Genomic DNA, 72,089 nt, shown 5'->3' with positions numbered 1-72,089 from the left:
GATCTGAAATGGATTCCATGTTTGAAAATCAAGTCTGGGACTTGGTTGACTTAACCGAAGGTTATACACCTATCGGATGTAAGTGGATTTTCATGTTGAAAACCGACAAAGATGGAAATGTATTCATTGACAAAGCTAGATTGGTATCAAAATGTTACATACAAGTTCATGGTATTTGTAGGCGTCGTTCGAAGTGCGCCTACGTTAAGCATGTTGTGAATATGCTTCGCACTCATAGAAAATGGGAATTGACATAATACGATTAGGGACAAGGAAAGTAGGGAGCCGCCAACAAGTTTTTAAGGAACTTGTAAACCGTTCACGGATCATAAAAGGCAACCACGATAAAGGGACAACGAAGGCAACAACAATTGACCCGTGAAGGTTACACCCCATTCATAGTCCATGAGATTACTAACTCCATATGGTTCGGAACCACGAAAGGAGGATCGGGGATGATGGTACGAAGTGAGTCATGGAGTCACAATCGCCCGTATTGGCCTCTACTCGATTCTTATAGTGAAAAGCATTCCTGCGATCTCAAAGGAATACAAACAAAATGTTCAATTTGCTCCAAACTATTATTAAGCTAAATTGGTTGAATATTAATGCAACACATAATTCTAAAATATTTGTGATCACTTGAATTAAACACCAAGATTATAATGAACCTAAACTGGTCGTCCAAATTATCTTATTAGGCGTGATTTTCAATTACATATTCCCTTTAAACATGCAATATGGTGATCAATAAATATAATAATATAAACATTAATATTGGAAGCAATTCAAAAGTAATTCCAACAATATAAAATCGTTAGAAAAATAATAGAAATAAAAGGAACATAATTTTTACATTGATTCTGTCTGTTTGCAACTACAAAATAATAAACGAGTTAGTAACTTCATGGAAATAATAATAAAACAATAATTAAATTAAATTAAATTAAATAGAATTAATTTGAGGCCAAACCCTTAAACAGTTCTACCTTTCACGCCTTGGCTTAAGGATAGAACCACGAGTAAAGTATGGACTCCTGGGAGTGCTTGAAGAAGGAATTTTGAAAGAATAAGGGTAGGCTAGTGTTTAGGCTAAAGCATAGAAGAGAGAAAAATAGAGAATTAATTGATGCCCCGTACATCAAAAATGAGGGGGTATATATAGAAAAAATGTGCTGCGGGAACACACGGAACCCTAAAATGATAAAACCCTAAAAAAGTATACCGCGACACGGCACTATGTACCGTGACACGAGAATTCCCACCGTCAGACGGGAAAAATTCCCATGACGCGATGAACAGTTGTGTGACGCGGGAAATATTTTAGGGTACGGGGAATAAAACGCGTGAAGGGTTTACGCGGAACGGACACGGAAACTCCCATGTCATAGCAGGTTTCCCGTGTCACGGGAAATCCCACCGTCAGACGAGACAGTTTCCCGTGACACGGTGGACTATTTCCGTGACGCGGGAATTTTTTGTCTGTTTTTCCGTCTAAATTCATTTTTAACCCTAACTTCGTTCAGCATTTTAAGTGCCGATTGATAATTTCGGGCCATTTCTGATTTATTATTATTTGGGCTAAAAAAAGAAAATAAGTAAATAAAATAAATAAAAGGTTTGGGCCAAAATAAATAATAAAACAATGAAATAAAAAAAGATTTGGGATGAAATTAAAAAATCTATGCTTTGACCAAACATCAAGACTGGTCCATTGACTATTAAAAAAATAAAATTTAATTAAACACAATTTTTTAAGCACTCTCGGGATTAAATACTGAACCCGACAAATAATGGCAGTGAAAGGTTGTTCATCATCGAGTTTGGTTTTGGGGAGACATTTTTAGGTGTCTACAGTATTGATTACGATGAAACCTTTTCACCAGTTGCAATGCTTAAATCCGTTCGGATCCTCCTAGCGATTGTTGCATATTACAATTATGAAATATGGCAAATGGACGTTAAAACCGCCTTCCTTAATGGTATTTTGGAAGAAACTATGTATATGACACAGCCTGAAGGTTATTTCGACCAAAACAATGCTGGGAAGGTTGTAAGCTTAAGAAGTCCATTTATGGACTAAAGCAAGCAAGCAGAAGTTGGAATCTGTGATTCGATGAAGCCATGAGTAAGTTTGGTTTTATAGAGAATCCAGATGAATCTTGTGTTTACAAGAAGGTCAGTGGGAGTGACATTGCCTTCTTAGTCTTATATGTCAATGACATAATGCTCATTGGAAACAACATTCCATTGTTAGAGTCTGTAAAGGCCTGCCTTGGAAAGTGCTTCTCAATAAAAGACTTAGGAGAGGCTCGATACATACTAGGCATCAAGATCTATAGGGATAGATCACAAAGGATGATTGGATTGAGTCAAATTACTTATATTGATAAGGTACTTGCTCGATTTGGCATGGAGGAGGCCAAGAGAGTTCACCTGCTAATGTCACATGGCATAACCCTAAGCAAGAAGCAGTGTCCACATACACCTGATGAGCGGGTAAGAATGAATCAGATTCCATATGCTTCGCTTATTGGATCGATCATGTATGCCATGATATTTACTAGGCCAGATGTATCGTATGCCTTGAGTGCTACGAGCCGTTAACAATCAGATCCAGGAGAGGCCCACTGGACTGCGGCCAAGAATATCCTAAAGTACCTGAAAAGGAACAAGGATAGATTCCTAGTGTATGGTGGTACAGAGGAATTAGTTGTGGAAGGTTATACCGACGCAAGCTTCTAGACAGACGAAGACGATTTTAAATCGCAATCTGGATATGTGTTCTGTCTAAATGGAGGAGCGTTTAGTTGGAAGAATGCCAAGTCTAGTACAACTGTAGATTCTACAACTGAAGCCGAATACTTAGCGGTTGCTGAAGCAACTAAGGAGGCTGTTAGGATTCGTAAGTTCGTTAGTGATCTTGATGTTGTACCCTCCATAAAGGGTCCAATAGCCCTCCATTATGACCACAATGGAGCTATTGCTTAGGCCAGAGAGCCAAGGGAACATCAGAAGATCAAACATGTCAAACAGCGGTTTCACATTATTCGAGAATGGAAATCAGAAGATGAAATCAAAATTTGCAAAGTGGAGCGGATGACAATGGAGCCGATCCACTTACTAAACCTTTGCCTCAAGTGAAGCACAACAAGCACGTTGAGCCAATGGGAATCAAGCATGTAGGAGACTGGGTTTGTTTTCCTTGTTTAGTTTTTTAGTTAATTTTGAACATTTAATGTAAGACATTAAGAAAAACCATTCAAGTTTTGGAGAAATATAAATTTCATGCAATATTTTATCACTCCGTTTTCTATTTAATTGTGGTTTAGGATTAAATTATAAGTCCATTCGATTTTGAGAATATTCAAAATAGGGTATCAAGACCAGTCTTGGTAAGAAACACCTATTAAGTGAACATTAAATATTATAATCGAAAATTATCCCAAATCAAGGTCATTTAAACGGTAGACGATTGATTACCAATTGAGATTAGTGTGTAGTCTTATTTATAGCACCGTTTCTTGTGCTACGAGGACATTATTGTCATAAATCATTTGCACATGTATTGGTTTAGAACCGTATTGGATCGACCTATGAGAATACTTTAACAGATTAAAAATCGCCATAAGTATACTTCTCATTATGGCTATCGGAACCTATTTCCTCGACAATGAGTATTGTGAGTTCTCTTGTTTGAGTACTATTCCGCTTTGATGTTGTCAAATGTCGGCCGTAATAGGGAATTATAACGGCAACATTCGGGCGGCTAGGTCCTCTTAGTAAGAGGAGCTACATTACAAGAGTAGGAATGTCCCCCTACTAAAATAGGGAAGATGTCTTTGTTGTATACAAGGCCTCTCGTAGAGCGAGACTGTGAAAATGCATGGTCGTGCTCGGATGAATATTAGAAATCATTTGTTTATTGAAAGTCGGACTCGGAATCGAGAAACACTTCTAGACGTAATAAGGATGACAAAATAATCTTACCTTATAGTTCAAGAAGAGACATTAAGCGACATAGGAAAAAGGATGTACACTAAATGCGTACTTGTCCGGAAGGACAAGTGGGAGATTGAAAGGAATGGTGTCCTTCAAACAATTGTACTATTCAGTTAGTGGGTTCAGAATTATTAGAAAGCTAATATATTCAGTAAGGTCAAGTGATCGGAATGCCTGGGTGGAGGCCACTTCCGATTAGTAATATTAATGCAAAATTAATATTACAGCTTAATCTTGACTGAACCCTTCGGGTCACACCCAAGCAACTCACAAACCGAATCGACAAAATAATCCGGAAGGAATTCATAAGTCAATCGAGTAATTAATATTTAGACATCGGGAATTCAAGCTTAGAGCGTCGAAACCGAACGTCGAAAGTCGAGTCTAAAAATAGTAAAAGACGAGACATGAACATAATAATAAATCAACAAAGACCAAAATACCCCTAGCATCGGAATGCCTCGAGCAAACCGAGTGCTAGGGGAATATGACCTAGCATGGTGGCTAGCATGCGCACCAAGCCGAGCCTAGGCTGGCTGGTGCGTTCTAGCGCACAAATGCTAGCATCACAAGGCTAGGCGCGCCAACCGCAACCGCGACAGCTAGCAGCGGCATGGCTGGGCCAAGGCGCAAGGCCAGCAGCAGCTCTCAACAGCAGCCCGCATCCTTGGTGCGTGGCTCGCTGGCTGAGAGCGTTAGCAGGCCGCACAAGCATGCTGGGCTTGCTGGCTGGCAGCGCTAGCAGCCTGCGCGCTTGTGCTGGGCCTGCTGGGCGAGGCAGCCACGGACAAGGCATCCCACCTTGGGTGCGTTGATGCCCAAGGGTGGGTGTCGTGTGGCGCATGGTGAGAGGTGTGTGAAATGTTATGTTGGACGGTTTTTGGAGAGGGAGTGGGGAGCAAGTTTGTTCCCCCCGTCTCCAAATGGTCCTCACCTAACCTCTCACATGAGCTTGCCACTTATTGAGTTATTACTAGTTTGATTATTAGTTTTATTTTATCTTTAAAATAAAATGGGAAAATCAAATTCTCCCACATTGATGGGAGAGCTTTTCACTCTCTAGCTATTCCCTATACATACCCAACTTGGGGCATTGGGAAGAGCACTTGAGTAAGAGTTGAAAAAGGCATCACCATTGTGAAAACCTTTGAACTCATTAATTACTCGGGTTTTGGTCGGGCCTTGCTAACCCCAAGGCATTAGACCATTTTCGGTGGTAGCGTTGTGGGTGGACTATCGTTGGAGGCCGTCATAATTTCGAGGCTTGCTTTCGATGTAAGAGCCCCTTCCGGTTGGGTTAAGCACGCTCCAAAGGTAATTGTCTTACCTTAATCTTGTGATTAATTTAATTATGTTTATGGTTTTATTTATTGCGAGTGCGGTCTTGTTTTTGGGTTTGTTTTCCGCAGTGAGTCGGAAACACTATACCCCAACAACAGATTCATCCTCCTTTAGCATAGGAGGCCCATCATAATGTCAATGACTATTTAGATTAATTGCATTAGCATGATCTGTAGGATGAATTGGTTGCGATGGTAAAGTTCCCTGCTGGCGATTTGCAAAGTAGAAGAAAGTTGCGCAATTTGATTATCAACAATTTATTATGGGCTATAATTGAATCATTTTGCGCATCTCTACTCTCCATATGCTTTTGCATGCTAGCTAACATCCCTCTAATTTCTGTCAAGGTAGGGTCAGTTAATGGAGTTTGTGATTGGTTTTTCTTGCCGGAATTAGGGTGGTAATATTTCTATTTGGTGGTGGTTGATATTGTGGTTGTTGTGGAGGTGGAGGGTTTTGTACATTGGTGCTAAATTATCTCTCTGCAGATACTTGAATCTTTCCCAAGCCTCATATAGATTTTCATCTGGCTCTTGGGCAAAGTTCTGAATTGAACTTCTTAACAAAGCTATTCTCTCTATAGGGTAATATTTTTTATAAAAATTTAAAGCAAGTGTCTCCCAGTTAGTTTTGCCAAGTGAGGTTTTATTCAAACCATTAAACCACAATTTATATTTTCCACATAAAGAAAAGGGAAAGAGAATCTCCTTGATTTGGTCTTGGGTAACCCTAGCTTACCTGATGGTATTGCAATATTGGCAGAAATTTGCAATGTGAATATTAGCATCTTCCCCCTTTGCTTCACTGAATTTCTTCCTCTCTATCATCGTGATAAATTATGGCTTGATCTTAAATTTCACTCCATTAAGGACCCGAGTAGAAGTAAGGTGTGTAAAATCTGTCAGCGACGGCTGCGAATAATCACTGAGTTTGAGAGGTGGAGGAGGTGGTGGTGCCGTCATATCTGATTTAAGTTTTGAAAAAATTTCCGAATCTCTAGAATCAGATGGGGGTTCTGAAGGTGGATTACCTCTAGAAGAGTCTTGTATCTGCCTGTAAAAATTCTTCTATCTATGAAAAGATCGTTCGATTTCAAGATTGAATGGAATGTAACTTGAACTAGAACCCCTGGGCATAAACACAATACTAAACAAACAAATATGAGAAAGTTTTCTCAAAGAACTTGTGTTCTATGAGACAATAGAAAATAATTTAGACTACAAAAAACAATCAGAAATAAAAATAAAAATGTTTCCCCGGCAGGGACGCCAAATTTTAATAGGCTAAAGTCGTATCACCTAATCAAAAGTAGTTCCTAAGTCCTCTAACTAATGTAGATAGGGAAGTAGGATCAAATTCACAAGGAAACAAGTCTTTCTATTCCTAATAAATTAATATAATCTAAACTATCAAGTAACCAAATTGTTGATGTTAAAAAGGAATTAAACTACAAAGATTAAGAATGAGGATTAATCAATTAATAAAAGGCCTAGGGTAACAGATTCAACAATAATTAATATTTCGGGATAAAACATAACAATCAACAATTAACATTGCACATATAACATGATTAACAGGCTCTCGCAATTTATTAATCAACATAGATCTAACAGGTTCTCGCAATTTACTAGATCTAAGTTCTTATTGAAAATAACCTTTATTTTAAATTACATCTGCTCGAGTTCATCAATGCAATATTGTTATAATTTTACAATCAAATCACATCTGCTCAATTCATAATCCAATTGTAAAGAGTTAAAACAATTCAATAAGAAATCATCATAAAATATCAATAATCAATTATAACAAATTATCCCTTCATATTAATTATGGATCCCCTAAAACCCTTGAATTAAACTACTCACACATAATTAAATTAAACTAAACAAAGCAATAAAAGAAGACATGATTAAGATTAAAGAAAGAAAATAAACAATAAAGAGAGCAGAACGAATACCGAAAGAAGGAAAATCGGAATTGCACTAAAAAGGTAGAATCTTGAGTTTAAGAATAAAGAACCAACTAAAAGATCTCTAGAGTTTGAGTATGAGAGAAAAGGATAATGAAAAATGTGCTTAAGAAAGATTACAAAAGAGTCTTAAAACTAAGCTCGACAAATTAGCTAAATCGAACTTCCTAAACCGTTGCAAACACACGCGCCCGATCGGGCAAAAGGGCCGCCCGATCGGACCTGCCCTTTTTCAAGTATGCTTGTTTCAGGGCAGCCACTCGATCGGGCCCGACTTACTTTGGTCGAGGCTTGATATTCACTTCTATTCCTTGGGCTTCAAATGTGGAGGCCCAATCATTCTTCTTTGTCCATTGCTCGGACAAATTTCACGAACAGAGCCCTTAATCGACGATATGATCGGTCTTCAGCTACGATCAACGGTCATGATGTGCTTCAAGCTCCAATATCTTGTAATGGCCGGAAAACCATAGAGAATACCGGCAAATCTGGGAAAATCCTACAAAACAAATGCCAACTCTACAAAACATTAGAAACCGCACATTAGTACCAAAAATAGCTCTAAATAGCTCAAATATGCATGTAAAAGACCGTGGTACGAAGGATAAAATAACATATAAAACATGAATATCAATGATAAATCGCGCTTCAAGTGTGGTATAATCATCTTCTTTAACTCTATTTTACATTATGATATCATATTGATTGTTTATGATTGTGAATATTAGTAGTATGAATTTTGATGAATTTGGAGATTGTATGTGAAATTGGGTTGATTATTTGTTTTGTTGTTGATTAATTTTGCCTAACATTGTGTTGTTGATTGTATGTGTAACCCAATTGTGCAAAATTGTTGTGAATTATGGAAGGTGATTTTTGGTAGTATGTGGTTGTGGGAATTGGTTGGTTGAGCCAAGTGGTGATTGAGTTGTGTTGGTGGTTTGAAGTGTTTTGTGAAGTTGAATTTGTGATCTTGGTTGGGATAATTTGGTGAAGCAAGCATGTCTAGAATTGTGAAAGCTCTCACCTCCAAAACCAAAAAGAGAAAAACCAACATCACCATTGATAAACTATCGCCTTCAAACTTTTCTCCCCCTCAAACACAAAACCTAGAGCCCCTTCCTCTTCCTAAACTCCATTTTCTCAATCAATCCAACAAACCTAATTGGTCAAACTTCAAAAAGAGAACCTATAAGCCCTCAAGGCACTATCACCAATATAGCATAATCAAATTGGGAATCGATGAGGACTTATAGAATCTCTTTAACAATCTTGGTTTGGGTACATTTGTCACTAGGAGCTATCGGACTTACCTCAAGCCTACTTGGGAGTTCTTGGCTTCCTTGAGTACTACTCCGGTGTCTGACAAAGACTATAAGATCACTTTTTAGCTCTTTAATAAGGTTCATGTCATGTCTTTAGCCGAGTTCAATGTGGCCTTAGATTTTAACCTGAATGCGGATATATTCTTTTTAGACTACGAGCGTGAGAATTTGGAGGGTTTCTCCCAAAATGCCTTCTAGCAAGCCATCTCGGGGTTGGATGAGTTCGGCGCTCGATTCTTTCTTACAAGCGAGATATTTCAATCTTGTTTGAGATTGCTCCATACAATATTGGGGTACTCGGTGTTCCCAAAGCAGGACTTGGGAAAGATGTCGCTCCTTGAGTTGGGAACTTTGTGGATGGTAACTAGGGTAGATTATCGAGGTCGGTTGAACTTTGGGCGGATATTTTTTAAAAGTTTTACGTACATGAGGGGTAACCGGTTGGGTGATATACTTTGTGGTAATATGATCACAACGTTAGCTACAAATCTTGGGTGTGAGAGGTATCTTCTTTCTTTCACACCGGTGGTGGATCTTGACACCCTCTACCTCGACACCGATTAACTAAATCAAGTCCAATTCTTGGCTAGAAATGATGATGATGATGAGGTGTTTGATTGGCTTTGTAGGGGCTCTCATTGGTGTTATCTTCCGAGCCCCTCTCTTCACCGGCATGCCCCTAATGTTTGGTTTGGTCCCTCGAGTAACCACATCCCCGGGGAGGATGAAGACATGGAAGGTGTTCTTAATGAAGAACGACAAATCCAACAAAATCAACAACAACAACAACAACAATAATAAGGTACACAAGGAGTTCCTAAACAACCTTAACAACATCAATATGCTAACCCCGACATGGAGGCGTTGAGTGCCCAATTGGCGGGCATGCAAGTCTACATGGACGGGATATATGACTAAGAATTCGAGGAAATCTACTCCCAAATGAGAGGAATAACCGAGATGCAACAAGGTATGTTTCTCCAACAACAACTTTATGATGCGAGTGTTAACCAGGAAGAGATCACTCCCCCGATTAACTGCTCGTATTTCCCTCCTTAATTCGATCCCGTACCATCTAGAGGAGGTGATGGGAAGCCTACTTACCCTTATTGGCCGGGACCCCAAGGGTCCAATTCCGAGACTAGATCATTCCCGGATGAGCACGATAACTATGATTACCGTGTGTCCGATGGGAGCGACTATAGGGGTGATCCCAACTACCCCTATGTCAACCATACCCATCCTCTACCTATAGAATTGCCCGAGCAATTTACTCCCTTAGTGCTTTGAAAAAAAGATAACTTTAGGGGCCACTATGGATGGCCACCCGGCTACACCGGGGGATGAGATCCCTATGGTCTCCCATTCGGCTTTTCATATGATAGGGATGATGGAAATGATGATGACTGGCCTAGTGGTAGCTAGTTTTCCCTTCTTTGTGCTTTTACCTCCGTCCCTTTATCTTGTAATCTTTGGTTTGTATTGATGGGATGTTGAGATGTATTTTTGTCTAGCTTGGGGGGACACTAGTCCAATGGATAATCTCGGTGGCCATTTCTCTTTGTTGTTGTTGGATTTACTTGATGTTTATGCGTTGATGGTGTTTGATTGTTTTCCTTGGTCATTTTTTATTATGTTGAGAGTTGTTGTTGTTTCCATGATGATTTCATGTTATCTCTTGTTGGATATCTTACATTGTTGATTTTGATTATGATGATCTTTCAATGTTGAGATGGTGATTTTTGCTCCTGTTTATCCAAGTCCCAAAAATCCAAAACCCATGAATCCAAATCCCTCTAATATAAATAATTTTTCTTTCTTGTATAGTTGTTTTTGTTATTTTAGGATGCACAATCAATTTTGTTAGTTTTTTTGGTTTTGTAGGTTAGTTTGATTTGATTCTTTAGTTCTATTTTTTCGTTGATTTTTATTTCACTTTTGATTTTGTTTTATGTTTCTTTTGTTTTGAAGTTACTTACCATTTTGTTTGTATATAGTTCATTTTCTCTTTTACATTCTCACCCGGTATGCTTATTCATGCTATGCTTGTGGAGTTTCATGGAGTTGGTATCTTCTTTACCACACTTTTCTTTTCTTAGCTTGGATTCTCGGTGAGATATATCTTAGTTTCCTTTTTCTTTATTTTTTTCATTGGTTGCAAAGAATAGGATTAGTTTAGGAAGAGTTGAATGGTTCGAGGATGTTTGCTATGTAACATTAAGGGTGTTTGGGGTCATTGTCAATGTTGTCGAATGAACACTTGTTTGTAGATTGGGGTTTATATTATTTGCATGCATCTTTGCACTTTTCTTTCTGTTTTCCTTTCTTTTCCTTTTCTAATTTTCATTCTTATTTCTTTCTTTTCATAAAAACAAAAATCCAAAAATATGATTTTGAGGCTTTCTTTTGATTTTCTTTTCATGGTATGCTTTTCATTAAGGACATAATATCATCCGAACTTTTGCTTTTTAATGAATGGTTTCCTATGTGGTATCGGCATGCATGGTTTGAGAGTATCTTTGGTTGATTCTAGGATAGAGTATCCTAAGGTAGCGTCTTTAGAACTTTTGGTACATTGAAGCCGAATTCTATTTGTTTTTAAAAATTTGCAATTGCTCCCTTTTGGTGTATTTGAAACTAATAGTGAGTTTTTGCTACAACCATGTGAGGTTTTACTTCTTTTCGAGCCTTCAACATTTCTTGCGTGAGTGGCACATGGATCCTTGACGATTGTATGCTTTATCTAGAATTTGGCTTTCATCTCCCGATATCGCGACCGAGCCATTTAGGAAGGACAAAAGGTAAAACACCCTAGAAATTCCTTTCTTTTAAAATACCTGTTTTTGCCCTGTTTAAAAATTTAAATAGGAATATCTAAGATATTACCGCCACCGTGAAAACAGCTAAGGCAACCATCAAAGACACACAGCGGTAGACTAATTTCAAAACAAGTCAACTTGAAAAGTCAACTAACGAAAGTCAAAATCAAACTCAAACGAAGTAAAATAAACCATCTTACAACTTGGAACCATTGTAGGCCCTTATTAAAACCAAACTAACTTTAAAACTTTGCGTTAGTCATGCATGATAATAATATCATAAATATTTAAAGCATTAAACACATCATATACTTATAGAAACTAGCATGATTTGCTCTTCACTCATACCCATTCATGAATATGCTTCATCACCTGAAAACCTCATCTTTGCTTGTCCCCACTACTCGCCATTAGAAAATGGGTCGTCGTAGGGCCAAAGTAAAGACATGTCCAAACACACATAATCGGCAAAGCTGAGTACATAAGCGTAATTAAACACACTAACATGCTTTCACCTATCAACACACACTTACCTCATTGCACCTGTTTACAAGCACACACAACAATCAACAGGACACATTAACTAGACACTGAATAATTCATTTAGCGTTGATTATGCATCGAACGGGTTTTCAACTATACCTCCCCCAAATAAATTGAGGTTAACTGACACGGGAGCTAACCGTGCCAGCGACAAAACCACTCAAAGGTGGCGGAATTCCTGCGCATAATAATAAATAAAAAGGAATATACAACGTCCTGTACTCCATTAGAAGTTATGGTTAAATATAAAACCCCATAACTCCCCCCATTGTTCATACTCAAGGTATATACGTTCCAAGATTTTTGGTGCGTAATCTCTTTCACTTTACGTTATTTACATGTTATTGGACTTGGTGATAACTGTCAAAGCATAATAAATCAATCAACCATAATTATTCAATCAAACAAACATACCAATTTAATTCTTGAATAATTAGTGACCACATATTATTTAATGTTGAACCCTTTTTATGCTACCTCAGTGTCAAAGACACCTTAAACGCATAAAGCGCCAAAAATCCTATCTCTCAGTGTTAAAAACACCTTAAGTGCACAAAGCATCAATAAAAATTATTTGAACCATAATCAAAATCCCTTTTCAATATTCCAAACAAAATTAAACATGTAGTTTAATTAATCATGCATTCTAACATGCCATAAATAAAATTGTGGTTCAAACACAACATGCCCAAAATATAATTTTCCAATCCATAAACCATCACAAATAATTCATGCTTCATAATTTAATCACCAACACCATTAATTCACAATTCCATACATAAACCTTAGCATGATACTACTTGTAATTGATTGAAATCAAGCCTAGCATGATTCTGCATCATCAAAATATGCTAAGTACGCGAACGTACCTCAAATAAGCCCTTAAAATAGCCGATTACACTACAACAATTCCCGAATTAAGTCTCCTACATAAAGGGACAATAATACTATATTAATTCTCCTTGTATACACAATTTTCAGCAACTTAAATTTACTTAAGACTACTTAAAATAATCTAAAACTTATTTAAAAACCCCTAATTAAACTCATTTTTAATGGGCACCCTTTTATTAAAATCACAATTATACTACTTTAAATAAAATTCCAGCATTTTAAACTAATCAAAAACCCTTTAAAACTTCATCAAAATACATCTTTATACTTAAATTATCCATAGAAACATTAAATTATCTCTTACCCCTTTTAAACTCAAGGATAAAATTTAAACCATAAAAAAAAAAACTTCGTTAAAAATCAAAAACTATCCGAAAATCATATTTAGAGGCTGAATTTGGCCACGAGAGGGTGGTGCTCACTCCAAAGATAGCGAGTCTTTCTTAAAACGTTTTTTCCACACGAAAAACACTACAATTTTATCAAAATCGGAGGAGTTCAGAACCTGATCGGGATTAAAACGGGATTAATATTAACGAACGGAAATCTAATAATTAAAACATGAATTTACGTGTTCAAAATAATATGAAATTAAGTTAAACTAATAAGTAGTTATAATCACCAAAATTTCAAAACATCATTACTATAAAAGCCCTAAATCAATTATTCATAAAAACCCTAAAATCATGATTTTCAATTCAATAATTAAAAACCCTAGGTTATAAAATTTACAAAATCTGAAAATTATAAAGTTTAATCAACAAAATACAATTTTGATACTAATTAAATTAATTTCAAACAATAAAATCAAAACCCATAAATCAATAATTATATTTACACAAATTAAAAATTAAAGGAGAGAGAAAATAAGACTAACCTTTTTGTGTGGGAAATTTTTGAGGATTCAAAGGGTATTTATAGAGTAGAGAGTGTAGGGTTAAATTTGGGCTTATAAAAATGTGGGCTTGAGTTATGGGATAAGACTTACGTTATGGGTTTTGGAATGGGTTATTCCAATAAGATTATGTAGGAATAATTTACTTTGCCCAATAATTAATAAACGTTTGGCTCAAAACATATTTTACTTTTATAAAACTTTATATTTAAAATATTTTAACCCTTTAAAATATTTAATTAAAATACTTGAGCCCTTGACAATACATTTTATTAATACTTAAATACTTTATGAAAATACATAAAAATACGGGGTATTACAAAAGGTATCTTTTCGGGGTGGTAATTATTTTTCTCTTCTAGGATAGTTTTCTATTTCTTTATTTTGGGTTTTCATTTGCCTACTTGCTAACCATTTGACCCATGAAACCTTCTTTTCAAGCCATATCTTTGGATTTGAGCCTTTTGTTTCATTTTTGTTTCCATTATTGGTTTTTGTGAATCAATTGATCATTTTGTTGGAGTGTATGGTGGAAGAGTTGTATATTGGTTCTTATAATAAAAGCAAGTTTGTATTGTGTACATTTTGTGAATAAAAGGCAATGTGCCAAGTTGAAAAAAGCGTCCATAGTTAAAAGACGCGAGGAAAATAAAGTGAAAAATGAGAAAAGACAAAGCAAATTCAAAAAGCTTTGGCAAAAGTGATAAAAATTGAAAAATGAAAAATTCAAAAATATTTTGATGCGCGCGAGTGACCTTCTTCCTAAGCATTGAGGACAATGCTTCATTTTAACTTGGGGTAAAGCGTTCTTATGCTTTTTGTATATATATGATTGTGAGTTTGTCTTTGAATAAGCTTGGGGGTGTTGGTGTTTTTTTTGGTTATTGCTTGATTTGGGCGTTGAGGATTGATCACCCTAGGCTTCACAATTTAGGTATACCACCAAATTTCAAATTTTTAGCCTACCCTTACCCTTCTCGCCCTTACATTACAACCCTTCTCAAGACCTTTTATCCTTTGTGGTTGAGTTACAAGTCGGTGGAGGGAGATGTAGGTCAAGCCTATAGAGCGATATGCCCTAGTCAAGATGTCTTCCTTTTTCCAGTTACTTCGAGGAACCATTGAGATGCTTGCTAAAAGTGGAACTGAAGCTAATTGGGAGAATGTGCTAAAATGCATTAAGATGAAAGTGAATTGCGTTACATTAGTTCTCAATGCTTAGCATATCCTATGTTTCAATCAACCTTAAGTATTTTGGAACGTGCATACCATTATTGTGTAGAAAATTGCTCATTCACTTGCATTAGGTCATTTGTAAAAGTCCGTTTCATTAGCTACTTAATTGAATTTTTTATTTTAATTTCTTTATTTTAATGATTTTGCCTCATTTTACTTCCAAGAGTTTTGGGTTAATTTCTTAATTAGGAAACCCTTGCGAGAGCATCACTCGTCCTCTAGGGCGATCTGGGGGTTTAAATGGCTTGTCTTTAGTTGCTAAAAGTAACCGTGATTCCTACAAAAATTAGTATTAGTGTATATTCTCATCTCTTTCTTTCTTTTCTTTGTTTGAATAAAGTCTTTCATCCTTTCTCTTCTTGCTTTGTTTTGCTCGAGGACGAACAAAACTTTAGCTTGGGGAAATTTGATGAGTTTCATTTATGGCACTCATTTACCTTCTTTTAGGATGATTTTACATGATTTTCGTGTCTCTTTTACTTCATTTTCTCTAGTTTTGCTTATATTTTCTCTACTTTGCATTTTCCATAGATGTTTTCATTTTTTCTTGCTTTTCTAGTGTATTTTGCATTTTCTTCTTTACTTGTTTTATTTTCATTGATTATAGGAAGTTAGCGATGTTCAAGAACCTCAAGTGTGTCCTTCTCGAAGTTTTCAAGCCAAAGAGCTGTCCACGTTTCTCCATTTGAAGCCCAAGAGCAAGTTCTTCATGGTTGTGCTCTCATTCTCTTGATTTTGTGATATTGTTCTTAAATTTTAGAGAGAGAAACTTGGTGTTTGATGATTCTGATATTGAGATCTTCATTCTTCGTTGATATTAATCAAGGTTTTGTAAGAATCCTTTACTTTATAATGTAATTTGACGTTTGATTTTGTTATATTATTGTTGAATTTCTATTGTTTAGCTTGATTTTGATTGTTGAAATTTGAATTACAATATTGATGATGAGATTTATGATTTCTTTTGTTATTCATTTCAATTTCACCATGATTAGTGAGTAGTTGATTTGCTAGGGAATGTGGTGAAGCATGTGTTAGTGATAATCTAATGCTAATTTGGGGTTTTTGATTGAATTGTTGATATGATTAAATTGGATATTGAAATTTGTGCATGTGCTTGGCTTGAAAAGGATAAGCTAACCTTTATGATCATACTAGATTGCATAATAGCCTTAAATCACACAAACAATTGATTTGGATGCTATTATTATCGACTGATCTCGATTTGTGATTTTCCTTTGAAGTCGTTCGTAGAGAAATCTAGCTTGACCCTAGGAAATATCCTATTGAGTGATTTTGATTGCTTGTTTCATTTTCCCTCGCATCGCTTGTTGATTGAATTCTCTCAAATTAGAAAGATTGTTATCAATGCATGTGGATCCTAAGTTCCCTAGTCTTTTAATATTGATTTCTATTTGAATTTTCTTAATCGATTTAATTCCATTAGTGTAGACCAATTCACTCCCATAGTCTTCGGAATAGCGTAGCATCAGCCTTAATACTTCCGCCTTCCCTTGAGATTCGACCTAGACTTACCCTATACCTTGGGTAGGTTTAGCTTTATAAAGATTGTTTTTGCCGGGAAATCTAGCTTCCAACGACCATAGAGTATCAAACAATCCATATTATCATGAACCGTGCGTGTTCAATGTGAAAAGAAAAACTTGAATTTATCAACCCGTAGAGTAGAGGGCAAAGACATCTGCCTCGGCCTTCTCATGTTGTGCACGACCTTGAACAATGCCACGAGAACGCTCCTCCTGAAAAAACGCTTGATAGGCATGATCAAGGGTCGTCGGGGGCTTCTGAGAAAGAAGATTTGTGCGCAGCATAGCTGTAACACCCCCGATTAACTAACTAATAATAAAAAAATAAATAAAGTAAAAATAGACAGCCTTTAAATAAAATTGCAGAAGTATACAACTAAATCGGAGGTATTACCGCCACGCTCAACAAACTGTCAAGTGTTAAGGCTTACAAAATCCCACCTATATAACTCATAAAATAAGTGATCTATTTATACAACTTTACAAACTCGATCGTTATAACAAACTAATCGATCACTTGAGCTCCTTTAGCTACGATCACTTGATCAACCTGCTTAAATAATCTTGTCTGCTCACCATTAAGGACAAATTCCAAAATAGATTGTAGTAGGACCACCATAAGAAAAAGACATGGCCGTAAACACAAATAGCACAACAAAACAACACACACATACATCAACAAAAAGCTGAGTAATCACCACTTATCAAAATACAAAGAGTAATAGAATAATTAATATAATCAACTCAATTAAACAATTTAGTTCGAAACTACATTATACATTGTACTTTGAAAATAATCTTTGTCAACTCAACCTCAAATAATTATCATTTACTCAACTCGTAACCAATAGTGTGTCATGCTCTTTGTTTTATACCTAGCCTTGGACATGAGTAATTCGAATCAAACCAACAAGTATAAAAACTTGAATACTCCAAATAACTAGAAAACACATTGAACCAGACTACATACGGGTCAATTCCCACTGTAGGGGACCATAGAAAAATAAATAATAAAGATTGTACCTCATTCTTAACTCATGATTACCATCTCCTTACCAACATGCCAAGAACTAAGGTCTATAACGCCGAGCCTCAAACCAAGAATAAAATAATAATTCTCGACCTTTTGATCTCATACTTGATCAAATAATCATACACTTGATGATAAATAGTATCTCAATAATGGTACGAGTTCCCAAATAACATGACAATTCGATCACAATATCTCAACTCTTAAAAAAATACTAATAACCCAAATATAATTAAATCTCAACCCAAAAACAATGCTATGCATTAACAACCCTAAAACCTTGATAAAATAATACTCCCTATAACAACAACATTAAAACCCTAGCAATAATTGTACAATCAATATACACAACAAAAATAAATAATACGATACTCAAATCTAATCAAATCATATAATATCATAATAGTTAATCATATATACAAAGAGTACAAATAATAAATCATATCACACATAACAATACGAAAATACAAACATCTCAAAAATATAGTGTGATTACATATAGTAATTAATATGATCAAACAACTCCAAAGGGCGGAGCGTGATTACCTTTCAATGAACTGCAATAGAACTATAATATACGAAGTATGATATAAGGGACGAATAAGTTGGCAATCTTGCAGTTCACGGCTTTGATTTCCCAAATATATTGTGCACCTTCTCTTTCAATGTTATAATACAATCAATACATATGATGATGGATATTAGAGAATAAAACAAAAATTAATGAAGAAGAATCAAATAGAAACTTTTTACAAAAATCAATTTTGGGTTTGGTTAACAAATCACACGCACAAGAAACGAAAACGGCTGTTTTTTTTTTTTTTTTAATAAAATACAATAACTTCATTAGGGTTTAAGATGATTTATAGTTCGTAAACAAGAGTTCTACTAGACATAAAATAGGAATTAAATAACTTTGTTTATTTTTTTCTATAAAATATATTATATAAAATCATAAAATAATCGGGTATTACAATCAACCCTCCTTAAAACAAGTTTCGTCTCCGAAACTTACAATATAAAATTTTAGGGTTTTATAATCTACCCTCCTTAAACGAGTTTCGTCCCAAAACTTAAAGTAGAAAAACAACTTACTTGTAAATTTAAGAGAGAATAAAAACTAATGAACCAAATATTTCTTTATAAAATATAAATATAGAGTATTAAAGTATTAGGGATATTACATACTAATATATTATCCCCCTTAAAAAAGAGTTCGTCCCCCAACTCATCTAGTCACATAAAAATAAAAAGCACAACAAACACAAGCACATAGAGAAACACAAACAGCTTAACCTATGTCAGATCAATTTTAGTCCTAACTCTTAATTAACAAGTTTATTCTTAAACCAAACCACGCGGGGATATGGAGATCCCAGCGTAAATCCCACAAGCGGTTAGGCTCTGAATACCATTTTGTAACACCCCCGATTTACTAACTAATAATAAACAATAAATAAAGGAAAAAATAAAGGAAAAATAGACAACCTTTAAATAAAATTGAGGAAGCATACACCTAAATCAGAGGTATTACCGTCACACTCAACAACCTGTCAAGTGTTAAGGCTTACAAAATCCCAGCTATACAACTCAATAAACTAAGTGAGCCATTTATACAACTTTACAAACTCGATCGTTATAACAAACTGATCGATCACTTGAGCTCCTTTAGCTACGATCACTTAACCAAGCTACTTAAATAATCTTATCTGCTCACCATTAAGGACAAATTCCAAAATAGATCTTAGCAGAGCCACCATAAGAAAAAGACATGGCCGCAAACACAAATAGCACAACAAAACAACACACACACGTCAGCAAAAACTGAGTAATCACCACTTATCAAAATACAAAGAGTAATAGAATAATTAACATAATTAACTCGATTAAACAATGTAGTTCGAAACTACATTACACATTGTACTATGAAAATAACCTTTGTCAACTCAACCTCAAATAATAATTCTTTATTCAACTCATAACCAATAGTGTGACATGCTATTTGTTCTATACCTAGCCTTGGACATGGGTAATTCGAATAAAACCAACAAGTATAAAAACTTGAATACTCCCAATAACTAGAAAACACCTTGAACCAGTCCACATACGGGTCAATTCCCACTGTAAGGGGACCATAGAAAAATAAATAATAAAGATTGTACCTCATTCTTAACTCGTGATTACCATCTCCTTGCCAACATGCAAAGGACTAAGGTCTATAACGCCGAGCCTCAAACCAAGAATAAAATAATAATTCTCAACCTTTTGATCTCATACTTGATCAAATAATCATAAACTTGATAATAAATAGTATGTCAATAATGGCACGAGTTCCCAAATAACATGACATTTCAATCACAGTATCTCAACTCTTAAAAAACATACTAATAACCCAAATATAATCAAATCTCAAACCAAAAACAAAATTCTGCATTAACAACCCTAAAACCTTGATAAAACAATACTCCCTATAACAACAACATTAAAACCCTAGCAATAATTGTACAATCAATATATACAACAAAAATAAATAATACGATACTCAAATCTTATCAAATCATATAATACCATAATAATTAATCATACATACAAAGAGTACAAATAATAAATCATATCACACATAATAATATGAAAATACAAGCATCTCAAAAATATAGTGTGATTACATATAATAATTAATGTGATCAAACAACTCCAAAGGGCCGAGCGTGATTACCTTTCCATGAACTGCAATAGAACTATCATAAACGAAGTACGATATAAGGGACGAATAAGTTGGCAATCTTGCAGTTCACGGCTTTGATTTCCCAAATATATTGTGCACCTTCTCTTTTAATCTTATAATACAATCAATACATATGATGATGGATATTAGAGAATAAAACAAAAATTAATGAAGAAGAATCAAATAAAAACTTTTTATAAAAATCAATTTTGGGTTTGGTTAACAAATCCCACGCACAAGAAACGAAAATAGCTGTTTTTTTTTTTAATAAAATACAATAACTTTATTAGGGTTTAAAATGCTTTATAGTTCGTAAACAAGAGTTCTACTAGACATAAAATAGGAATTAAATATTACTTTGTTTATGTTTTTCTATAAAATGTATTATATAAAATCATAAAATATTCGGGTATGATTGTATATATATATAGTCTTTAATAATTAAATAATTTAAATGCCACGTAAGCAAATTGGCGAATGAGATTTTTAAATTTAAATTAATTAAATGTAAAATATCATCTTTTGATATTAGGAATTTCATCTAAATTTATAACCAATTTTAGTACATAAATTAATATATATATATATATATATATATATATATATATTAAAAAATTCAAACAAACCGTGCATTGCACGGCCTTCATCTAGTTATGTCTATTCAAGTGTTTTTATATAATTATTTATTAAGTATTATTAAAACAAAACATTGTTGTCATCATAACCCCGAATTATCAAACATATATGCCCGAAATTAAAATACAAATAAATAAAAATAAAAGTAAACTAGATACATGTGTCTATTCCTCATTAAAAATTCCCCTCTAATTTTTATGTACGATGTCACGGATTTTTTTTTTTTTTTTTTATAATTTCTTTTATCATCAATGGTACTATAATTTTATTTGCACGTTATGAAATCATATCATGAGAGAATAACCATCAATGATATATATGTTATCATCAATATAATTAAAGTTATACGTGGTGGTATAATATCAAGAGAAATTTTTTGTACCTTTTAGTGTTTGTTTGCTTTAATTTCACAATATTGATGATGTCAGGAATTGATTTTCCTTAGTCGTATTGCTGTAAAAAGATATTAAGGCCGATAATATTGGTCCATTAGCTATACAATATTGATTGCTATACATTCGACTTATGATTACTGACGCTTAGATAGAACATTATCATGTTGATTAAATAGAATAGAAGAAGAAACAAGATTGTTGGTGTTCACCATTGTTAAGCAGAAGAGTTATAGCAGCCCACGTACATCAACACGAGGAATCAAAAGAAATCAGGATCAGGGATAAACCCTCAATTTCGAACAAGAAAAAAAAATATTAAAAAAATGTAGAATTTGATTACCCTCAATTTCGAACCAGAAATATAACATAATGGTACATTACTACATTATAATGTACCACGGTAGAGTCAGCTTTTTCCAAAAGCTTGCCAAATTTTCATTTTTACCCTCCTATATGTTTTGTAAATATAACGTTGCTGTAATTATATTCAATATTTTTTTTCTCTTCAAATCATATTAATTATACATCCTTAAATATAATTTTCTTTGGGCTATTTCAATTATTAATTGTAAATAATGTGGTTCATGCATATATATTTCCAACTGTAATTTTATTTTATATGTATTTTTAATCTTTATATATAATGTAATGCAATAGCTAGAACATAAATTAAAAGAAAGATTAGCTCTAATCATGCATCACATGGGATGACTTATTTTAAAAGAAAATATTTATAGTCATCTAAAAAAAGAATTATATATGAAGTTAACTAAATGATTATAATCCCTAAACTTATGATTAAATTTTCTAATTAATATAAATTAAAGCATAAACATGATTATGACAGATTAATAATAATTAATTTTTAATATATATTTTGTTAATTGAATATTAGACATTATTAAATTAATTTCAAATTTTCGATATTATATATTAATACCATTTTTTAAAATAAATATATACTGATAATTATTAATGACTTTTGTGTGAAGAATAAATATTTTAAGATAAGGTTAAAAATGAACATTGGGTTGATAATGATGGGAGGGTTAAACATTGATGAAGGTTGAAGATGATTAAAAAAAATTATAAAGATAATTTAGGGTAAAGATGATATATTATTTAAATTTGAATTATTTTTTCCAATTTAAATAAAAACAATAACCAAACAACTGCAGATAACATAGGTGTTGAATTGAATAGCTAGGATTATATAAATAATATATCCACGATTTAGATTTAATATATTATCTGTTGACCCTTAAGAGGTTTTGATGATAATGTTGATGATTGAGGAAACTTCTATCCAATAAGAGCTTTCCATTGTTGTGACAATGTTAGCTGAATGAGCAATTTTTAAGAGTTGAAGTGAGGTCTGGAATAGTGGAACTTAAGAATACTAAGGATGAAAAAAAAGGGATGAAAAGTAAAGATAGAAGAGCAGAAAAAAGTTCTATGAACAAAGCTAGATGGAACTACAAGGTGTTTCCTAACAGGAACATATCAAGAGCTTCCTAACAGATGCATGACAACAGGTTGTAATGACTTGGTCTGCGAGTTCCAGTGAAATGCTAGAACGTGACTTCAAGAATTAAGAATCAATGCAAAGCTCGAGATACCAACTGAAAGATGAATTTCATAACTTAGTTTATATCAAAGATAAGTTTGTTATTTAAGGTTGATATAAATGTATGATTTATTGACATATATGCATGAGACTTATTAGAAATCAGATAAAGCTTGGCAAGTTAATTAATTCGTAAAAGATTATCTTGATTTTATGAAAAGAGATTTCATTGGTTTTATCTGTTAAAACATGTTTTCTTGCATTAGTTTTATCTTTTTCATATAAAACTCTATCTTTTATAAAAACGAATTTGACTGAGAAAAAGGTTTTCCTAATAACGGAATTAAGATTGCTTGATTTATGTTTTAATATGATAAGTCTAGAACTCTGATTTATCTTTAACTTATCATTTTCCCAAAACCCTACTTTGCTAGTTGACGCCTTCTATTAATAAGGAAGAAGTTCTTCAAATTAAAGTGGGAGTTTTAGCATGAAAACCACTAAGTGCTTAAGTTTAAGTTTGCCAAAAATTTAAGCTTTATTATTTTGATTTCAAGTTTCATGTGTAGCTTTCCAATTATATATTAGAGTGAGTCTTTGTGTTTTATTTGGTTTTTGGAGTGAATGTGAATTCTCTCCAATTCGATTGTAGCTGTGAGTGCATAGTGAGTAAGCTTCTAGTGAGAAGCAGAGTGTATGCACTCTGGGAATGTTGAGTGAACCTAAGTGTGGTACTTAGATTGGGTAGGATAGGGGTCTATCAAGTAGGAAGTATCCAACGGCTAGGAACTTGTGAGTGTAGCAAGCTTCCGGGTAGGAACCTATGAGGTAGAAAGCTTATGGGTAAAGGCTTGTGATAGTAGCAAGTTTTCAGGTAAAAACTAGTGAGAAAGGTCCGTGTTTAATAGGTTGTAATAAGGATTGTTAATGTGTCCAATTTATATACTGTTTTACCCCCGTCCCTTGGTCATAATTAGTAGTGTTTTTGGCTGTTTAGAGCCACTTTTATTACTAATTGGTATTTTCTAGTGTTTTTGTAGTTTTGCTTGAGTTTTGTAGGAAATTGCACATTTGGAGCGTTTTCCGGGTTTTTCATAGAGCAACTACAAACATTAGGGGACACAACCTTCTTTGAAGCCCAGGACCGGTTAGAGCCGGTGATTAAGGGCTCGGTGTGTGATATCGGGGCATTTGGACCAAGTATTCAAGACCCGAAGAGGAAATCCGGATTGGGCCGAAGAATCAATCCCAATCGAAGTCCAAGCCTCGAGGAAGAGACCAGGCCGGATCGGGCAAGATTGCGCCCGATCGGGCGGGCGCGCAAAAGATGACACCGGCAAAAGGCGCGCCCAATCGGTTGAGCATTAGCTCGATCGGGCACGGCTGCCCAGGAGAAGTCTGAAGAAAAAGGCGGGCCCGATCTGGCGGCCCTTCGCCCGATCGGGCGCGTGTTTTTGGAGGCACCTGATTGCCGAGATCTTAGTTTTCAATTAGGATTTGTTTTAGGGATGTTTAAGTACGATTTTAGTACGTAATTTTTAATTTACCTTCTCTTCTAGATTTTCTCTCTCTACTTAGCTTTTAGATTAGTTTCTCTCTCTAATACTTTGTTCTTAACTCTACTCTTAATTCCATATTACTTTGGTAACGATTTCTTCTACTTTAATCTCAGTTATTTATTTTAATTCTTTTATCATTTCTTATTTTATTGCTTTGATTAGTATAGATTTCATTATGTGTGAGTAATTTTATTTCTAGGGTTTGTGGGGATCCATAAATAATATGAAGGGGTAATTTATTGTTGTTGATTATCAATGCTAGATTAATTTCCTATTGATTGATTTAATACTCTGTGACTAGATTAGACCTGATCTTTTATGCATGAGTTTGTCAATATTGATTCAAGATTCGAGAGATGAGAATTGATGTTTAGGTCTAGTTTCAATAGGCAGGTTAATTTATAAATGGTTAAGTCGAGATTCGAGAGATGAGATTTAATACCGGTAGGTTAATTTTGTGATTGTAATACGCAGCGAAAGCCCTTTATGATCTGATTAATTATACATTGATGATTGATTATTATGTTTTACCCTGGAATGTTATTTATTCGTGAACTATGCCCTAGGCCTTTTATTCATTGTTTTCTCCTTACTTTTAATCATCGTAGTTTAGTTTCCTTTGATTATAATATTTTGGTTACTTTATAATTTAGATTGCTTGAATTAATTAGGAATAGAAAGACTCGTTTCTCTGTGGATTCGACCGTACTTCCATATCTATTTTAGGTAATGGTTTAAGGAATTACTTTTGATAAGGTGATATAACTTTAGCCTGTCAAAATTTGGCGTCGTTGTCGGGGAAACGATTTTATTTTTATTTTTGATTATTTTTAGTTTAGGTATTTCTTTTTGTCTCAGAGAACATTAGTTCATTGAGGCAAGTCTCATATTTTCTTTTAGTTCTTTGTTTATGCCCAGGTGTTCCAGATCAGGTTACATCCCATTCGATCTTAAGATCGAACAATCCTCTATAGGCAGAAGAATTTCACAAGTAAATTCTGGCGGGTTCTGGTGATAAAAATAATCACCGAGACCCTCCAACTGATTCTAGCGATTCAAAGGTATCTTCAGATCCAAAATTAGAGATGACGGCTCCAAAGAAACTTGGGGATTACTCTCAACCAAAGCTTATAGATTTTCCACACCTTACTCCCACTCCAGCTCTTTATGAGGTACAGTTTGAGATTAAACCCCAAATTATAACGATGATAGAAAGGAAGCAATTTAGCGGAGCTAAGGGTGAAGACCCAAATCTTCATATTGAAGATTACTGTCAGTACTGTAGTACCATTAGACAAGCTGGGGCCACACAAGACCAAATCAGGGAGATTCTCTTTCCTTTCTCTTTAAATGGAAAAGCCAAATTATGGGTTAATGGTTTAAATAAAACTGCACTTGGTATAACTGATTGAGAAATTCTTGTTTTGAATTTTTATAACAAATATTATCCTATAGAGAGAATAGCTGTACTACGGAGTGTAATTCAGAACTTTTCCCAAGAAGCCAATGAAACTTTATATGAGGCTTGGGAAAGGTTCAAGGATTTACAAAGAGAATGTCCTCACCATTATTTGGCATAATGGCAGTTGATCCAAGCCTTTTACAATGGGATTGGAAATTCATCTAGAATAATATTGGATTCTGCAGCTAGTGGGAGGTTTATGAACGTTAATGTTTATGATGAAGGTCAAGTTATTGAAGATATGAAAATACATAGTTCCCAATATGGAAACCCCAGAGGCTTTTCTAATAAAGGGAAGCATAGTGTCGACTCTGTATCCTTTTTACAAGCTCAATTAACCTCTATCTGCCAGAAATTAGATAATCTTAGCACTGCTAATGTAGCTAATGTTTCTGCAATTAATAATAACTAATGAGGCTTTATGTGAAAATTGTGGAATTTTAGGTCATTGGGAGCAAGATTGCAGGAGTTCCGTGGAGCAAGTCAATGTCTTTCAACCTTATAGGCTGAATAACCCATACTCCAACACCTACAATCGGAGCACCAACGTTCAAAATCCACCATCTCCACAAGAATCACAGGCGCCACAACAAACTCAGCAGAAATATTATCACCCCAATGCTGGCCAGAAGAACCAACCACAACAAACCTCCTCATTTTCCGACCCTGCTCTAGTAGAAATTAGAGCGTTGCTGGCTAATATGCAGAAGCACATGGAGAGTAGAGATGCTCAAATTGATTCGATCCTAGCACACAATAAAATTGTAGATAATCAAATTGCGCAAATTTCTACTACTCTGCAAGCCCGTCAACAGGGAGCCCTGCCAGCACAGCCGACCAGGCCTACGGATCAAGCCTATGTAATTACTCTAAGGAGTGATTCAAACTATAAAGGGCCCTCTATGTCTAGAGATAATGAACCTTGATAAGTGACTTTTATGTCACTTTTAGGGGTGTTTATTGAATACTTTTCCGGCTTATTTCAATAATTAAGCTCATTTTATCCTTTATTTCTATTATTTGCTTATTCTCGTCTTTTATCTTTTTATTTGAGTATTTTGTAGTTTTTAGTTTAATTTTGTAATTAATTTATGTTTCTTATTCTCTTATGTTCTTAGTCTAAATTCTTGTTAATATTTTTCTTCTCGTTTTCCTCTTATTTTTCTTTTATTTTCAAGTTTGTTTTCTTTATTTTATTTTATTTATTTTCTTTTGATTTTATTTAATTTCTTTTAGTTTTAGTATTTTACTTTACTTTATTTTATTTTTATTTAGTTCTCGATCCTACCCTCGTGTTTGTTTTTGGTTGTAGGTGTTTTCAGATTCTTGGTCAAGTTTCAAAGTCATATTCAAGTTCAAGGTCCGAGGTTCGAGGCACAAAATTGAACTAAGCAAGCTGCTGGCCCATATCCTGCAGCCACGCAACCACTCACATCAACAACAACCACCAGCTCCACCACCGCTGCCCCCTCACCACACAAAACGGCAACCACCACTCACCTCCAATACACCAACAACACCCCGCAACATCCCCCCAATTTAATCCACCTCACGCTACCACATGCTTTCCCCTGCTCCCTCACGCAAAATCGTAACAATCACCACCACACTCCCCTGATTTCCCTCTCCTCTTCTCACTGACCCGCAACAACAATCACCACCACAATCCCCTGCTACCTCACGCAGCTCTCAGCCCACCAACAACACCCCGCAACATCCCTCACACCAACCACTTTCAGCCACGCAACTGAACCAACATTAACCCTTGCACCACCGTCAACAACCAGCAACAACCTGCAAATATTAATCCAATCACCAATTCGCACGAGCAAAATGCAATTCCAATTGGGTTCGAGCAAACCGTTGAGAGTTTGGTCGAAGTACGAGTCAGAAACTTTCAGAGTTTTGTAAATTGAAGAGGTGTGGTCGAACACACCCATGGTTCGACCGAACCAACCCCATAGTTCGGCCACACCAACCCATGGTTCGACCGAACCACTTCACGAGCCTCGCACGTGATAATTAATGAGATCGAACGGTTGATATTGAAGGTGAAGGATGATGCTTGATGATTACCGTTGATGACTGTTGTTGATGGTTGATAAATGGTGATGATGCGTGGTGATGGTGCTGATGGTGTTTGAATTGGAGCAGCCACGAAATGTAGAGGGGAAAAAAAAATAGTCTGATTGTTTTTTTTCGTGGGTTTATCCTTGTTTTTCCCCTTTTTATTTTCTTTTTCCTTTTTATTTTCTTTTATCTTTTTGCTTTTTTGGTTTTTAGTTTAGTTATTTTAATTGTTTTATTTAGTTTTATTTCTTTTTAATTTCTTTTATATTATTTTAAATTGTATTATAAATACCCTCTTTGGGGTTATTTTTACACAACTTTGAATCAACATTTTATTTTACCTAGTATTAGATTAGTTTAGTCTCTTTTATTTTCTCTCTTAGGGTTAGATTAGGATTTTCTCTCTCTAGTTTTAGGAGTAGTTGTAGAGAGAGAAAGCTTGGATTTCAATGGAGTTTTTGAGAGGTTGAAGAAGCAACTTTGTGGAACTTCTTCTCATCTATTCAATGAGCATTTTCTAACTTTCTTTCATCTTTATTTCTTTGCTTAATTCTTAGTTTTTGCTTTTTGTTTGTTGATTTGAGTAGATTAATTAGTTTGTTTGTTTAATCTTGTTTTTATTCTTATATTACCTTGTTTTTCATGTCTTTCTTCATTATGTTAGCTTAGGTCTTGTTCTAGGGAATTGGATGAAGGTTATATTAATGAATTGAATGATTGATTATGATTAGTATGAAATTGTTTCTTGATTATTGTGTATGGGTGATGCTTTTATGGACTAGAATCTTTTAGCTAATCGATTCTATGCTCTTAATAGTGCTTTCAATCAATTGTGCGAGAGTGAGTTGGTTGAGAGCCCTAAATTCTTCCATACCTTTGCTAGGCTAGTTGCACGAGAGTGAATTAGTTTAGTAGGATAATTAACATGCTTAATTGTGCGAGAGTGAGTTAAATGTGTTGATGTTCCAAATCGAGGTCATTTTCATCTATTTGTATGATGTTGTTTAATACATTGATGTGATTGGATTCAACTTTCCCTAGTTTTAGTTGTTTGTTCTTAGTCGTGTTTAGTTTAACCTCTCTCTATCTCACGACCTTTCATAGTAGTCTAGTTGGCACAAATTAATACACTTAGTCCTTTTGGGTTCGACCCTTTACTTGCCACTAACTAGTTTAGTGTAAGTTTAGGTATTATAAATTTCTAATTTGGTTAGGGTTAGTAGTCCCAACGACCTACTTTTACCCGCGATCAAACCTGTTTTATTAAATAATTCTAATCTTGATTCCATTAAACCTGACAATGTAGCTAATAGCCCTGTAGGGCTAAAGAATACTACTAACATATCTGATTTTACATTGCAGGGTACGACTCCAGGGAAGGTTGCAACATCAGATAAGAGAAAATAATGCTCCAAAGCTAGTTACCAAACATCCATTCCCCAATCGTCACTTGAAAACAAATTTGGATAAGCAGTTTGGTAAGTTTTTGGAGATGGTTAAAGATTTGCAGGTAACAGTTCCCTTCACTGAATTAATTACACAAATTCCTGCATATGCAAAATTCATGAAGGAAACATTGACAAGAAAAAGGTCTATTAGTGAGGTAGAGACAATAGCTTTCACTGTAGAATGTAGTGTCGTACTTCAAAATAAATCTCCACCTAAACTGAAAGATCCGGGTAGTTTTTCTATCCTTTGTCATATTGACAATCTAATGATTGATAATGAATTATGTGATTTGGGCGCTAGTGTTACTGTCATGCCTTTGTCTGTATGTTCCAAGTTAAATATGGGTAAATTAAAAGCTACCAATATTCCTCTACAAATTGCCGACCGTTCTTTAAAATATCCCTTAGGTGTTTCAGAGGATGTTCCTCTTAGAGTAGGTAAATTTTACATACCTGTTGATTTTGTTGTTCTTGATATGGTTGAGGATATGCAAACTTCAATTATTTTGGGTAGACCATTCCTTAACACTGCAGGAGCAATTACAGATGTGAGATGTGGCAAATTAACACTATCAGTAGGGGACGATAAAATTATTTTTAATCTTAATAATACCCTTAAAAGCCCCATGACAGAGGAGAAGTGTTTTAGTGTTGATGTGGTTCAAAACTATTCTAACAAGCCCCAAGCTCTTGTAAAAGATCCCTAGGAGGCGGTATCTTGTGTTGCATCCTTTACAGATGAGATAGACAAATGACAGAAGGAAGTTGATGCAATAGAAAGAGCCCTCTGCACTGTCGGTCTTGGCTTTGAGGATGAGAAGGTGGAATTAAACAAGCAAGCTATGGAAATTGAGCCTACAAATAGTGTTCCGCAAGATCGAGTTGCAAGTGCCAAATGTAGTGACAATTTGAAGAAACTATCGATCGAAGAGGGATCTTTAGTGCGTAGCATTGAAGAACCCCCAGCCCAAGTTAGGGAGGATCCACCAGATAAGGTGAATTGGCGTCCCACAGGGTATGTCAGGAAGATGTGTCGTGGCCTAAACACCGCTCGACTGGGTGAAAAACCACCCGACGAAGCGTTAAGCCAAGGATCCTAGTTCTTATACTTGGTAAAATGGTCGTGCGGGACCTAGATAAACCAGCGCTTTGCGGGAGGCAACCCTTATTTCTTGCTTTCTAGACTAGTTTTTCCATTATTTTATTTTTATTTTTTTAGAGAGGTGAGGAGACTGCAATTTTACCTTTCATAAGTGTTTTTGTACAGGTACCAGATCATAAAGTAAGGAGATTTAAAGTGAAAAATTTAGAAGAAAAGAGCATTCCGATTTGGGTACGGGCCCGATCGGGCGACCCTCGCCCGATCGAGCGTGCACCTAAGGGTCAAGATCGAGCAAAAACGTGCCCAATCGGGCAAGGAATCCCGATCGGGCGCGCATTTTGAATTTTATCGGAGCTTTAATTCGCCTAATCGGGCGAGGCTCGCCCGATCGGGCGCGCAAGGAAGGAAGAAAAATCAAGGGAAATTTGCCCGATCAGGCGGATTTTTGGAGAAATCGAGTGAAGTAAAAAGATGTGTCGGGCGAAGCTCGCCCCATCAGGCGAAGCAAAGGGCAAAAAATGCTTCGAGTTCGCGCCCGATTAGGCGCGCACTTCACAAATCTGAAACACATATCCTCGCCCGATCGGGCGCGCCTATTTATGGCCGGGGCTATATTTTCTTTTCTCCTCCTTTCTTTTCTTTTTCCTTCTTACTTCTTCTTCTTCATTCACACTTTCTCTCTCTAAAACCTCCATTTGTAAACCTTCAAACTCACTTTCCTTTCAAGATCTCCTCAAATTCATCCATCAAAACTCCAAAATTTTTACATATTCTTCATCCTTACACCTTCCTCTACATTCTCCACTAAATTTCTACCACTTTTCTCAAGATTTCTCAAAACCCTTAGAGAGACAAAGCTTCAAATCCTAACTTTCATACATACAATGGCTTCAAAAATATCCAGACAACAAAGAGGTGAAGGTTCGAGGCAACAACAGCAACCGATGGTTGACCCGGAGTTTCAAATTTCGGGATGGGATGAAGTTGTCATCACCTCAACCGAACAACGAGCTAGGATGCTTAACCTCATCCAAAGGCAGATAATTTATACTCTATTTGTACATCATCCTACTTTGTCTAGGTTAAGAGATGATAAACTGGTAGAAAAATTGTTCAAAGGTATAGGAATGAGTGGATTTTTTCAAATGCATTACGACGGCTATGATTATTTGATTTTAGAATTTGTTTCTAGTTTCAATGTTATTAAAACTAATTCTTTGATCATTCATGTCCAATTTCGATTGCTAAACAATGATGTACGTTTAACTTTAAAAGAATTTGGAAAATTGTTTGAGCTTAAATCAGATAAACCTATTGAACCCTCCCAAGACCACATTGCCGTGGTCTATAAAAGACTCACAGGGGAGGGTTTACTAAAGCTCCAACATGCCAAAGGGACGTGGATTCAACATCCCGTCCCAAAGTTTTGGCAAAGGTTTGTAGGCCTCACAATCTTTGGGAGGCATGAACCGGAAAACGTTAGGAGGGATGAACTTGAATTGTTGGCTTCCTATATGATCCCCAATGCTGAAAACCTGAACATACCTCATAGGATAGCCCAACATTTTCAAAGGGCGGCCAATGCGGCCGAGGGGGGTAGGTCTAGGGCGCCTATCTATTTTGGGGGGTTGGTGACCCATATAGTAGTAAAACACCTAGGATGGACCCCGACCGGGCATAGGAAAGTGGAGGGTTCGGCCCTTATGTACCTAGCCTACTTAGGAGGCCTTAACTGGGTGCAGCCTATGGGAGGTGAGACATGGTGGAAAGTCCACCGGGAGTCAGGTAGAATAGATTAAGCTTTTAAGCTACCCAACCCCGCCTTGACCAAATTTGAGAAGGGGAAGCCTTCTTACACCTTTGAGTTAGACGGTCAAGGCGAGGTTCAAGAGCCTCACCATTCACCACAACCCCACCATTCACCCCAATACCAACCACCACCCCAATACCAACTACCACCACAACCCTACACATATGGCATACTCACCTCCTCCGTCGATTATAACATTGATCCCATGCCCCATATGACTTTTCGTCTTTTAGGAGCCAACTAGATCGTATTGAGAGAGGGCAAGGGAGAGAGGAGGGCATGGTGCAAAACCTAGACTCTAGGTTAGGAACTCTAGTTAGAAGGGTTGGCCATGTTGAGAGGAACCTCGGGAGGGGTTTATACCCCAAGTATGACGATTATGCACGCCGAGGGGCTATCCTCTCCGAGACATTAGTTCTCAATTTGTTCCAATACCCCCATGGAGGGTATTCGACCCCCGGAGCCTATGGTACTTATGTGGACTACTCTTCGATCCATGGTTATGGGGCCGATGCTCCTTTTGGGGGGATGGGGGAAATGTAGACCCTAACTACTTTGCAGGTGGTTCGGGCTATGGTGGTGCTGGCACGAGCTAGGGTGGTGCCGACTTAAGCTATGGAGGAGGCTATCAAAGGATGGATGAGGATGATGATGAGGATTAGCTTCTCCTAGCTACACCTCTAAGTCAATGAGGGCATTGCTTGATTTAACTTGGGGGGAGATATCTTGTACATATGGTAACTCTTTCTCTCTTTTCTCTATTTATCGCTTCCTACTATAGATTTTATTGCTTTCTAGTGTAATATTTATTGCTTTCATATATGAAAAAAAATACAAAAAAATTGAAAAAAAATAAAATTCAAAAATACGTTCCAATGAATTGTAAATTTTGCTTCCCTACGTCCCATACTTGGAAAATATTGTTTTGATTCTTGGTATATGATAAGGAGCTTTTTGAATTTGTTGATCATGATTTGAAGTTTAATTGTTTGGATGCCTAAACATGCGTCAATTTTGCCAACTATTTGTGGATATAGTGCTTGACTAGTTGATTTGGTTAGGAATTGTGTCATAGTTCCTGATATGTCAAGGAATTTGAGTATTGGTCTGCAACTATTAGTAATGTTTGTATGGCTCAATATTATGCACATTGAGGAGGACGAGGGCATTTGTTCTCTTAGGTAGCCTTCAGACTATTATTTACATTTGTTCCCTTCTTGCTACCCATGTTGTTGCTTGTGCCCTTTTTATTGATTATTTAGCCACATTACAAGCCTATATGAGCCCCATTGGTTACTAGTCCCAAGCTTGGCTTGGGGGAGCTATTAGTTGGTGAGGTGAGGGAGTTGTGGTGTGCACTGTATTTGCACAATGTGGGAATAAAAGAAGAGTGTTTGTTCTTTTGTTTTTGTGATTGGAAAAATGTTGATGGTTTGTGTTTCAAAGTTGAAAATTTCCAATGTGAGATAAAAAGAAAAAAAAAAGAGCAAAGAAAAAAATTGTTTCAAATGTTCTATGTGAAGGTTGCTCATGAAAAAGAAAAGAAGAAATTCAGAAAAAAAAAAGTTCAAGTTTGGAAAAAAGAAAAAAAGGAATGAGTTCAAAGTTTGTTTTAATTCACTCTATTTCCTATTATCATACTTTGTGAGTGAATATGTAAGTGTTGGGATTGTTGTTATGTATGGGATTGCTTGGTGAATTTTTATGGAGTTAAGTTGTGATTGGAGATGTTATGGTCATTACTTGTTTTTGACCTTGGGTTTTGTTAGGATATGGCTCCCTTAAGCATGGGTTTTCTCTCACATCTTCCTAAATTTATCCTACCCTTTACCCTAGCCTTACATTACAAGCTTTAAAGAGCTTCCGACCTTTGTGCATAGAGTTGTATAAATGTTAAAGTGTTGTTTATCAATGCAAGTTATTATTTGACATACTTCGAGTCGACTAGTAGGTTGAGCGTACATTTTTTTTATACACACGAGAGTGTGAGTTGGGAGGGGATTGTTCACATATAAAGGGGTTGGTTGGAGAGCGATCGAGTACATGTTTTACTCGCCACATAAATGAGAGTTGAGTGTGTGAGCACTAGTCTTGAATTCTATATGCTCATGTGGTTTGCTCTACTTGACAATTGTTGGGGAGGAAGAATGATTAGATGAATGAGATTGATTGACTTTGAAGCATGTTCATTAGATTTTCTTTGAATCGTTTGTGCTTAATTTTGTTTACTTGGGATGAAGCATGTTTTATATGTTCATTGATGAGCTCTTAGCTTAGGGACAAGCAAAGGTTTAGCTTGGGGGAGTTGGATGCGTCCAATTTATATAGTGTTTTACCCCCGTCCCTTGGTCATAATTAGTAGTGTTTTTGGCTCTTTAGAGCCATTTTTTTATTACTAATTGGTGTTTTCTAGTGTTTTTGTAGTTTTGCTTGAATTTTGTAGGAAATTGCACATTTGGAACGTTTTCCGGGTTTTTCATGGAGCAACTACGAACATTAGGAGGACACGACCTTCTTTGAAGCCCAGGACCGGTTAGAGCTGGTGGTTAAGGGCTCGGTGTGTGATACCGAGGCATTTGGACCAAGTATTCGAGACCCGAAGAGGAATTCCGGATTGGGCCGAAGAATCAAGCCCAATTGAAGTCCAATCCTCGAGGAAGAGACCAGGCCCGATCGGGCAAGCTTGCGCCCGATCGGGCGGGCGCGTAGAAGAAGACACCAGCAAAAGGCGCGCCCGATCGGGTGAGCATTAGCTCGATCGGGCACGGCTGCCCAGGAGACGTCTGAAGAGAAAGGCGGGCCCGATCGGGCGGCCCTTCGCTCGATCAGGCGCGTGTTTTTGAAGGCACCTAATTGCCGAGATCTTAGTTTTCAATGAGGATTTGTTTTAGGGATGTTTAAGTACGATTTTAGTACGTAATTTTGATTTTACCTTCTCTTCAAGATTTTCTCTCTCTACTTAGCTTTTAGATTAGTTTCTCTTTCTAATACTTTGTTTTTAACTCTACTCTTAATTTCAGATTAGTTTGGTAACGATTTTTTCTACTTTAATCTCAGTTATTTATTTTGATTATTTTATCATGTCTTATTTTATTGCTTTGATTAGTCTAGATTTAATTGTGTGTGAGTAATTTTATTTCTAGGGTTTATGGGGATCCATAAATAATATAAAGGGGTAATTTATTGTTGTTTATTATCAATGCTAGTTTAATTTCCTATTGATTGATTTAATGCTCTGTGACTAGATTAGGCCTGATCTTTTATGCATGAGTTTGTCAATATTGATTCGAGATTCAAGAGATGAGAATTGATGTTTAGGTCTAGTTTCAATAGGCATGTTAATTTATAAATGGTTAAGTCGAGATTCGAGAGATGAGATTTAATACCGGCAGATTAATTTTGTGATTGTAATACGTAGTGAAAGCCCCTATGATCTTATTAGTTATGCATTGATGATTGATTATTATGTTTTACCCTGGAATGTTATTTATTGGTGAACTTATTCCCTAGGCCTTTTATTCATTGTTTTCTCTTTACTCTTAATCTTCGTAGTTTAGTTTCCTTTGATTATAATATTTTGAATACTTTATAATTTAGATTGCTTGAATTAATTAGGAATAGAAAGACTCGTTTCTCTGTGGATTCGACCCTACTTCCCTATCTATTTTAGTTAGTGGTTTTAGGAATTACTTTTGATAAGGTGATACGACTTTAGCCTGTCAATTGTTGCCCTCTTATAGTGAAAATTTAGTTTACAAATCCCGGATAGGGTCGAGGTTTTACTATTAATTGGGTCTTGGAAGGTTTCCTCACTACTAAATTTTTAATCAAATGCAACGGTTATAGAACATCTAATGCAACGACGGTTTTATTTCCGTCGCATTATATAGGCCTAATGCACCGGCTTATACTAATGTATGTCTATTGCAACGGATAATGTAATGGCTGTAATATGTCGTCGCATTAGGTAGTCTAATGCAACAACAATAAAAGCTAATACAACGGTAGAAAAACTATAAGGTTAGGGCTCAATGTTTTAAGGTTTCCGCCTCTTTTTTTCCGTAAATTTTGAAACTCTGCTCTAATCTAAATTCGTAAAAATAAAAGAACGAAATGAAAAGAAAAGGAAAAAAACCATATATGCTCTTTCTTCTTCTTTAACAAACAAAACCCCATTTCTACTCATTTACACAAATTGATGAGAAATGTAGACGAGTAGCTAGAGCTTTTTATTAATCCCAATTTCTTCAATTGCTTTACATAATTACTTAATCTTCTTTTAAGAATTGTTTCCAATTTTTCTTCTATTTCCACTTAATAGCTTCACCAATTAACCCTAAGTTGTTCAATTTTTTGCAGTGAATTTTGAACAGCCACGGCACAGCGATGAAGATAGGCCAACTTCTAGTTTCTATCGCCCTTAATTTTATGTTTCTGGTTGGAATACTCTCTCGCTGCACTCAGTTCTATGTTGCCTCCATCTACACTTCCAACCCACCGCCGTCCACCCACTGTATGTTGAGAAATTATCCAATTTACAAAGTGTGTGTCATTCTAGATTATAGTTATATTTTCTAGTTTCTGTTAGTTTTGTTTGGACAATTAAAGTTGCCTTATTTGAAAATTATTTATTTGTGGCTGGCGATTATTATTAATTTGTTCCTATTCAAAATTTGACAATTTGGGGATTTTGGGAAACTAATGATAAAACAAAAAAGAAAAATAGAGTGGGTTCATCCTATTTAGTTCTTTGGCAATTATAATTTAATGGGTTTCTATTGAATTTTGATAATATGAGTTTAATTAGTGCTTAGAAGAAGATAATTGAACTACTAAAACTTAGTTTGGTCTTTTACCCTCTGACTAGTTTTGTGCTTGTCGTTTGATGATGGAGTTAAGGCCTTTAGAGTAGTTGCAATCATCTAAATACCAAGGATTATTCCATTGTTTAATGCTTGATTTGAGTATTCCATTGTTTCATGCTTGATTTGTTTAGTTTGTTTAAAGTTATATGAGTATTGTTGATTTTTTAATTGGATCTTTTGTTATGGTTAGATATACATATGCATCACAAATGCATTTTGGATTTTGTCATTTAGAGATCATATTTCGATATATTTTGTGTACAAGGTACAACACGAGGGTCCTTTGCTGCCATCACATTTAACGCAGATGTTAAATTGACATTGACTTGAACTCGACTCATATCTCATTTTTGTGGTATTAAAACTTGACTGCAATTGACTCTTTCTTTGTTTAGACTTGGTGCTTGGATTCCTTAATTTGAAAATTTATTTGGATATAATAATATGATCACTGAACTTTCTAACTTGTCACTCACCTCAAGAAAGATTAAAGTATCTACAGTGTTACATGCTATGCACCAATACAAGAGATGATAATGTTGCACCAAGCACTTTAAAAATTAGGAAAACATGCCTCTATAAGCTAGATAAATAGGAGCATTAACACGACAACACCTTGATGAAATAAAGATTTAATTTCACGACAATTGAAACCATATCTAAACAAAAATATCTATCCTTTTTTTAATTCTTTTTTTGCAATGAACTGAAACTTTAAATATAAGGGGATTATTTTGTACTTGTGGTTGAATATTAACAATCTTTGTATGAATTTTGGTTGATAATGGAGGTTTGATAATTAATGAATCCATAGTTCCATATAAAATTTATTGTAGGTAAAGGTTAGACATCTCATCATTTGCATTGCCTTAGCTTGTTTATACAGAATATGTATCTGCATGCATGTCAACTCTGTAAGCTTTCCATAGATTTTTTGCATAATAAATCAACTGGTCCGACAAAAAACTCATGCCCTTGAACAATCATAGAGCAATTTTCCTACAAAATTAAGAAAAAGGTTATAATGCTTAGAACTATTAGTACTTGCTAGAAGATACTTGAATTTCTAAATAAGTAATCTCTAGCTTGTAATGATTATATGTACCTTATGCCAAAATCTTAAGATTTATGCCCCACTAACCTCTTGAATTTTTTTCTTATGTCTTTTAATAACTTAATATACTTTTTACTGTTAACAATTTCAAATTTTGTTTGGCAAGGGAGTAAATCTTTCTTAGATGTTTAGCAAGGGATTAAATGCAGATAATGTTGCTTCAATGGCAGTACGAGCATGTCATACCAAAGCTATGATATAATAAAAGTTGTTGCCATCCTTGGAATGGTCTCCAACTCAAATGAGATTAAAAGAATAAATTACGATACGTTTTTTGCTTGTTTTTGAGGGACTTTTATTCTGAATATATTAATTTTATATCCCTTTCAAATTCAAGCTAAGACTAGCATTCAGGAAGCAGTTTACCTAACACCTAATCTATTTATGTTATACCTCTTTCACATTTAGGCTTTGGCTAGCATTCAGGAAGTAACTTACCTCACATGCATTCACAAAGTCTGCACTAGTGCTCTTCAGCAAGTATTCCTCTACAATGTATTTTGTCATCTCATTTTGTAATTGTTTTAATTAGTTCTCAGATCTTAAGTCTGTTACATATCAAGAAAGTGATAAAGATTAGAGATCGTGCAATGGTTCACAAGTTTAGACAGTGAGGGTCGCATTTATGAGTTGTAGTATATCAGGTAACATTTTGGCCTTGTTCTTCTGTTGAGACTTGTATGTACCAATTTCTTGGTTAAGGTCCATGAAACTATACATGAACTTACTGATGGGATGAAGGATCTTGCATTGGGCTGGAAATTAATTAGAATCATTCCACTTTTTGATACTCTCAGGTGTGACAGTGCTGACGAAATAGCAAGGGGTTTTGATCTTGGTATTATAGCATCAAAATGCTAGCAGGTTAGCCGTATTCAGAGTACATATAATTGCGTTCATCTGTACAAATAATTTAATATATAGAGGTAATATAGGCAGAGTTTTAGATTTTATTCTGAACTTGATAATTTTCTGATATGACATGTGAGTAATGCTAAACTCTGCAACATCCTAAAAAATAAGGAAACAAAAGTGTTGAAATTAGAGTAGTATCAACAATGAAGAAAGCTCATATGAAGGAGTTGGCTAACATAACTATTAAGAGTGGGCTGACATAAGTATTGTGATAGGTTTTGACCTTTTCGTTCACTTATTTGTCACTTGTTCTAATCAAATTGAATCCAATTCTTCAAAGTGTACAAGAGTACAACTTATAAATATGCATGAAAAAATTGGGAGTATTATAATATTCTCATTCTTACTAGCATTATCATTGTGGATACTCAATATGCATTCATGTGCTCCATTTTTGTATGGTTTGTGTTCGCTTCAAAATTTGGTGCTTATTTATTATACCTATTTGATAATCTCTAATGGTTCATGACATTTATTTTAATATGCTTCAGAGACCAAGTATGAAATTATCTAACAATTGCAAGTCAAGAAACAGCTATGTGGAGTAGTTAATGACATACAAAGCTTCAAATCTTATCTTCTCAAGGCTTCCTTTTAATGTTATCATGAGAGTTGTGCTAATATGTCAAGAGATATTAATATCATATTCCTTCTTATGTTTTTGTCATACTATCATCCCTAAACTATTGTTAGAGTTATGTTTTGATGCAATAAACATGTAGTTCTATGTGATGTTTACTTGTAATTTATTTTTCTAAGTACGAACTTTTGTATATGCTCTTAGATTTTAATGAAAATTCCCCTTATTGTCATACTTCCTCCGTTCTATTAATATTGCAACAATAGACTTTTTGCACTATTCATCACATGTTTGACCATATAATATGAGTTATACGTTAAGCAAAATATAGTTAAGTGGGATCTTGTTGGATTCGTCTCATATAATACTTTCACAATATCAACTTTTTATAATTTTTACTCTTACACAAATATAGATATTTATTATATAAAATGTGTTTTAGGATGCGCAATTTCCTCCTTGTTGCAATATTAACAGAACGAAAGAAGTATTTTTTATAAATTTGTGTATGTATATAAATACAAAATATGTAGGTTCATATGTATATATATATAATAATAATAATAATAATAATAATAATAATAATAATAATATATGAATTGTCATTGTACTAGGTGGTAATTAAATATGGGACATATACCTTTGTATTAGTTTCATTTGTTGCATTAGGTGTCAATTTTATCATAATTAGTAGTCAGTAATCTATTGCCACGGATAATTAATGTCGTTGTATCATGTATTGAGCTAACGCAACAGATCACAGATGTCGTGGCATTAGGTGTCATATACCGTTGCAATGATCTACTGCAACGCCAGCAGATGCCACAATACATGGCCGTTGCATTAGGTCTAATGCCATGGCTTTTGACACCTAATGCAACAGATTTGGGGTTGTAATAGGTCAAAAATGTAGTAGTGGCCTCGTGAAACTTGTTGTTTTCTTTAAGTTCCTTTAAGTTTTGTTTTATATTTCGAAAAAGATTGACCTAATTGGAACCTATTACAATTCACCCCCTCGTAGTAGTTCATCTAAATTTGCATTATCGTAGTCACCCGTAGTCGAAGATAGTCGACCGTGTGCTATGCTAGAATTTATATCTATTATCAATTTATCAACATATACTTCATGAGTTCATGGAAGTAAATTACTCTTACTTAGTTATGAACGCACGTACTCACTATTTCTTCTTGTCACATGATTCAGTTCCTTCTACCAGTAGTTAATATTTTTCTTCTTGTCACATGATTCAGTTCCTTCTACCAGTAGTTAATATTTTACATTGACCGTCAATGGAAGATGTAATAGGCTTATATTCAGGAGAATGGATATATGATGACGATGTTCTACTGATCACGAACGACATGAAGTTTTGGACATTAAAAATCATTGATACAAAATTTATACATGAAATTGGCGACGCATACACCCATTATCACTGAACCAACGGCTGCTGCCATTGCTTATGGCCTTAACAGAAAGACTAATGACATAAAGAATGCTTGTGTTGGTATTTTATTTTGATGGATGTACACTTTTGATGTCTCTTTAGTCATTATTGAGAATGCAATATTCAAAGTCAAATCAGTAACTGGAAACACCCGTCAATTAGGAGGAGACTCACAAGTCACAACAGAATGATTAAATACTTTTTTTTTTTTTTTACTAAGATTTAGTGAAAGCATCAAAGTATTAAATTGAACATAAGGTTCATAAACATTAGAATTTTCATTCATAATAAATATATTGGCTTAACATACATGATATGATTACATTATCTCATGTATTACATTCATCAAAGAAGTGTACGTACCAGATACCATAATAAATATACCTAAGCATACAATTCCCAAAATGAAGATACGCTCCAGTAATCTTACATATCTATTGGTATTACTTGAAATTTTTTGGTAACATACACATGGAGTTATAAGGGAAGCCGTAGCACCTAGTAATGCTCCGGTAAGTGCCATTAGATGTCCAAAGAATGGAAGAGCTAGGGCTACAATAACTTGTGTACCAACCAAACACACTCTTACGATAATCGCCGAGTGACTGAGTAGTAGAGGTTTCAAGCGGTGGGTACCGGTTGCTCCCCTTTATTCGCCAATGTTTGTTGGCTATCAACTCATAAGATACCGACTGTTCTTATCCCAAGTAGTCCAGTCGGTTGGTTGACACGGATGGTTACTGCGAACACTTGTTTGACCTGATTAGTCAGTTAAGTGAGAGGTATCCTTGTCCGTGAAACAGCTACGTGGTTGTGTTGTTTAGACAGTCGTATAGGTGCCGCATAATGATTTTATAGAACAATGTTCCACCCAAAAGGGAGCTGCTCTCTGCAACGAATTTCATCCGGATGGATGCCGTCGGACGCCTGCTATAACGTTGGGACAGGTCGAATTGAATTTTTATATTTTGATCAGTTGGCTTGACGCCTGGTCTGATCATTTTAGCCATGAGCCTTTGATAGTTCTTGGTGAACTGTATTATGGGAGAGTAGCCGGTTGAGTGAAACAAGCGACGTGCCCCTCTTAAGTAAGAATAAAAATTAAACATGGAGAGTAGCCGATTGTTTGTCAGTAGGCATGCCCCTCTTAGGGAAAAATGAAAACTAAATATGGAGAGTAGCCGACTGTTTGTTAGTAGGCGTGCCCCTCTTAGTACAAAATTGAATGAAACAACAAACTTTTATTAAGTAGCCCTTGACTATTTACATCATTCAAAAGAAATATTTCTTAAGATTATGTACATTCCAAGTTCGAGGCAACGGTTGGCCGTCTGGTGTTTCCAGACGGTAGGTACCGTCCCTGACCTCTTCATAGATTCGGTAGGGTCCTTCCCAGTTGGGAGTTAGTTTGCCAGACTCATTAGCCCTACCAACTGCTTCCATTTTTCTAAGTACAAAGTCCCCCACTTTGAGTGGACGCCTGTGTACTTTTTTGTTGTATGATCTAGTCATTCTCAGGCGGTAAATTTCATGGCGCAAGACAGCATTGCCCCTCCTTTCAGGGAGTGAGTCTAATGCCAGGCGCATGGCTTCCCAGTTTGCCTCTTCGTCATATAGCATTACTCGAAGAGTCGGCTCGTAGTGTTCTATTGGAAGAACAGCTTCCGCACCATAAGTTAGGAGGAATGGAGTTTCTCCAGTCGCCCCTTTTTCAGTCGTCCTAATGGCCCAGAGAACATGTGGTAATTCATCCGCCCATAGGCCGCCTGCTCGTTCAATCTTTTTCTTGAGACCGTCTGAGATGATTTTATTAAGGGCTTCTACCTGGCCGTTTGTTTGTGGACGGCCGACAGATGCAAAGTAGTGTGCAATTCCTTGGTCACCCAACCAGCTTTTGAGAGCAGGCGTCTCAAATTGGGGACCATTATCAAAAACCATAGACATGGGAACCCCGAACCGAGTGATGACATTTTTCCAAATGAATGAAATTACATCCTTCGTCTTGATTCCCTTTACAGCCTCCGCCTCTACCCATTTAGTGAAGTAGTCGACTGCAACAAGTATGTACCTCCTTCCGCCTGTAGCAGGCGTATATGGACCCAGAATATCCATGCCCCACTTAGCAAACGGTAGTGGGCTATGAATGGTAGTGAGGTCAGTAGCCGGACGGTGAATTAGTTTGCCAAACCTTTGGCACTTGTCACATTTTTTCACCATCTCCATTGCATCTGCTTCTAAAGTAGGCCAAAAGTAGCCCTGTCGCCTTGCCCGTTGAGCAAGCGTCCTACCGCCTATATGGGAAGCACAGTAACCAGAGTGAAGATCGTCTAGTATCTCTCGCCCCTTTTCTGGAGTAACACACTTCAAGAAGGGTTGAAGGTACCCCCTTTTGTGAAGTTCTCCCTTTATCATTTCAAAACTGGTTGCTCGTTTTTTCAGTGCTGCCGCCTGTTGATGATCATCCGGCAGGGTTTCGTTTGTCAGATATGCCCTGATTGGATCCATCCAGGTTGAGCTTCTGTCTAGGATTCCAATAGGGTCTTCCTCGATGCTTCTCTTCTCCATTACTTCCCAAAAAACAGTTCGAGGAGTATCACAAGAAGCGGATGATGCTAATTTTGAAAGTGCATCCGCCTGGTTGTTTTCTGATCTCGGCACTTGAGTCAGACGAAAATCTTCAAGGGATCCGACTGCCTGTCGTACTGCCTGTAAATACTTGATCATGGCCGGATGGGTTGCTTCATATTCACCATTATACTGACTCACTATCAATTGTGAATCGGAACAGGCGTCTATTTTTCGTGCCCCTGCAGCCTTGCACATGCGGATTCCGGCTAGTAAAGCTTCATATTCTGCCTCATTGTTTGAGGCCTGAAAACTGAAGCGTAGAGCATACTCGTACCTGTCGCCCTCTGGCGACTGACATATGACGCCTGCCCCAAAACCATTTGAAGTAGAGCTTCCATCCACATATACCTTCCAGACTTGGTCTGGATCTCGAGAATCAGGGGGGCGAGTCATCTCAACAATAAAGTCAGCAAAGGCTTGCCCTTTCACTGCTTTCCTAGGCTCGAAAGTAACTTCGAGGCTCTGAATTTCTATGGCCCATTTGATCATCCGGCCTGACGACTCCTTGGTGGTCAGTGGCTGCTTGATAGGTTGATCTGTATACACGACGACTGCATGTGCCACAAAGTAGGGCTTCAATTTTTTAACAGCCATGAAGAGTGCAAGACCAAATTTCTCCACTAAGGGATACCTCAACTCGGCATTTTTCAATACATGACTTACAAAGTAGACCGGGAGCTGACAACCGTCTCTTTCAGCAAGAAGAACAACGCTTAACGCATGATCAGAGACGGCCAGGTACATGTAGAGTACTTCTTTGGGCAAAGGGCTGACCAGCCTTGGTAAGGAATGCAAGTGAACTTTCAATTTCTGGAAGGCCACCTCAGCATCCGGCCCCCATTCAAACCTTGCCTTCTTCTTAATGGCCTGGAAGAAGTATAAGCATTTGTCGCCTGATCGGCTTAGAAATCTTCCCAAGGCCGCCAGACAACCTGTTCACTTCTGAACCTCTCGGACGGTACGAGGCGACTGCATATCGATGACCGCCTGCACCTTCTCAGGGTTCGCCTCTATTCCTCTCTGATTGATAAGGAATCCGAGAAATTTCCCAGACTCAACTCCAAATACACATTTCTTGGGATTGAGCATGACATGGTGCCGCCTGAGTGTGGCGAAAGTTTCTCGGAGGTTCGACAGATGATCTTTCTGAAGCCTAGACTTGACAATCATATCATCAATGTATGCCTCGACGTTTCTCCCTAGTTGATCAAAGAATACAGTGTTTATCATTCGCTGGAAGGTGGTCGGGGCATTCTTAAGAACGAACGGCATAACCGTGTAACAGTATAACCCTTGATCAGTGACGAAGGGCGTCTTCTCCTGATCTTTCTTCCATAAGGGAATTTGATGGAAACCAGAGTAGGCGTCCATAAAGCTCATCAAAGCATGGCCGGCTGTTGAGTCGACCAGGTTATCAATTTTAGGCAGAGGGTAACTTTCTTTGGGGCATGCCTTGTTTAAGTCTGTGTAGTCTACACACATTCACAAGGTGCCATTCGGCTTTTTAACAAGCACCACATTTGCAACCCAGTTTGGGAAGTAACATTGCCGAATGAACCCTGCATCAAGTAATTTTTTAACTTCGGCGGCTGCCGCCTGACTTCTTTCTTCGCCATGGTTCCGCTTCTTCTGCCTTACCGGCTTCTTTTTCGGATCCACGGCCAGTTTATGTACCGCCAGATCAGGGCTGATGCCTGGCATTTCATGGACTTGGAATGCAAAGATGTCCTTGTATTCTTTCAATAGTTTGTGAAAGTCGTCACCCAGGACCCTTAGAGCAGTCGTCCCAACTTTTACTGTTCTGTCAGGACGCGAGTCATCTAAGATCAGGTCCGTATGCTCACCAGCTGGCTGAGGGCGGAATTCATCCGACCGCTCCTCTGCCAATGATTGCTATTTTCTGTCATTTCTTGCGGCCCCCGTCTGGGATGCCTTTCTCTTCTTGCCGCCTACTTCTTGAACAGGTGCACTCTCCTTGACATTGTCAAGGTCTATTTTTCCACCACTCGACCCAGCGGCCATAACAGTGGGCTTGAAATCCGAGAGATAACACTCTCGGGCCATCCTCTGATCTCCCCTTAGGGACCCGACTGTTCCATTATCCCTCTCAAACTTGAGCAACATAAGAGATGGGATTATAACAGCCTTGGAATTATTCAGGTTTGGTCGTCCCAGAATCATGTTGTAGGCCGAGAGTTCTTCTACTACCAGGAACCGGACTACCATGTGTCGTCCTTCCCCTTTTTCACCCAGGCGGATGGGTAAATCCACTCGTCCCACTGGGTGGACGACTCCTCCTCCAAACCCTACTAAAGGGTGGGATGCCGGATGTATGCAATCAGTCTGATATTTTAGTTTCGACAGACATTTGCTACTGATGAGATCTGAGGAGCTTCCGGTATCTATGAGGATTCGGCCAACTCTCTGGTTGGCCACTTTACATTCAATAACGATAGGGTCGTTATGCGGCCCTCTTACTCCTCCTAGATCTTCTTTAGTGATGACAATATCAGGAAATGAATATTTGGAGGGTCGTTCTTGGTGAACGGAATTTACATATAGCCGTCTGATATTGTCTTTGTTGCCCCTAATAGTGGGGCCGCCTCCTGAGAAGCCGCCTGCAATGGTGTAGACGACTGCATCATCTGTATCGGAGCTGTCGGCCTGTTGATTCTTTTTGGCCGACTGCTTTTTCGAGGAAGTGTTCCCCGTAGATTTCTTGACATAAGTGTCAAGATCACCTTGCTCAGCCAGGCAGTCCAGATACCGCATGAAACTGATGCATTCATTGGTGTGATGACCAACATCTTCATGATAATCACAGAATTTTTCTTGGTTCCGGTTGTTTGCAGAACCCTTCATGGGGACCGGCTTCTCAATTGAGATCCGTCCCTTGATTTCCTTTAGGATAAATTGGCTATCCTTGTTAAACGCATACTTTGGGGAGTATGGTTTGAATTCTTTTTCTTCTTCTGGGCCGGCTGTTTAGAGGAATCAGCCGCCCAGACCTCTTTTCTCTTCTCATCTTTGTTTGATGACTGTTTCTGTCGTCCTTCTCTTTTGTCGAACCTTTTCCCGTCTGACTGTTTTACCGTACTACAAAGATCAGTCGCCTGTATATAGGCTTCCGCTTCAATCAAGGCCTCTTGAAGAGCCGCCACCCTCTTTCGGACCAAATAAAATTTGAAGGTCGACCCGTCTTTGAGACCTCTGTAAATGTCAGTATAGGCTACTTCATTCGGTAACCCTTGAATCTATATTCTCATCAGGTTAAACCGCCTGATGTAAGAACGAAGCCCCTCCTTCTCGCCCTGCTGAATCATTCCTAAATCAAGGATCGTCTTCTTCGCAGGGATGTTCAAGGCGAAGTTGGAGGTGAATAAGTAAGCAAGCGTCATGAAGTTATTTACACAACCAGTCGGCAGGTTGCCGAACCATTGTTGTGCGATTCCTTTGAGAGTCGCTGGGAAACACTTGCACCAAGTGGGATCATCCAACCCTTGAAGGTACATCAGGTTGGTGAATGCCATCAGATGGTCTTCTGGGTTAGTAGTGCCGTCATAGGCGCCTACTAATTCATTTTTCACTTTGGCCGACTGAGCGGCTTCAGTAATTTCCTTGGAGAAGGCCGACGGCTGTTCGCCAAGTCTAAGCAACCGTAGCTGCCAGTCCATAGGTTGGACATTTTTTGCTGCATGCCCACCAAACGGAGGTGGCTGCAAAAAATACTGTTGTTGCGGTACAAACGGTAAGTTTGGTACCGCCTGGTCGCTATGAAAGCCGGAATGACGGGAGGTGCCGCCTGACTGACTCTCATGATACAACTGAGTGTGCCTCATCGAGGTATTGCGCAGACTGTCTTGGAAGTTTGAAGTAGAGGCCAACTCTGACAATCGGTCACTCTTCTTGTGCTCTAGCAGTAGCCGAGCATCTGTGTATGTTTTCCTCGACCCGTCCGCCTGAATATGACGAACAGGTTTCCTCTTTCCTGGAGTAGGAAAACGGTATTTTGTGAAATCAAGGGCAGGCGGCTCCCACTTCCTAGATTTAGGATGAGGGGTCGCCTCTCGCCCTTGAACTGGCTTCCTCTTCCGTGAAGTGGAGGGTTTCTTAGCCGACTGCTCCTTGTCCAGAGCAGGCAGCTTCTTGTTGATCAACTCTTGAATTTCTCCCTTGAAGTCCCTCATGAAGGTCATGAGTTCCTTCCTTGTGATGGGAGCAGACCCATCAGTCGGCTGCTGCCGAACAGGCGGTGCGCCTGCTGGCTCACTTCCAGTTTGAAGATGTTCCCGTTCCTTCCTTTCGGTATGACGGGTACGTCGGGCCCTTAGGGTCCCGTCTGAAGCTGTGTCAGCTTCAACTTCAAATTCATTCTCAGTATCGTGGTCCGACTGAACTAGAGGGTCGTCCAGGGGCCGGTACAAACGTGGATGCCATCTCAGAAGTACTCTCCCCACAGACGGCGCCAAAATGTTTCGGGGTTTTCTGATGTCCTGCGGGAGAGTTACAATTCCGAGACTGGAACCGGACGCCTGTACCTGCAAAACAAACGGATGCTCCGGATGATTGGAGATCCGCTTCCGACGGTCAAGTTAGTACTTGATTAAGGAGTAATTAATGCGGAAATTATAGTGATTGGGTCTCTCTAGGTGAGAGTGTTTAATGTGTGTAATCTGCGTCTTCCCCCTTAATGAAGATTAAGGGAGGTATTTATAACCTCGGGAAACGCGCCAATCCTAGGTTTAGGTTAACCTTGGGCTGATTGGGCTTCCCTCGGAAGTTGGGCCTAGGTGGCCGACTTCTCCATTAGGCATGGAGTATGCCACGTGTCATGACATAATAGGTACAGGGTGGACGAATGAGCGTGTGCCACGTGGCAAGCCCTGAGAGGTCCAACTGGGGGACACTTGGCAGGACCTGATTGGCCCACGTGGCGCATTCCGATTGGTGGGAGCAAAATCCCCTAATCACAAGTAGTTAAGTTTGGTTAATTCACACTTCTTTGATGTTTTATTTATTTATTTATTGATTGATTTTAATGAAAAGTGCATTAAAATCTAGACACTAAATTATAGATATTCCCTCTGTTATTATCGTGTACAATAACAAGAATTTTTTGTCCAAGTTTTCAAAGTTTAATCTAAAATTTTGCCAAAAAAAAAAAAAAAAAAAAGGGGGGGGGGATAGAGAGAGTATTATAGTATAATATTTTATAAAAATATGATTGGAATTGACCTTGTTATTTAGGAAATAATTGGAACTTAGTTAACAAGCTTAGTTAACACATTATCAATTTATCATCATCTATACTTCATGAGTTCATGGAAGTAAATTACTTTTACTTAGTTATGAACGCACGTACTCACTATTTCTTCTTGTCACATGATTCAGTTCCTTGACTTCCTTCTAGTTAATATTTTACATTGACAGTCAATGGAAGATGTAAATAGGCTTATAGTCAGGAGAATGGATATATGATGACGATGTTCTACTGATCACGAACGACATGAAGCTTTGGACATTAAAAATCATTGCTACAAAATTTATACATGAAATTGGCGACATATACACCCATTATCAATGAACCAACGGCTGATGCCATTGCTTATGGCCTTAACAGAAAGACTAATGACACAAAGAATATAATGCATGTGTTGGTATTTTATTTTGATGGATGTACATTTTTGATGTCTCTTTAGTAGATATGAACCAATTTGATTTCTTTGTTCCTACCTTATTCCCCTAAGTTCGTTTCTTGTCTTAAACATTTCAAGAATGCTTACTTCTTGCTTTTTCTTCAACTTCCCCCTCAACATGTAATCATCATTGTTCACGTTTTATTGAACCAAAAAAAGATGATGAATAAACTTAGAGCACATGGGAATTAAGAATAAGAAGTAGGAATAAAAGAAAAGGAAATAGGGTAGATAAGAATCTACGAATATGTGGAAGTTAGTGCAACACGTACACACACAACTAAAGGTTGTAGAATAATGCTGCATTCGAAGATATATGATGTGGATGCTTGAATGTTAATTGGCAAAAAGATAGGTTAGTTTCCTCTTGAAGTTAGATATGTGAGGTACAGACAGTCTGGGAACTTACTTGTCTTGTTCTATCAAAGTTTATTCCGTTGTTCTTTTCGCAACTTAGGAACTTCATGTTTAATTTGACAGCACCCATAGTTCTATTATGAGACCTCTAATACTCTTAGGAAAGTGAGTATTTCTTTTACAACACAAGACCTAAGTGTGACACATTAACACTAAGTGCACATACTTCAATTTTAACATGCATTTATAGGAATCCCAACTTGACATAACTTAAGGGAAAAATACTTTATACTCATGCTATGTATCATCACATCTTGTTCCATTAAGCAATATACAAGAGCAAGTATGACAAGTCGAGACAAAACCATAAGAGAATCAATTCACAAATTCACATATTGCATTCGTCATATAAATTTATCAATTGAACTCATATATATTGTCATAGTGTGAATAGGAACTCATACATTATTTTGCTTCAGAATATTTATTTACAGCTACAAATTAATTAGATTTATCTACTCTCAATTTGAGTAGATTCAGCCTTGTCGATTTCGCATACTACACCACCATTTAAAACAGTGGCAGCATCATTAAAGACGTCTACTACATCTTCGATACTCTTTTCATCTTGAATTCTTGTTAAACATTTCAGAACTTCTTCCATAGAAGGCCTTGTTTCACTGGTTGCTTGAAGACATTGGAAAATAAGATCAGCCACAGCAATTACTTCCTCGGTCACCTTAGAATTCTTCTTGACCCCGAGCTTAGGATCAATAAATTCGCTCCAAGCACGCTTTAGGATCTTGTTGATAGCCCAACTCGACAAATTAATTTCTTGTCGACTTCTGTTTCTGTCGACTGCAGGCTTCGCTGATATAAGTTCAGCCAAAACAACTCCAAAACTGTAAACATCGCTTTTATTTGTTAACTGGTAGCATTGCTGATACTCTGGATCAAGGTAACCTGGGCTTCCTTGTGGCATTGTTGATACATGGGACGCATCCAAGGGGAACAGACGCGACAGGCCAAAATCTGCTACCTTCACAGAGTAATTATTATCAAGCAGGATGTTCTTTGTTTTGACATCACGGTGTATAATATCAGAGGAATGAAGATATACTAAAGCACTTGCGGTTTCTATTGCAATTCTTAGCCTAATAGGCCACGGAAGGGATCTTGCTTTTTCTTGCTGTCCGTGCAGATGGTCTGCAACTGTGCCATTTGGGACGTATTCATAAACAAGCATGAGCTCAGGGCTTCTACGAGTAGTACATCCATAGAGTTTGACAAGATGTTTGTGATCCAAGCGAGTAAGGATTTCAAGCTCGTTCATGAATTGGGCTACTTGTTTGTTCTGCTTCTGATAGAACAGTTTAATTGCCACTTCTCGCCCATTTTTCAATACTCCTACTCATCCATAAATGTTAAAACATATATATCAGCTAGTAATCTGCTTCAACATTTAGATCTGAAAACTTATCAAACATTTTACTGTCAAATTTGCGACATATCAATAATCAATTGATTAAGTTGTGCAATTATACCATCAATGTTATGTAATAGTATTGCTCTCTTTAGAAGATAATGAAAATGATAAATGCTAAATAAATTCATAATTCCTTACCATGGTATACAGTGCCAAATCCACCTTTGCCAAGTTCTTTAGAAGGATCAAAGTTATTTGTGGCTTGAAGAAGCTCGTTATATGTAAACAGCTGAGCTCCAAAGTATGAACTTTGTTCTTCATCAGGTGCTATTGATAACTGAGAAGTTTTCAGGGAGGGAAAGAATGACGATGAATGGTAATGTTGTTTGCCTCGTACAAACACAAACAATGTAATCACGACAAGGAGAAAACCAGAAGCTACTCCTATTCCTGCAAGAAATACATATATATGTTTATGAAATTTTTTTATAAGGGTCAAATAATGACTTTCCCTTGTAAATGAAATTGTTACCTATTCCAACCTTAGCTTCTAGGCTCAAGCCTTTACCTGCAGTGTACAAGCATCTCAAGTTCAGAAAACAAAACAACTTACAAAACATTCATTATTTTGTAATTGACTAGCGCGGCCCAACTATTTGATATGAGAAAGAATGTATATGATCCATGATGGAAAAGAATCAAGATTCTTCTAAAACTAACTAAATTAGTAGCTAGGATAAAAGCAAAGAAGACAGCAATAAGTCATGATTTACTTCTATATAAAGAACGAAAATCAACTGAAATAGTGATTCCTTCCTTTCATTACAGACCACCAGCTGTTTTTTTAAATTTTAGAATCATATATGATTATTACGAACAAATAAAAAAAAAAAGGAAATTAAGTATGCTTGAAGGGGAGATATAAACCATACTTGGTGTTTGATCAGTCGATTGAGGACAGACCGTGGGATACAATCCACTACTGCAAAAGCAAGTTGACTGACTTAAAGTCATATTGTACACACAAGCTCCACCTGAAAGAGTACAATCTTGGCATTGACCTTGATCAATAACCCATCTGACCTCAAAACCGGTCTTTAAAACATCACCAACTCCTGATGAATGATGAGAAATCAAATCGTTTAATGCATCTTTATCAGCAGGTACATATAGCTTCACACCACATATTTGTCCAAGCTGATGCTCCCAACTATCAGTGATCACAAAGAAAGAAAGGCGATTTGGGTACCTTTGCTCACAAGAAAAGGTAAAGGGTGCTCCCTCAAGAGGTTTTAACTTTGGACAATCATAATACAAAGAAACATTTCTAACACTGGAAGTGTAGTTGAAAAGGGCCAAATCCAAGGTAGTGTTGTGCAACTCTTTTAATCCAGGGCATTCACTACGCGAAAATTCTTCATGAACTATCCTCAAGGTACTAGTGTTATAATTGATGTCAATCACATTGTACACCCGAGACATGATGTTAATTTTAAAAGTATTACCATCACAAGAAAGGTTGAAATTCGGATGGCCACAATTTTCAGGGCGTCCATTTCCCCAAAAAGGGTAAGCAATTTTAAGGTGTGATGTTCCACAAGTACTGCTTGAGTTAGACATGCACATTTCATATCTCGAGTCATGATAATCTCCTGAGTAGACATTATTGTACAAGGTTATGAAGATTACAAGGAACAATGATAGAGGAGATCGAAGAAGATATGGATACATTTGGAAATTGATTTTTATGTTGTAGCTAGTAGCCGGCACGCAAGGATGTGGTAGCTGGTAGGAGAGTAAAAAGTCAAATTATGGTATAAGAGAGTTGATGATGATGATGAATAGGATGTGCTAGCTAATCAGGATTCAAAACGAAACCAATATATAATATTTATATTTATAATTAATATGATAAAATTCATTACAGTAAGCATATTGCAGCCAAGTCTAGAGTGGTTTCAAGTTTGAGAAATAAATAATGGCATATTATGACATAACCTGAGATGCAAATTATGTCAAAATCGGTAATTGGTTAATGGTCATCTTTTAAAATTTTTAAATACAAAAAATTACTAAAACATTGCTTGTATGACCAAAGAGCTAAATGTTGATTATTGTTGAAACCCCTGTTTGGATTATGACAAAGATCGTAGTTCAGAAAGAACTATGCAGAATGACCTGAAAGGGAGATGGAACTCATAAAAGCAAGTTGATTGACCGGAAGTCATGTCATATACACAACATACATACACCAGACCTGTAACAATCGTGGTACTGACCATGTTCAATCACCCATTTGACTTTAAAACCTGTCTTTGAAACATTGCCAACTTTCGATGCTCGATAAGAAACCAAGTCTGTATACAAGCTTCTAAATACAGTCAAATAAGCTTAATGCAACACACCTCTAATCTCCAAGATCATGCTCCCAACATATCTAATAAGGCAATTTGGATAACTTCTTATTACAATGAAAGCTAAAAGCACGAAGATGTTTTAACTCCGGTCAGCCGTGATTAACCCTTCCTTAAAAGGTGATTTCTACATTACCATTGCTGAAGTGAAGAAATGACAGACGAGAAAGCTATTCATGTTCCTGTTTCTGAGTGAATTAGATGTTTAAACATTTATAGCAGATAAAAAGAAGCATTCAGATCCTTGAATAAAGTTATTTCTAGTCATGTAGTTAAACTTCTGATTGAAACTCATCTTACAACTTTGTAGTCATAATTGTCTTAAGCATCAAACAAACTCTAGTTGAAGTTACAATTAGCTAGTATACCGTATATAATTCTATACAATCATATCTTTTGATTGGTACTAAACACTTTTTTCTTTCTCCTGCTTTGAATAAGTACCATAAATTTATTACTCCAGTGAAAATTTGTAACAAAGAATTGAAGATCAAACACTAGCATTAACTTTATACCGCGTAACCAAACTATCCTCCCTTGGTGGTGAAATGGGCGACATATCACCCTTCAACATTATAACATCATCATCAGGAATGTCTACAACTTCCGCCCTGTCCAATTCACTTTCTTTTTGATTTTGTATGTTTAGTAATACTTTCAGCACTTCATTCATTGACGGCCTCATTTCTTTCGTACCCTGCAAGCACTGAAATGCCAGTTCTGCTACAGCAGTTATTTCCTTCTTAGCTCGAGTATCAGACTGAAACCCAAGAGAAGGATCAACAAATTCATGCAAGGAATTTTGGATCTTAGCAACTGCCATATTAGACAAGTTAATCTCATTTCTCCTCCTTGTGATGTCAACAGCAGGTAAAGAAGATATAAGCTCAGCTAACATGACTCCGAAACTATAAACATCACTTTTCTCGGTCAGCTGGTAACACTGATGATATTCAGGGTCTACATAGCCAGGGGTCCCCTGAGGAGCTGTCGATACATGAGTAACATCCAAGGGGAAAAGCCGGGAGAGCCCAAAATCCGCTACCTTGACAGAGAAATTACCGTCAAGAAGGACGTTTTGAGTCTTGACATCACGGTGCACAATGTCAGAATCATGCAGGTATACCAATGCACTTGCTGTTTCAGTGGCGATGCTTAGCCTTCTTTCCCATGACAGTAGCCCCTTTACGCTTTGTTTCCCATGTAGATGATCTGCGACAGTACCATTTGGAACATACTCATACACAAGAAGCAGTTCCCTACTCTGACGAGAAGTGCAACCAAAGAGATTGACCAGGTTTTTGTGGCGAAGATTTGCAAGAATTTCAACCTCATTTAGGAACTGCTCAGCTCTTTTGCTATTGTTTTCGTACAGGCGTTTGATAGCCACTTCACGTCCATCCCGAAGCTTGCCTATCAGAATAGAAGGAAGTTTGTTAGACACTAAAGCAATAAAATGAGGTCATGTTCTCTTCACCTGATTTTTATCGAACAGAAATCTTCTAATTGATCAGAACAGATCGAAATCAATTACAAAAAGTAAAACAGATTTTTGCTTATTGAAATCAACTTTTTACTGATAATCTGATAGAAAAAGTCACCATAAACTACATATACCATACCATAGTACACCGTGCCAAATCCGCCCTCTCCAAGTTCCTTTAAGGGATTAAAGTACTCTGTGGCTTCTTCGAGTTCCCTGTAATTGAAAACATGGACTCCGAATACAGTGCTTCCGTTTAGTATATGTAAACTTGATGCAGCTGATGAACGACTATATGACTTATTGAGAGTCAGCAAATTAGCAGAGGAATTCTTCTTCTGATGTCGGCGATATAAAAATAAGCACACAGTGCTGCTCAGAAGTACAAATCCTAAAATTCCTGCAACTGTGAAACCGATTTTTTCTTTAAATCATAATCTAACAATCCGGTGTTGCAAAACAAAAATTGGTAGGCAATAGATTACCTAAGCCGATTGTAGACTTGTTAGACACTATCGAACTTGACTCTTTTGGACGTGACTCTTGTAGGCCAGAGTCCATCGGACCAGCACCTAAGGGCAATGCAAATATAGTGAGTTTGTATAAGAGTAATTAATAATGTAATTATATAATCTAGAATAACTTTTCTCTTTGTCATATATTAATCGCTAACTAAATTTGAAGCCAGTAACTAGGAATGTAGACTATGAATTCCAGAGTGTCTAACAAACATGTACAATATTTGTACCTGCAGAACAGTCAGTTGCATGAATGATTATAGACATTCTTAGCACAATAGTCTACAGCTAGTCTGCTATGTAAACTTATGCAACATAGGTCAGCAAAAAATATATGCATCTCTACTCCTTGGCTAAACACTGGCATCCAACGAACAAAATCACCTCAACTATTGACATACAAAGACATCATCGTAAGATGAACCAATGAAATTCACCATACTACATACAATCTTTCTCTTCATTCTAACACGAAATCTAAAACAGAGTATATATGAGGAAGATACCATCACGGCAATTTTTGGGATGGGTTTTATCCTTGCAAAAACACACAGATTTATCATCAACCAAACCACATCGACCGCCACTAGTTTCACACACACTGCAATCATTTAGAGTCCAATTCAATGTAAATCCTTGACTCAAAATTTGCCTGTAGTTCATCTTCCAATAACTACTTGCACCATAACCATTACCCGAGTCCACATCCATATCCAAATCCACTGGTACTGCAACCGTGGACTCACATAAACCTAACGAATAGTTTTGCTGAATCAAATCCTCGAAATGAAAATCAGCAAAAGACTTGTAAGTTGCATTTTTATTGTCTGCACCCGCTTTACAGCTTATAGGATAGTACACATAGTATGTTGTAGGAATATTTGAGCAATTGTAGAACAGGAAAAAATCAGCAGAATTTGTGGTGAAACTAAATGGTGTATGTTCAAGGGTTAAATTATTTGAGGGAGTCGGGCAAGTAACAGAACCGTCATAGACAACATCATTTACCAGATGAAAAGTGTGGTTGCGATAATTAACATGGGTTATAACATAATCATTATCTGAAACTCTAAGGATCGGAGTTGTATTGTTTTTGCAGGATATGTTAAAGCTTGGATGCCCACAATATGATGGTTGTTTGATTGGAATCCAAAATGGATAACTTATACTTGAAAGGTTGCCACAACTTTGAGGGGCACATAGTGTATAACTTTGATCTGAGCACCGGGTTTTGATGATTAATGAGGCAAAAATGGTAATGAAAATGTAGGATGACATTGTGTTCAAGAGGATTTAGGTTGCATTTGGGGTGATAAGAAGATAAAATACAGATGATTGAAAGAAATGAGAGGAAATTTTTTTGAAAAAGTGTAAGTTTAAAAGAAGTGGTAAATTAATAAAATGTGTTGACAATTGACATACAAGAAATAGTCCATGGTCTTATACTCCACTAATCACCAACACTTAAAAAGTGGATGTTGACATACAGGCTGCTGTAAGTCCTCTATAGTACCTTAACTGTTAGGTGCAATATTCTAATTATTCCATGGTTATGATAGAAAGTTATGATTAGAGTCCCTCGATTGATTTTATATTCTATCAGGTTTATTGTGGTTTGTTTCTGAACAATTTTCATTAAAAATGCTAAAACTGAAATTATTTCCTTACATGCGTTGGAGTGAAAAATAATCTCTCACATTCCATGAACTTAGAATCGATGAGATTTGTCGTGCACATGAAAACCAAAAGTTAAATAAAATACTTTATTGTTTTATAGATGCATCACTTTGACTTTTTACTTAGTTTTAACCATATATATATATCATTGACTAAATAATAATGCAGTAACATTATACCAATAACAAGTAAAATGATGACAATTGTCTTTGTATAGTAAAAAACACTGGTTCAAGTTAGAATATAAAGCATGTAAAAAGTCAAAATAATGCATATATTAAAAACACGGATGTAGTATACAAAAGCAACATCAAAACGGCCTCCATGATATTAATATATTGAAAATATTAATCATTATTACCAACAATTAGTCTCAAGAGTCGGTCCATTGCTCCCCCAATAACATAAGTTAAGAATGGCATGATGTGAAGCATCAACACTAGTCCAAATCTAGTGCAGAATCAAACCAATAGTAGTTTTAGCTCAGTGCTTACACCATCATTTACTTATATTTTTAGCCAAATTGTCAAATTAAAAATAACCAAATTGTCAAAAAATACACAACCAAATTGTCAAAAACAAGAGATTACTTGAGAACCCATGCTTTTCAATTTGGTGTTGAAGAAGGTTTGTTTATATGAAGTGCTATGCAAGCATGTATAAGTGGTGGGGCAAGTGTTGCATATACAAAGAATGGAGCTGCTTATCTTTTATAATTATTGTAGATATTCAAAGACTTCCTGTCGTTGAACCGAAAGTGTGAATGGCGCAACGCTTTACGACTTGGCTGTTCAACATAGAATGTATGGCAAGTAATTTGTCTAATGGAAGGTTTCTATGGTTGCTACTACATACTTACGTAATAAGTTACTTCACGATTCACTTATCCAATATAGATTGTGAGTCGTGCAAATTTAAACAAAGGGTATTCTAGACGTCGGATTTACTAGATATAATCATTCAAGGATATTTAAATGATACACAAAACAAATTAGATAAATTTTAGAAAAAAAAATTATGTAAATAACTCGAAATCACAAATTCTTATACTTCTTATGCGGTAGGCCATTATTAACTACTAATCGTAACAAGTTACCGGACCCGTTACAGTAAGTCACCTGCAATTTGACAATAGTCTATTAGTCCAAAAAAACCCTTGTAAAAAAAATCAAGGGCAGCAACTATCCCATCACCGGCAACCAACCCCCTTCCTAGTCCTATCTCTGAAGCCGCCCCACTTCCTAACCCCACCTCGAAAACCGCAATGTCCCTAGCTAACCCCTACCTCAAATTCAATTAAAACTTTTGTAATAGTTTATTTAGCATTTAGTGACACTATATCATCATCTATAATTATCAATGATTTTTGTAAATAATACAGAGTAACATTATAAATTTAAAATTGAAAAAAAAACAACCTTATACGAGTAATTAACTAGGTTAATTCTCGTGTCATGCACGTTAATAATTAACTTTATAACAAAAATTGTAAAGAATGATTTTAATTTAACAATAATTTACCAAAAAGAATATTTGTAACAAAATAACAGTCTTTAATTAAGGATATCATATCATATTATATATAACTAATATATAAAGCTAAACTTTTAGACAGACGACGAGACAGTGACACTTGGCGTTCTAACTTTTCGCCAAGTGTCGCCACATGTAGGATAGAGTTATACATAATTCGATTTGTAGAATAAAAAGTTTGTTTAGAATTCTATTTTCAATCAAATTTAGATAGAATTTTAAGATAAAATTGTTAATTTAGAGTTTTATTTTCGATAAAGTACCAATATTTACAAATTGAATTATAATTTTATTCAAAAAATAAATAGATTATAACTCTCATAAATTATCACATAATTTTATTTTTTGTATCATAATATTTTTTTGGAGCGAAGGAATTAGTTCAAAATTTACCACATCTATTATTTATAATATATTCTAATCAATTAAAATAATAATACTTCAAAATCTAATATAATTTTATTATTGTGTGTAAACCTACCCGTCAATCGGGTCGGATCACGAGTCATTTCGGACAGGATCATTATTTCAGGTTGCGGGTCAAGAAATGTTTTCACCAATTTTATTATTTTTAGTCATTACATGCCTACTACATAATTTAAATTGTCACAAAATTAAAACACATAATTTCCTAACTAAATTTTTATTAATGATATGTTTTAAAATTTGACATATAGATTAAATATTAATCTTAAAATTCAATAAACAACCCGGGCATCGCACGGGCACAAAACTAGTTGATGGTTAAAGTTGTGTCTCGACAAATGTGCAAATCCAACTACTCCCTCCGTCCCCTTTTGATAGTCCCTTATGGGCATTTTTCACGGGAATTAATAAACACAAATAAGAGTAGTTAAAGTGTATTGAAAAAATAAATTGACATTGGGTATGAAAAAAAAAGTAGAGAGAGAAAGTAATAAAAATAAATGGCAAAACAAAATTTACATGAAAAAGTTAAATTTGCATAAATATTGTTGCAAATTGGAGGGAATTTTGGTAAAATTTAATACTAATAGTTGTTGAAAAAAGCAAATGTGGTGAACATTTTGGGACTAAAATTTGTCCGTAAGGGACTATCAAAAGGGGACAGAGGGAGTATAACATATAAAAAAGGAGGAGTATTATATAATAAAATAATTTTGTTTGGTTGTTCTTATTAACGTTATGCATAATTTTAAGATCTATACAAAGTATGTTACCAAAATATTTTTTTTATTTTTAATTAAAATAAATTTTAAGTTAGCGGAAAAAATTTGATAATATTATAATAATCTTGGATAATGATATACGAAGTATTGCAATACCTTAATTCTAATCGATGTTACTATATTTGGAATTTAAAGATTCCTAGTATATAAAATATATATATATTAAAAAACGATAATAAAAAAAATTATTTGAGTATGATTGGATTAAATGTATTGTAAAAATGGAAATAAGTATTATTGTAGGTTGAAAATTGGAAGTCATTCAAATTTGGAAAAAAAATAAAGAAAGAAAAAAAAAGGTGGGAAATTTTTTAATGACATCGTCACAAGTGTCACTTTAGGTTTGCTTTTAGTATATGTTAATTGATTGATTGATTGATATTGTAAGAAACTATTTATAAAGAATTGAATGTTGTAAGTTGCTATCTGTTTCAGACTTAGGTCATGTTCACTTCACCTTAAAATTAATTTCACTTCAGTTAAAATAAGTTCAGTTCAGTAAAACTAATTTTAGTTGAGTAAAAATAATTGCACTTTAGTAAAATTAATTTCAGTTCAGTAAAAATAATTCCAATTCAGTAAAATTAATTTCAGTTCAGTAAAATTCAGTAATTTTAAAGATGAAATATAATACAAATTCAGTAAAAATAATTTCAGTTTAGAAAAATAATTTCAGTTTAGTAAAAATAATTTAAATTCAGCAAAATAATTTCATTTCAGTAAAAATAATTTCAATGCAACAAAAATAAGGTGAAGCGGACGGGGCTTTAATAATAACATGGAAGGGAAATTAAGGGTTATGAGGGGGCTGTTGGGAAACTTGGCAAGAATTGGGTGGAAATGACATAGTTCATTAAATGCCTCTTATTCAATGTAAGAACCAACATAGGGTAGTTTATTAAAACATTTATTGTTAATAATTAGTTTCTTATAATAATTTTTAGGAAAATGTTATACATAGCCCTATATAAGCATTAAATTTACACTTGAAAATCGTAAAAAGTTAAGAAATCATAAAAAATATAAACATTAATTACACTGATTTACACGTGTTTTTGTCATGTATTTCTAATTTTATACAATTTTCAAGAGTGTATTTAATGCTTATATATAGCCCTTAGGGCTACATATAACATTACCCTAATTTTTAAACGTAGTTTTCATAACATCTACTGAATGTATAATGTAGATTTTCAACAAAAAAAAAAATCCCAATTATCAATTATATTACTCCCTCCGTCCCTTATTGCCAATTTTAAGTCCCTAAACAATAGTTTCATTTGCTTTTTTCAAGTACTATTAATATCAATTTTTTTTTATCAAAATTCCCTCCAATTAGTAAAAATATTTGTGCAAATTTAGTAAAAATGTACTTTTATTACTTGCCCTCTCTATTATTTTGCATACCAAATGTAAATTTATCTTTCAAGTGTTCTTTTATTACTTTTTATTTATGTTTATTAATTCCCGTGAAAATTGTCCATAAGAGACTATCATTAAGGGACATAGGGACGGAGTATATAAACTAATAGTAATTTACAAAATAAAATACTCCATCCTTCCCTAAATTACATTACATTCCTATTTCTAAATTTACACGAGAATTAAGGAACTTGGATCAAACTTAAAACCCATGATTAGAAAGTATGTTACAAGACATTTATTGTTGTCTTTGAATAAAACAAAATAAAATTATGTTAAATGCCTACACATATCATCAATTCTTTTGAAAAGAAAAATTAAAGGATCAATCACATTAGTTTATGAAAAATAAAATGACCAATCAAACTCATTTATTGTGGTGTACATGGATTGTAATTATTCACATGGACCAATTAAATTATGGTTTCCATGCAACCAATAATTGCCAAACGAAAAGTAATTAAAGTAATGCCACATCACACTAATTTAGCGATAATTTGGGGACATTTTGGGGAATAAATTTAGATAATAAAAATAATTTGGTAAAACTTCATATACTAAAAAAGAAAGTAGAAATCTAATTTTGAAACCCCAAAAAGGAAAGTAGGAATGTAATTTAGGTACGGAGGGAATACTTTGTATATATAGGATTCGGTTTGTATTGAGATAGGAATGTATATTGTGATATGATGTTATGTTAATAATATCATATGAGATATTATGAGAATAATATTATATGAGATATTATTATGAAAAGATGTATATGATATATTGTGATAAATTTAGGAGAATTAAGATATTTATTAGGGATATTAGGGTTTGTTATTCATATGTTTCTATATTATAGTGTGGTCCAAGAAAATGAATGAGAAAATAAAATAGAGAAATACAATAAAATATAGTATAGAGAAATATTTTTCCCTAATATTTAACCTGGTGTCAAGAGCCTAGGGAGATTTTAACATGGCATCAAGAGCATAGAGAAATCCTGGGATGAAAAAGTCCGTGTGGGATAATAAGAGAACCTTAAATACGAGAGTTCATGTGGAGGAGAGAAAGGAAAAAAAAAACTGAAAGTTCGTGTGAGAGGAGAGGATGAAAAATAAGAGAGTTTGTATAGTATGAGATGATGAGATAAGCCTTAAACACGAGAGATCGTGTGAGAGGTGAAGGAAAAGTAAATATTACCTCGCTCCGATTTTTTTAGTTGCAACTTTGGGATATTATTTGAGAGATATAAAATATTCCAAAGTTGTAACTAAAGAAAATCTGGAGGTAGTATAACGAGTTCGAAAAAATGGCATTCTTGTTGTATTATTATTAATACACTTGATTTTAGGTCCGGGCAATGCCCCGGATTATTATATGAAACTTACTGAACATTAATATACATTGTAATTTATGATTTAATTTTCTTTGAATATAATATGTGTTTTTTTAAAGTAATTAAACCAAGTGGTTTATAGTTACATATATATTTCTTTTTCATATTTATAACATGTTTGATAATTAACTTATATGGCTAAATAGTCAATTTTGTTGTAAGTGGTTTGGGGTTCAAATCCTCTTATCAGCAGGTTGAGATGTTGGGTAGGTGACGTGGCGCCATCAAGTGTTTGTGAACTGACGTGACATCATAAATTGTTAGTAAAGTGACGTGGCGCATGGACATTTTTATAAACGTCTTTTAATATATTAGTATAGATAGATTTGATGGGTTCGGAAAGAATGACCTTCTCATCAAGAAAGAGAATATAATAAATTTCAAACACGTGATTTGGTGTAAGAGGAGTGATCAATTGTGCACATTATTCATTAATTGTGTTAAATGCAAAATTATTGTGAGAGTTTACAATTTAATTTTTTTTTATAATAAGAAATCGAATTTTTTGTGACTATGTTGAGTTTATGTTCAAAAAAAAAAAAGTTCAAAAAAAAATTTGTGATTTTTGGTGGATCGCTTGATGATTACAAATTGCAGTTTGATGACAACAAGATGCTGATTTTATATTATTGTCCATGTTGGACATTCGAGATCTATACCTCCTGACTTAAAAAATGGTATTGAGACAGGATTGTATATTGTGATATGATATTAATCATATGAGATATTATTGGAAACTCCGTAATAGATTTAGAAGTATTAAGATGATATTTAGGAATATTAGGATTTATCAATCTTATGTCTACATATATTGTAATGTGGCTGAAGAAAATGAATGTGACAATACAATAGAGAAATAAAATGAGAAAATATAGTACAGAGAAATATTTTTCCCCAATATTTAACAGTTTGTCATCTTTATTAACACACTGCTTTATTAATGATTTAGGATATTTGTTCCTTCTAATTCATATGGAAACTTCCATGTAACGTCTTAAATCATGCTTGATCAATTAGTTAATCATGTTGTAAAAGGTCAGGAAGTTGATGATGCATTTCTTAGCTACATAATTAGAGTAGTCAACAACAACAAAAAAAAAATAGGCAACTTGAAGGTGTTTAATTAAATATTATAATTTTTTTGTTAACATTGGATTAATATCATAAGAGTGAAATGTACGTCGGTGCACTACTCCTGAATTTACCATTCCATCATCACTCTTGCTGAACAATCAATATCATATAAAAAACTCCATCTAATTTGTCTAAAATTATATTGAATTATACAAAGCATAATTTATTAGAATAATAATAATAATAATTTTTTTAAAAAAAAAAATCGTATCTCTTGGCATGTGGTCGATCACCAACTTTGATGAATTGACTAGTATAATGGTAGGTGTGTGAAAACTATGAACTACTGAACTAATACATACATTCATATAATAATGAGAACTAACTTGTATTATTCTTATAATATATATATATATATATATATATATATATATATGTATGTATGTATGTATGTATGTTCGCATTGACTAAGTTGAACTGATTGGAGCTGAATTGAACTGAAGTGATTGGAGATGAACTGAACTGATTAGAGCTGAAATGAACTGAACTGAAATGAGCTGAAATGAATTTTTAATGAGAGAGAGAAATTAGGAGCTGAACTGAACTAAATTGATCGGAGCTATACTAAACTGAATGGAACTAAAATTAAGTAAATGTGAGCAGGCATGTAGTAGCTCATCGTACAAAAAATTAAATAAATAAATTTGGAGTAATTCTTATTATAATAATGAAAATCCTATCTCCGCAAAAATTTAGAAGAAGTAGTGTATATTGTGTGCGGCTGGCTACACCATGTGACCACTTGTAAAAAAACAAAGTAACCCCTATAAAACTAACCCGATAATTCCTATAATACTGACCAAGTAACCCCTAAATAACCCCTATAAAATTGACGAAGTACTCCTGTAAAATTGAATGATTAATATAATCCATATACTGACGATTAATATCGACGAAGTACCCTTGTAGAAGCAATATGACTATTCTAGACCCATTCCGTTAAATTTATTTCTATTATGTTATGTCTTACAATTTTTTGTTTGAATGTAGTGAGTTGTTTTATGGTAGCTAAGATTGATTAGTGATAACTGACTTTTGTAATTTTTTTTTTTTTAGAGAGCCTCAAGGGTAATTGTTCTCAGATCTCTTGAAATCGGGAGGGAGCTCTAACCATTTGACCTATTCCTTACTCTCTAAGTTTAATATTATATATGTACTTATAATATTGGTGAACTACTACTGTGAAACAGGTTCTTAAATGAATGATCATGCAAGGTAAACAACCAAGATGATTAAGTTAAAGATCAAATCTCGTGGCTACAACAAATTGTTGGATCCTCTATCTTACAAATATGCAAAATTTAGTGATATGTGCGGATGACTTGCCACATTGCAAGATTTTCTCTAGGATGGTAGATTTTATAAATGATACATATATTTGACTTAATTTCTTATACTTCCTCTAATCCAGAAATTTTGTACCAATTTACATGATCCTCTTCAACCACACATTGTAATTTATACAGAGAGAAATTGTTATTTAGGGTCTTGTTAGATTTGTGTCGGCATTTACTGTCATAATATACTATTAGTTATAGGGACATTTTCAATTGTTGATTCTATGCTTTACCCCTAATAACAAAGGTAAATTTTGGATTATATGGAAAACCTCTACCAATGAAGATGGGTATCTCAATTCTTATTTAAAATTTTCATGATGTAATTTAAGCTATTAATCATAAAATATACTTCCTTTTTTTCCTGAATGGTACTTATTATTAATTTTTAAAATTTTCTATGATTAGTTTGGTTATGTTGTCAACTATTAGAGCTCTTAACAACTAGCTAGAACAATGAATAAATAAACTACTTGGCATATAACACAAAAAGCAATAATATGGATGATGCTTACCTGATGGAGCATATGCCTCAATTTTATGAGTTCTATTGCAACTTGGACCATTGGCACCTTCCTTACAGAAACAAACAGGCTGCTTTAATGTTCGATTGTATCCACATCTTCCCTTGTCCTTTGTACATTCGTTACATAATCCATCATCAATTAACCATTTTACTTCAAATCCTTTTTGCAATAGCTGATCAATATTCGATGCACCATTTGCAATCTTTACTGCTTCAGTCTTCAGAACCGGAATAAATATCTCAAAACTACAGTTACTCCTGAGTTCTTTCTCTGATTGTGAGCTGGCGACTGCTAGATAGCCAATGTCGCTCTCAGATGATGCCAAATATGAATTCTTAATTGAGCAATGAAAGCCATAGGGCGGATCTGGATTTGACTTAGGAGGCATGCAACCATAGAAGAGGGTGGCATTCTGAGAATTCGGAGTGAGGCTGAAGAGTTTCGAGTCTAAGGTAGTGTTGGTCAACAAGTTTTTGTTATCAGGACAGGGGCCTCTTAACAGCGGTGGCTTTGCAAGGGTGAACACCTTATCAACATAGTTGATGTCGAGGATTTTGTAAGCCTGATTATCAATATTGATTGTTAAATTATTGTTGTCACAGTCTAGCTTGAAGGTCGGATGACCGCAGTAATCTGGCAGTTTCCCATCCCAGAAAGGATATTTCAGTTGGAACCCACATGATGATTTGCCAGGAGGGCAACTGTCGTATCTTTCATCGGCTGATGCCGATGATATCAGGAAGATGACGACGAAGAAGAAGATGACAGAAAGTGCAAAGTTCTGATACATTTAACAATAATTCTGCAAGACTGCAGAGATGTTTTGTGGTTCAGGTAATGAAGTTGAAGGGGAAGAGTTGTTTAGATCAAAATATATGACCAATTCTAGTACTTAATAATGGTAATCATGATGTTATGATGATTATTGTATTGTTTTTAATTCTCCTACTTGTACTGCCTGCAATATATTAAACAATAATCTAGTCGTGTAGCAGTAATTTAAAATTACACTGCTAACTTAGCTTGATATGATACTTGGAATAATAGTCAATAAGTCTATGTTTGATAAATTTAATAATTGATCAATACATGAAATTAAATATATAAAATGAAGAAGAAAATAACAAATAGGAGGAAAATAAATAATGTTCAAGGAGTAGACTTTGGTGATATCACAATCAAGATGAATGCTATGCATGTACTCTAGCTGTATGAGATCAGATTCCTATGAATATGACAGCAATTATGTCTCTTCTTTAAGAATTGTACAACCTTTTGTTTTCATGAAAAAAATGATATTGTAAAATAAATAAAGATAAAATTCGTCGGGAAGCATTGGACCAAGACAACCTGGTTCTAACTTCTTATGGACTTTTGTTTAAAATTTCAGTTCAATTTAGTTAAGCGAGGAATTCTTGGTCTCAAGTAGGTAGAGACTAATGTGGTCTCTAGTAAGGTCATTCTCGTAATTTAAAAAAAAATACCTTATCTGTATGTACCAACAATATATATAGACAATACCATCCTGAGTAGTATCAAAATACCTTCCTATAACTCGTTGGTATCATCATAATACTGAGGTCGGTATCATAAAATAACAAGTATTGTTGATGGTATAAGTAGCTTTATAGTTGGTGTCCCAATTAAGATTTTGTTGGTATCTAGCAGCGTTCGATTGGTATCAGAGTCATACGGTTAAAAGCTAAATTAAAGCATTAATAATTAAGTAAAACCGGAGAACACTAAGCCCTCTACTGAATGTAAGAAACCTGATTTTAAACATTATTATCATATTCTTGAAAATACTAATAATTTTGGCCCAGTCCTTAATTATATAGTAGATCAAATTGGCGAATTAAGATCGGAAGTTGATAACATACATGCTCGTTGTATTAATATCGAAAATAAGATATCAATAACCACAATAGATATTAATAAAAAAAAAGTAAGCGATCTAAACGAGCAGATTCAACAAGTTCAACTTGCTTTAACAAACAAAGTTAGGCATCAATTTGGAAAAGAAGCATCACCTAATAAAGATAAAATCGTCCCATATAAATATAAATATCCTTTTCAAAACCTAGATAAAATAAAAAGTTTACTGTAACACTCCCTAAAAGACCTACTAGTAACCAAGAAAAGAATAAAGAAACTAAACATGAGCCCTCATCTTCAGGAGAAAACAATAAATGAATTACAAGTTCTATTCGACAAAGAAGAAGACCCTAATAAGCCGAACGAAATCATGAATTTAATTTCTAAAAAAGGGATTGCTTCTGATAATGAAATAGAGGGAAATAATTATGCTACTTTAGAGGAAGGTTTATATCAACAAATGGGATTAATGAAATTAAATGATCTAGACTTTCTACCCATAGAAGTTGTTCAACGAAAGATCGAAAATAAACTAGGTAAAAGAGTAATGAATAATAATGATGTTGGTGAGGAAATTATTAATGAAAATATTAATGTAAACATTGTTATCCAAAGACCTAGGTATCAAGGAGAAGGAAGTTGCACTCGACCAAGATACATACCAGGGAAGACTACCCGGTTTAATGTCAAGATTATGCCTACTTAAATACTTAAACAAGAAGAAGTGACTCTGGAACCCATAAGTAAAACTGGTTATAAACTTAAGTTAGACGGAGTAAGAGATAGACAAAATGTTTTAGATCAGTGGAAAAAGAGCATGAGTAGTGTACTCAACCTAAACACTGACTGGACTTCTGAAATTTCTTAAATTATATCGAGCATAGTTTTTATGACTGTGTAGAAGATTGGTACAATGGTATAGATGAAGAAGTCAAAACTACTTTAAGAGCTAGTGAATCTCCTACTAGAATGTTTAGGCAGTTATGCCAATACATTGAGTTAGAATTCATTGGTCCAAGAGCTGATCCTAATGAAAAACGAATGGAATATCAAAGAAAGTTAAGTAATTTGTCCATCTGTAATATGAAATATGTTGAAAGTTACATTATGGAGTTTGAAACATATTATTATAAAATTGGTGAAAATGAAACAAATCTTGGAATGTTATATGATAAATTACCAAGTCCCCTTAATGAAGAAATCAGTTAAAAATATCAAGAATGGAGAGAAAGATTTTTAGCTAGGGATGCCCTAGGTAACAGGATTGCTTTCCTTAGAAAGTGGATTGAAAAGAAGTGTAGAGAGGTTGCAGGAACACAACAAATGAAGAGGCAATTTCTCACTTGTTGGGATTTCCCAAATAACTATGGATGTGAAAGAAAAAACTATAATAAAGTAAAGAACTATAAGAAAAATAAATTTGACCGATCAAGAGGAGAAACCTATAAGAAGAAGTATTATAAACATAAATATAGAAAACCAAGTAGGTTTTTCAGAAAGGCAACATATTGTCCTAAGAAAAAGAAAACGTGCAAGTGTTGGTCTTGTGGAGAATTAGGACATTATGCTAATGAATGCAAGAAATCTAATCATAACTAATGGAAGCCTTAGGAAGTTGGGATTACAAAGAAATACCAAAAGACGAGGCTTTAGAATTGGCTTTAAGTAATAATAAAGGAATAGTAGAAATCATAGAAGAAGAAAATGAATATAATGAAGAGCCTGAAGTTAGTGATGAGTTTGAAGATGAAAATTATGAAGAAATAAATAACATGATGGAAGGATAAGAATTAGAAAATTCAGAGTCAGATGACAATGAGGAAGATAAAAGCAAAATGAAAATAGGTCAACTAAAAAGAGCTGAGTATTCATTTGAAGACAATGACCTAGATCAAGTAAACAAAGAAAGATGGAATTTTCCACATATTACTAAAGATAAAATATTTAAAACTTCTTTCTTTAAAACTAGAACTAAATATGTATGTGAGGAAATGGAAGGAAGCATAGTAATTGAAGATTGTGAACAAAAGGCAGCCGAAATTAATATCATAAACTGGAAAAGTATTAAAAAAACATAAAGAAAAAGGAAATTATAGCTATATTTGTATTGGTGCAGTACAAGTATACATAACTCCTTTGCAAGATTTTGGCAAGGATGTCAAATGCTTGATTTTTATTTGTGATATTAGACATAAAGAATTTTATGATCAAATAATTAGTGGTATCACATGTAACTTAAGTCAAGGAACGATAAGCTATGTATGTGAACCTAGATATTATGTGAGCTTAGAGTATTCCTTTGCGAACAAGTTTTTATTTATTAAGTTATTAACAGAAGGAGTGAAAATGCATAAAGGAACACGACCCATACAACTAAGATGGAAGGTGGTTTATAAGTTGGCAAACACTATAGACTCATCTTTTAAGAAACAAATAGTCAATGCCCAGAAATATGAGCAAGGAGGAGGTCCTAAGAAGAAAATTACACCTATAAAGGTAAATCCTAATGAAATTGAAATTGAAAAAACTTGGGAGGAATTCCTTATGAACCCTGCAGTTAGTAATAGATCAAGTAAGATGATAATTGATGAATCAGGATTACTTCATATTGGAATGAATACAAAACCTAAAATACAGAGAAATCTGAGTCTTAAAACACCAAGTCTAAGTAGACAAAATTCAACAATAATAAGAATGAAAAAACAAGGTGAAGAAAAGCCAGAAGAGGATGAAGAAGAGATATTAGTTTTACTAAAGAATTTAAAACAGCTTGCAAGACATAGCATTGATATGGGATCATGTTCTAATTTCGAGTTAAATGAAGATCCAAATAATCCTATTGATAAAAGGAAGGTAATTGGATATAAAACAAAAACTGTGAGTGAACCAGTATATGAAGATGAAGTTAATATGCAAATGGAAGCTCATAATGAAATATCCAGTACTAACCCTAATAGCATTTATATTCCAATTGATATATGCATTGATGATTACAATAAATATAAATTATGTGCATATATTGATAGTGGTTGCTCTACATGTTTTGGAAAAAGATCATTATTTCTAGAATTCTTATGGAAAAAGGCCAAAAATCCTATGCAAGTTAGAATTACTAATAATAGTGTCATGATGCATACGGAGATAATTGAAGATTTAAAGATAGAAATTGGAGGAGTTCAATGTGTTATTCCTATTTTATGGGCGACTGATCAGCTAAGTCATGATATGATAATAGGAAATAATTTTCAAAGGTTATACTCCCCATGCACTCAAACTATTGATCAAATAATCTTTACTATTAATGGTCATTCTGTTCCCATATAGAAAATAACAAAGGCATATACTCATCAGACAATGGAATTTACGCGCAGCAAGCGTGGTGATAGGGTTACTCCTACACAACGAGAGGTTGCACTTAGAATTTCTGAGTGTGATTCATCATTAATATATCAGATAAATAAGCAACAAGAAAAACTATGCGAAAAATTATATTCAACAAATCCTTTAGAACATTGGGAAAAGGATAAGGCATTTGCTAAGATAACTCTAACAAATCCCAATAAGATTATTAGGGTGAGTCAAATGGTTTATACCTACCAAGATATTCAGGAGTTTAATGAACAAATAAAAGTATTGCTTAATAAAAAGCTAATTAGGAATAGAAAAAGTTCTCATAATAGTCCAGTATTCATGGTAAGAAATCATGTAGAAGAAAAAAGAGGTAAAGCTAGAATGGTTATTAATTATAAACAGCTAAATGATAATATTGTTTTTGATGGCTATTATATTCCTAATAAAACTGTGTTATTTAATAGAATACAAGGAGCCACATGGTTTTCTAAAATGGATTGTAAAAGTGGCTACTGGAAAATTAAAATGGAAGAGGAAATCATTCCATTAACTGCATTTAGTGCCTCTCAAAGGCATTATGAATGGCTAGTAATGCCTTTTGGGTTAAAAAATGCTCCACAGATATTTCAGAGAAGAATGGATAATATTTTTACAGAACTTATCATTGTTGTTTGGTCTATATAGATGATATTCTAATATTTTCAAAATATTTAGAACAACATAAAAATGATATTAAAGCAGTAACTCAAAAATGTGCAGAGCATGGTATAATCCTTGGAAAAGATAAATGTGTTTATGTTAAACAAGAAATTGAGTTTCTAG

General features: G+C 35.3%; 3 protein-coding genes across 3 annotated transcripts; all 3 read right to left on the bottom strand.

The window, feature by feature from the left end:
* Window positions 1-50,394: 50,394 nt before the first annotated feature.
* LOC110694772 (LEAF RUST 10 DISEASE-RESISTANCE LOCUS RECEPTOR-LIKE PROTEIN KINASE-like 1.3) lies at window positions 50,395-53,167 on the bottom strand. The gene is made up of 4 exons (XM_021871946.1): window positions 52,337-53,167; window positions 51,937-51,972; window positions 51,603-51,854; window positions 50,395-51,385 (listed from the first exon to the last, which is right to left on the bottom strand). The coding sequence occupies exons 1-4, from the start codon at window positions 53,133-53,135 to the stop codon at window positions 50,490-50,492; spliced, it is 1,983 nt and encodes a 660-aa protein (XP_021727638.1). The 5' UTR covers window positions 53,136-53,167; the 3' UTR covers window positions 50,395-50,489.
* Window positions 53,168-54,057: 890 nt separating this feature from the next.
* Window positions 54,058-67,020, bottom strand: LOC110694749 (LEAF RUST 10 DISEASE-RESISTANCE LOCUS RECEPTOR-LIKE PROTEIN KINASE-like 1.2). The gene is made up of 4 exons (XM_021871927.1): window positions 66,030-67,020; window positions 55,787-55,873; window positions 55,441-55,707; window positions 54,058-55,231 (listed from the first exon to the last, which is right to left on the bottom strand). Exons 1-4 carry the CDS (start codon window positions 66,829-66,831, stop codon window positions 54,309-54,311), a joined length of 2,079 nt encoding a protein of 692 aa, XP_021727619.1. The 5' UTR covers window positions 66,832-67,020; the 3' UTR covers window positions 54,058-54,308.
* Window positions 55,923-57,264, bottom strand: LOC110694761 (LEAF RUST 10 DISEASE-RESISTANCE LOCUS RECEPTOR-LIKE PROTEIN KINASE-like 1.2). Its single transcript, XM_021871936.1, has one exon. It carries the CDS (start codon window positions 57,095-57,097, stop codon window positions 56,297-56,299), a length of 801 nt encoding a protein of 266 aa, XP_021727628.1. The 5' UTR covers window positions 57,098-57,264; the 3' UTR covers window positions 55,923-56,296.
* Window positions 67,021-72,089: the final 5,069 nt, after the last annotated feature.

This window comes from Chenopodium quinoa, unplaced genomic scaffold (assembly GCF_001683475.1).
Source record: "Chenopodium quinoa cultivar QQ74 unplaced genomic scaffold, ASM168347v1, whole genome shotgun sequence".
NCBI lineage: Eukaryota > Viridiplantae > Streptophyta > Magnoliopsida > Caryophyllales > Amaranthaceae > Chenopodium > Chenopodium quinoa.
This window is presented reverse-complemented; position numbering and strand designations above follow the sequence as displayed.

What these genes read in the sequence shown, in the direction of transcription:
- LOC110694772 (XM_021871946.1), bottom strand. Translation starts at nt 53,135, where the DNA reads ATGTATCCATATCTTCTTCGATCTCCTCTATCATTGTTCCTTGTAATC. An exon ending in ATCGACTGATCAAACACCAA is followed by an intron (nt 51,973 to 52,336) that starts GTATGGTTTATA and finishes TGTACACTGCAG; the next exon opens with GTAAAGGCTTGAGCCTAGAA. An exon ending in AGAAGCTAAGGTTGGAATAG is followed by an intron (nt 51,855 to 51,936) that starts GTAACAATTTCA and finishes TATTTCTTGCAG; the next exon opens with GAATAGGAGTAGCTTCTGGT.
- LOC110694761 (XM_021871936.1), bottom strand. Translation starts at nt 57,097, where the DNA reads ATGTCATCCTACATTTTCATTACCATTTTTGCCTCATTAATCATCAAA.
- LOC110694749 (XM_021871927.1), bottom strand. Translation starts at nt 66,831, where the DNA reads ATGTATCAGAACTTTGCACTTTCTGTCATCTTCTTCTTCGTCGTCATC. An exon ending in TGAGGCATATGCTCCATCAG is followed by an intron (nt 55,874 to 66,029) that starts GTAAGCATCATC and finishes CATTGCCCTTAG; the next exon opens with GTGCTGGTCCGATGGACTCT. An exon ending in ATTTGGCACGGTGTACTATG is followed by an intron (nt 55,232 to 55,440) that starts GTATGGTATATG and finishes CTATTCTGATAG; the next exon opens with GCAAGCTTCGGGATGGACGT.